Source organism: Clarias gariepinus, chromosome 18 (genome assembly GCF_024256425.1).
Source record: "Clarias gariepinus isolate MV-2021 ecotype Netherlands chromosome 18, CGAR_prim_01v2, whole genome shotgun sequence".
NCBI lineage: Eukaryota > Metazoa > Chordata > Actinopteri > Siluriformes > Clariidae > Clarias > Clarias gariepinus.
The window spans coordinates 6888766-6952295 of NC_071117.1; the positions used below are offsets into that span (position 1 = coordinate 6888766).

The following is a 63530-nucleotide window of genomic DNA, read 5'->3' on the forward strand; positions in this document are numbered from 1 at the left end:
CTAGGAATACACTCCAGGGTCTTATATTAGGTTTGTTTGTGTTATTTTAAGAAAGTGTAGAACAACTTGACTCGATTTCAGTTGTTAAGACGTCATTTTTTTTGCAGTGAACTAGTATCAATCTGTAAAGGACAACAGACTTGTGTGTGGGAGGAATTCCTCCATGAGTGGGTGTCAGTGGAATTAAATAACACCATTCTTCTACCACCTCTCCACTTCATGCAAAGTGAGAACCATGTAAGCAAAACAGAAAGAATACTTTTCTTACTGTAGACTGCTGATTTTAGTATCAGTATGACTAGACCAGATCGCTAAATGTTCAGTATCCTTTTAATCATCTAGTCATTGCAGCAGCTGGAGGAGGATGGGAGAAACGATTATGACATTTTGATGGAAGCCTTGAAAGTTTTGATTATTTGTAGTGAGTGTCCTTGATTACGTTTAGCTCCTCAGGCATCCTTGGTTGAACAGAATTCAATAGAGCCGCCTGGGTACAAAGTCACATAGAGTCGTGTTGAACAAACAGAACAAACAGTGCTCATTGTCCTCTGGCAGTGTCTGAACGCCAGCTTAGAGACACACTGCAGCTGGCTTCACATTTCTCAGAGGACGCACGAGTTAACAGACAGGTGACAGCTTGTGAAAGGTTAAAAGCACACAACACGAGATTTACAGTCTTTTCGCTGGAGCCATGTGAACGTTATATCACCTTTCACCTAGATAGATCCCTACAGAAGCTTGCCAAGCTCATCCCTAAACTCATGCTTTCTCATTAAAATAAATGTCTAGCAATGTTTTTTCGTGACTCGAGTATTCTGTCATAAAAAGAAAAAGTGAAAAACGAATGTGGAGGAAGGACTGGTTGGGGTAGGTGAGTGTGATTTAGTGGTCTGAGCATTTCACACCATCACACCATCATCCTACGCGACTGTAGAGACGAGAACGGAGCATGGAGACGTCTGTAGAAGGTCCAGCGTGATCACATCATGAGTGGGTTCTTGTTTGGGAGATGACACAGCTTTTACTCTTCTTATGATTTGCTGTACACAGCATATAGATCCAACAGATCTAAGAATAAACACTGAGGAAATCCCTGACTCACAGGGTTGCGTGATGAAGCGGACTTCCTGTAATCAACCCTATAGCAGTTTTACAAACTTTAAAGTTTGAATTAAAACTTATTAAACAATGACGTCATACAAATTTATCTGATTTTTTAAGTTTGTTTAATGTTTACAAAACTGTTTTGTTTGATGTTACAGTCCACCTCATCAAACATTTACTTTATACTTAAGTACATGTTTAATGTATCTGTACTTTAAGTGAATACTTCTATAAGCAAATACTTTTCCCTTTTACTCCACTACATCCTATAAAAGATATCTATACATTCTACTTCACTACATTAAATGTTGCATTAAATAGCCAGAGTATTGCCACCTGCTGTCTATTATTAATATTTGCCTGATTTGCCTTCCCTCCGTGAGATGCTTAGTTATGTACCAGGTTTTTAAAATCAGAAATGGAGATGGAAACGTAGTGAAGGGGCCAGGGGTAGCTCAGTGGTTAAGGCATTGGACTACGGTTCGGAAGATCGCAGGTTCAAACCCCACAACCACCAAGTTGCCACTGTTGGTCCCTTGAGCAAGGCCTTTAACCCTCAGATGTGTAACGAGATAAAAATGTAAATCGCTCTGGATAAGAGCGTCTGCCAAATGCCTAAATGTAAATCAATCCTGACAGAGATGGAACAACATGTTTACAGCCATTTGAACTTTTTACTCAATAAATACAGCAATTAATGTAAAATATACTTTTGAAAAACTTGAACTCAACAAACACATGGCAGAGAGTGAATTTAATCAGAATGTTGCTGCTGCTGGGAACTAAAGTATGAAAAAAAAAAATAGTCCTACGAAAACCAAAAATAAAAAAAGAGAGAACAAACATAAGGAAACACGTGACACACATCCATGGATACAAGTTCCTATAAACCAACTGTTACTATGGAAACCAAAGCACTGGATGTATAACCTACAGTGCTATGGTAAAATGATGAGGACACTATAACACTGTTCTACACAGTATTGGCAAGGGTTTATGGACACTTGAAAAATGTTATGTAGATTTAGAAGTTCTCATTCCAAGTCTTGGTCACTGGATGTGGAGATGCTGATGTTTGCTGGTATAATGCGCTTCACTCCAGTCTCCATGTTAGAACATGGCTGTGGGGGATTTGTATTTATTCAGCTACAGGAACATCAGTTAGCTCAGACGTTGATGTTGGGATGCCGAGGCTCCAGTTACAGTACAGTTCATCTCAAAGGTGATGGTTCAGTGGGGTCGAGTTCAGTCAGGACGCTCAAGTTCTTCCACTTCAAGTTTAACACCTTATACATAAATATTATAAAATGTAATTTTATATAGTATTGCATATATAATGTAATGTAATTATATAATAATAGCTACAAATTATATAATCTGTGTATATATAGCGGTGTTTCGTTTCATGTCATCCTAATATTTTATCCAATCTTTATCTTTATGATAAATAAATTCTCAGACGGACATTTTTTGGTCACTCTTCGTGAAAAACCACGTTAATGTTTTCTAATGTTTGTGTGTAAGGTGCATTTTTTAAATGGTAATTGTAAGTGTAGAAGCCATATTATTATTATTATTATTATTGTTGTTGTTGTTATTATTATTATTATTATTATTATTATTATTATTATTATAAATGCTACACGCAGCCTCATCTCCAGAATGTAGTATCACAAGTGTCCAAGTGTTCTCTCAAGTTTTCTGTTTGTGTCCTTGTAAAGATCTCACATTCATTGCTCTTTCTTTGTATGAGTGTGTGTGTGTATGTGTGTGTGTGTGTGTGTGTGTGTGTGTGTGTGTGTGTGTGTGTGTGTGTGTGTGTTTTGTCTGGATGCTCCATGCTCTTGTCACCACATGTCCTCGTGTTACTACGGAGATACTGTTGGCATAGAAATGGATCTTCGGCAGTGTGCTTCTACGGCACGCAACAGCTGCATCAGTGGCCTTCACAGTTCAAACTCCCCACCAAACACACACACACACAAACACACACACTCCGTGTGAATTCATATCCAGTACCGTAGCCATGTTCAGCACGTGTCAGAATTTACAACAACAACAACAACAACAACAAATCTTTTTCATTCTGATTCCTTCACTAATCTTCTACTATATAGAATCCTGGACTCTGATTGGTCAGAGAAGAATGCTTTGATTAATTTTCTAAAACACCGGCTCTGAGACTAATTTGTTTACAACTTTAACTGTAACTAGAAAATGACAGACTATAAGATGTGGCATTTGTTAAAAACCTAATCTTTGGAAAACAATCAACTTCACTTACTGGTATCAGTGACTCTGCTGTGTTTTACTGTAAGACTATTCACTCAGTGTGTTTATGTCCATGATGTAGCTTTTGCGTGTGAGTGTGGGTCTTATCTCTGTGTCATATCAGACTCCTGACTTGCACCTGCCCTTCTAATTACCGCTTTTGTATAGGTGTGTGTGTGTGCGTGTGTGTGTGCGTGTGTGTGTTACTGAATATGAAAATCTTAACCTTAATTTAAAGTATGCATATTCCCTGTATTTCAGTGTGATGTATTTGTGATGATTTATTTATTTATTTATTTATTTATTTATTGCTTCCTGAATCTATCCATCATTACATTTCTGATAATAAAATACAAACAAATATTAAAACTTTCAGAAGTAGTGGATGGAAGTGACCTTGTAAAAACAAATGACATCAGGATAAAATGTCTGACGTCAAAGAACACATCTGGGCGCTGTTGTTGTTGTTGTTATTGTTGTTGTTGTTGTTCCAGGAATGGAGGGATGGACAGTGAACAGGTGATGCAGGGGAGAGATAGAGGACAGAGATAGGAGAGAGACCTCTCACGCAGGATCTAGTGCTACTGACAGACTGTAAAGAGTGATGACACACACACAGAGAGAGAGAGAGAGAGAGAGAGAGAGGGAGGGAACTAAGATTAAAACAAGACATTTTTATATTTTCAACCTCTCACAGTAAGCACGTGGTCACTGATACAGCTGATGTTTCTGTACTTTATACTACTTACATTATGGATAAAGGTAGACGCAAATCTTTTTTTTTCTTTTTATTTATTTATAGCATTCCTCTTTTTTGTTTATTCGACTGATTGTCTTTGTTAAATCATAATTAGAGAAAATAAGTAAAATAACAAGTGCGACAAAAACAGAAAAACTAATGTGAACACTAGGGGGCGTCACAATTTCACAGGTCAAATGCATTATAATGTGTTAGTAAATGAGCGTGAGTGTGTGTATGTGTGTGTCCTGTGACTATATTTACTCGCGTTACTATGATTAAGTAGTTTTTTTTTAGTAGTTTTTAAAATCTGTCAACTTTTACTAAAGTATGTTTTGTTTGAAGTATTGTATTTCACTACATTTTAAATAATATTTGTTATTATTAATTTATTTATAAATAACTTAAAAAAGAATAAAAATAATGAAATGGGGAAGGAAAAAAATAAATTTATTTGTTTATAAAAAACTTTTTAAAAAAAATAAATAAAAATAATGAAACGGAAAAGGAAAAAAATTGCACCCCGAAAACCACTGCAACTGCGGCCCCCATCTAGAATCCCCCACCCCACCCCTGCTGTTAAAAAACGTAACTCTGTAACTTGTACTCTAGTTATAGTTACAAAAAGTATTTTTTTTAACTATTTTTTACTCTCACTTTTTGAGTAGATTTTTATAATTGTAACCTCTCTTGCTCTTCAGTAAAATTTTACTGAAGTAACAGTACTTTTGTTACTCTTTCCATCTCTGCCAGGGTGTACCCCACCTCATACCCCAAGTCTTCTTGGATAGGCTCCTTCAGTTCACCCAAATGAATGATTGAACTAAAATGATTTGTCGAAACTTATATTTCATCCTAAACAAAGATCCATCCAATTTGTTATCAAAAACAATTGTCTAAACAACCGATTCATATAAAAGAATTGATTAATTACTAAGATTTATCTAAAATGAAGAGTAATGTAAATGACTGATACATGAAAAGCAATGCATTTAATAGATAGATAGATAGATAGATAGATAGATAGATAGATAGATAGATAGATAGATCGATCGATCGATCTCCAGTTAGCCTTATCTGCATGTTTTAGTACCCGGAGCAAACCCACCAAACACGCAGACAGACCAAAGGCAGGAATTAAACCCTGGAGGTGCAAAGCGACCGCTAACCAGGAATCTAAACGGAAGTTACAGTATAGAAATAAAATAAATAAAGTATATAATTAATCTGAAAAACCCTGATTCATTTTAAACATCGTCTAATTCAGTTCAGTTTGATGAATCATGTAATATGATCACGCATCTAAACCCCTGATTCATCTTAAGCACAGATTTCACTAAAACACACCTGTTTAAAATATATATTTATATATTTTCACATGACTTATTAAATAAGTGAATGTTTACACTCCGAGTCAGGTTTCTGACTCAGTTTTATAAAGTCTCCTAGAAGGTGAGACGAGGGAAAGTGAAGTTCACTCACACAGCGGCTTCAAACGAACAACCTTGTTTACTTTCCGATCCTTTTACTCAAAGCCATCTTATGTACAACAGACTTGATGGAGACTCACGTGCCTCTAGATTTCCCATAATGCCTTTCATCAGCAGCATTCTAAATATACAGTATCATTTCAAAAGCACGTGCTTGTTTTCTAAGGTAAAATGGACGTGTTGTTCCGCTGTCCTTCTCCCTGATAGTCGGATTGATATAGGTTACTCGGTTCTTCTGTAACGCTGAACACATGACCGCTGCTTCCGTAATAGCTCTCTACAATAACAGACCAATTGAATAGTATAAATAAGGTATAATTATTATAATTTCAGGTGCCGTATTTCCAGAAATATACCGTATCCATGTCTCTCTTCATTCAGTTTACTGCATTTCATCAAGGAACAAAGCAGACTGTTAATAAAGCAATGTTCTGAGCAGGAAGAGGGTTTGAAATGAACACTGTCCTGTAATCTGTGAATTTAATTAATCAATTTGTACCTTTATTTCCAGCAGTTATATTCATTAAACTGTAGATCACATGATAAAGAGCAGAACCGTGTCCTAGTTCTAATTCGGTGATTACGAGGCCGATCACGAGTGTGTCTCTTCCACCGTGACGTGAGTGTGTGAACATCATGCACAGAAAACATCCAGTTTCAAGAGGCTCGACACGTATTCTGTTGGAAAGGTTTTGTTAAACGTCGTGTAAGGGCAGGTTAGACAACACGGAGGCAAACATGGGGTATTAAAATCCCACGTTGTTTTAACTGTTGTTTTCCACCTTGGCTCAGTATCCTCATGTCGTTTGTATTTGTTTGACGAAGGACGAAGAAATTTGGAAATTATTACATAATCACAATCACTGTTTCATGGCTGAACAAGCATCAAACGTTTAAAATGAGAAGCGTTTACTTAATGGAAAGCAAAAATGAAACACAAAGAAGAATAAATACATGACACAGTGTAAGGGTCCACCACCAGAGGTCGCTGTTGTTTATTTCTAGTTTTTGTTGGCTGACTCAGTTTCCCAGCAGGCACCTCGGTCAGGTGATGCGAGTGCACACCTGAGCCGAGGTAGCCGTTAATCCATCTATAAATAGCTGTTTACTCTGGGAAACTGGGTCGAGCACCACTGTCACTTGTGTGGGCATTTTGGTTTGGTTTGGTTTGGTTTGGTTTGTCTTGTTCTTTGTTTAGTTTATATTTTGATTTAAGTTGTGTTGACCTGGACTCCCATATTGGCAATGTTTCTGTGTATGTTCTGTGTCTGTGTTAGTGGAGCTGATTCAGTCCTGTCTTAAATGTATGTAAGTACTGTGGTTGTTGTCCTCCTGTGTTCTTATGTGTTTAGCTAGAGTCAGGTTCAAATTCAAATTCAAATTTTATTTGTCACATACACAGTCATACACAGTACGAAATGCAGTGAAATGCTTAGACAACCGCCGGTGACCTTAAAAAGAAAATAGAAAATAAAAAAACTATATATAAGGAATAAATATAAATAAAAGAAATAAAATACAAAGGAAAATAAATGTAACTAGTAATATATATATATATATATATATATATATATATATATATATATATATATATATATAATTTTTTTTTTTATGTTTTAAAGTGGCATTAAAATGTCTTAAAGTGTCAAAGTGGCAAAGTGTCATGTGCAATGGCAGGTAAACATGTATTGTATAAAGTGACATGTGCAATGGCTTCAGATATGTAAATATGTATTGCATGAATGTGTCCATGATTGTCCAGTCAGTGTCAATGTTTAAAAGATATTACTCCTGTGTGGTGGTGTGATTGAGAGACCTTATCGCCTGCGGGAAGAAGCTCCTCCTCAGTCTCTCTGTGTTGGCCTTCAGGGAGCGGAATCGCTTTCCGACCGCAACAGAGAAAACAGTCCATTGTTGGGATGGCTGAGGTCCTTCACAATCTTCCTGGCCTTGGCCCAGCACCGCTTGCTGTAGATCAAGTGCAGGTCAGGGAGCTCGGTGCGGATGATGCGCTCAGCTGATCGCACCACCCTCTGTAGAGCTCGTCTGTCCTGCATGGTGCTGTTTCCAAACCAGGTCGTGATATTTCCCGTCAGGATGCTCTCTATGGTGCAGGAGTAGAAATTCCTGAGCACCTTGGAGGGCAGTCTAAAGTCTCTCAACCGTCTGAGGTGGTAGAGACGCTGCCGGGCCTTTTTCACCACGGTGTTGATGTGACAGGACCATGCCAGGTCCTGCGTGATGTGAACACCGAGGTATCTGAAGCTGTCCACTCTCTCCACTGGGTTCTCATTGATGATGGGGCTCTGGTAGTTCCTCTCCTGCTTTGTACTAAAGTCCACTATCAGCTCCTTTGTCTTGCTGACGTTCAGGAGGAGATTGTTCCTCTGGCACCATTTCTCCAGATTTCCAATCTCCTCTAGGTAGGCCGACTCATCATTGTTGATCAGGCCCACCACGACAGTGTCGTCAGCAAATTTGATGATGGCGGTGGAGTTGGTAGTGGCCACGCAGTCGTGGGTGTACAAAGAGTACAGCAGGGGGCTCAGAACACAACCCTGGGGGGCTCCAGTGCTGAGAGTGAGTGAGGCTGAGACATGTCCGCCCATCCTTACTGCCTGTGGTCTGCCAGGTAAGTAGATAGGTGTGTGTTTGGCTAGGAGCGTGTTTAGCTAAAATCTATGTTGAGCTAGCATGCTTCTAGCCATAGCCCCTTTGTGTCTCTAGCTGTTCAGTGTTTCCTACCTCCCTAGTGTCCCAGTGCGCCTAGCTTTGGAGTGCCGCCTGGAAGTGACGCCTCGCCCCGCCACTGGGTATCCTCCGTCTGTGTCTCCGTGCCCTAATTCCCTAGTGTGTCTCCCACGTGTCTCCCCTAGTCTCTACGTGTCTCCCCTAGTGTCCAGTTTCAGCTCCACGCATAGTTTGTGTGTCCCGTTACGTGTTTGTCCTCCTTCTGCCTGTGTCTCGCCACAGGGTGTGTTGTTCATCCTTCTGCCTGTGCCTTGCCAGAGAGCCCCTGTTAGCACAAAGTTATTAAGTATTGTTTGAGTTTGGTTGTTACTTTTGTTTGTTGAGTTTTTACTTATACTTTTCTGTTTACTGTTCATTTAAGACTTTTTTTTTTTTTTTTTTTTTTTGGTTACACAGCCCCTCTGCCTCTATGCCTGCTCTCTCCGCCCATGGCGTTTTACACCTGCCATTACACCCCGAACATGACACACAGTACTGTATTCCCTAATAATATTCAACAATCATTACAAATGTATTACTGAAATACTTTTTTTTAAACTTTTTCTATTAATTTAAAGTTATTTATAGCAACTGATCATGCCAAAATATACACATTTCATGCAGAAATATGGCAGAAATATAAATATATACATATATAAAGAATAAACCACATTTATTTAGCACTGTGTGAAGACCAGCGTGCTATGGACTGTTTAAAAAATAAATAAATAAATAAATATTTTTATTATATAGTATTATAATTTATAAATAATAAAGCACATTAAAATTATTTTTTTGTTTAAAATATAAATTAAGCATTTGAAGGAACATTTTAGGAAAATTTTACTTTAATAACATTAAATAGCAAACAGCAAACATTTTAATTTTTTATTTATTTATACAGATTGTCGAGTTCTCAATATTAGAGAGCAAAAACTCATGACTTCTGTGAAACCAAACACATTGTATCCTCTTTCACAGGCCTGCTCTCTGTTTCACCCAGATGAGGATGGGTTCCCTGTTGAGTCTGGTTCCTCTCAAGGTTTCTTCCTATTGCCATCTCAGGGAGTTTTTTTCTTGCCACTGTCGCCCTCGGCTTGTTTACCAGGGACAATCTGAGCATTTTGATTTATGAACATTCACATTCCATACAAACTTAAATAATTCTTTTAATTGTTAAAAGCGCTATACATTTTCTTTTGCAGTGAAACCAACCACTAAATAATGAATGTTGTCCCACTGACAAACACTTTATGCCATAACTAATTTAATCAATTTCTAACAAAAATGACAACCAACACACAAAGTAAGCCAGAACCAACTGTAAAATACGCCTAAACATACCAGCAGCAGTTTAACTAAATCATGTAAATAATTGTATAATATATATTTTTTTTACATTTTGTTTTTTTAAGCTGTTTTAAATTATATATATTTATACTGGTGTAAGTCACCAAAATACAATTTTTATTACATAGACCATAAGGAGTGGATTGTGTGTGTGTGTGTGTGTGTGTGTGTTGGTGGAGTGCTCCAAGGGCGACCTCTGCTGGGTGTTTATCCTATTTATATGGTCTAAAAAGATTAAATCATCTTGCCCTTAAGCAGATGCACCTGCACGTAAGTAATAACGTAGAGGTTATTTTTTTTTTTAATTAACCAATCACAGTCCTTAAATTGCTGCATCATCCCTAGCAACGGGGTCAACCACACTTTATTTTTGTATTTTTTCAGGATGTAGGTACAAAAGAGCGTAAAAAACAAAATATCACTATCCCAGCTAAATATTTCCCAACAAATATTTCAAATTAAACAAACGTTCACATTTTCCAGGTACTTTACTCCCCTATACAAATGAGTGCCAACTCCTACATAAAAATAGTTATGATCAACAGGAAAAGGTGTATCAATATATCAATTTATCAAAAATAATCAATTTGTTTCACCATTTCAAAGATATTTCTCAAGGAAACTATTAAAATTCTCATATTAGAGTACAGCTTCCTGCTTCCTGCCCCTTCCTCTGGTACATCTCGATGGTACAGTACCCCTGTCCATTCTTCTCAATCAAGACCTCAAGCTTCTGCAGCAGTTCTGTGACCTGTGTTCGGTCTTCTTTCTCCTTGTTGTTGAAGATCTGATAATCTTCTCCACAGTTTTTGATGAGCTGCTGAAGGTCAGAGCTGTTATTTAAAACTTCCTTGTGGTCTCTTCCCCAAGAATCGCCATTAGTGACTAGGACTAAAGTACGCTTCAAGACCTCTGGTCCGAATCTTTCATAAAGCAATTGAACAGGAAAGGAGAAAGTATGGGGAGAAGGTACAACAAGGACAAAGACGTGAGGACCAGGTCTACACAAAGAAAAACAGTTCTCCAACTTTTCACAATACCTTGAAAAGCATTCCTGACAGTTGTCTTTACTGTAACCCTTAGTGTCGATCACAGTAATGGATTTATTTCCCACCCTTCCATCCTGTTTTTTGCCCATTGTGGTAGCTCTGATGAGATCTTTCCCAAATGCCTCTCTGCCTAGGATAGTGTTTCCTGATGAGCTTTTTCCTGCTCCGGCACCTCCCAGTAGCACAATCCTCACATCACACACTGAAAAACACCATTACACTGTATTTGACACTGCGCTTGGTCTTTGGAAGTAAATCAGTGTTTTAGATTGGAATATTAATACGAGTACTAAACCCACCTGATTCAGGTTGCACACCCACTGTAACTCCTCTCTCCGCCTCCCATCTCTTTTTTTCCCTCTCTCTCCGTGTCTCCTCTTGTTTCCTGAAATCATCTTTCACAAACTTGGTTTTACTCTCTCTCTTGCTTTCAGGAAGTGACCTCACTGACTCTTCCTCTTTCTTACATGGTATAACTTTTGCCATTTTTTTGTTAGCACCATCATCTTTGCAGACCTCCAGAATCATACATGTATCTTGCTTTGAAATTGGTTTCTTCTCATGTTCCTTTCTCAGTTCCTCTTTCTTTTTTGTCACTTCTATTGTTTTCACCCTATGAACTGCTTCGTACATCTCTTGAGTGTAAAACCGATCTCCATTTTGCTGGACCATGACCTCAATCTCCTCCATCAGTTTAGTGATCTGAGCAGGATTAGCTTCTCTCTTGCTGTTCATCACACAATATCTGCCTTCGCAGCAGCTAATCAAATCCTTCGTCCTGGAATCTTCAGTAAATTTCCCCCACTGTCTGGTTGTCATTTCTTCTCTTCCTATGAACAGTATCATGCTAAACTTCAGAGCGTCCTTACCTAAGTTCTCTTTTATCCAGTTAACAACATTTCTGTCTTCTTCTGAGAAGTTCCCCAGTCGGTGCACCAACAGAAACACATGAGGACCAGGAGAAGAAAGCATTAAACCCTTCTTCATTTCAGTCCTCCATTGTTCTGTATTTAGTGAAGTGATGTTGTATCCTGGAGTGTCGATCACTGAGATGTTTCTTCCTTCCACTTTCCCACTCTGTACCTCACACTGTAGAGTTTTAATTTCTTTAAAAGTTTCTTTTCCTAATATTACATTGCCTGTTGCACTTTTCCCTACACCACTGTGACCAAGAATCATAATCCTGAGATCTGAACTAACTGCAAGAAAGACAAAAACACCGATAAGGTAATGTACTATTTAATTTAAACTAGCTATATTTTTATTTGGGTATAGGTTTATAAATTATGCATTACATGACCAGAGTAGGTAAAATAGTTTGTTTGTAATCACATGTAGGATACAGGAGAGGTATTTGACATACATGAAGACTGTGAGGCCATTTTCCCTTAAAATCTTGGTTGTTCTTCTTTTTCAATCTGCATGCAGCTCTGGACATCAATAAGAAAGCAAAAATAAGCTTTCACGATTAGCTATATTGTTTGAAATATTACAATAAATGTGAAGCTACATAGAGCACCAAGCTAATCCATAACATAATCTCATTACAGAGGCACCTGTCTGGGGAGGGGGTGCTATAATAGGCAGCAAGTGTTGGAAGCAGGAAGAATGGGCAAACAGTTACATTGTGATGCCTAGATGACTGGGTCAGGGAATCTCCAAAACAGCAGGTCTCATGGGATGTTCCCAATCTTCAGTAGTTAGTACCATCTGTTTTCACCCAGATGAGGATGGGTTCCCTGTTGAGTCTGGTTCCTCTCAAGGTTTCTTCCTATTACCATCTCAGGGAGTTTTTTCTTGCCACTGTCGCCGTCGTCCTAGGCTTGCTTATCAGGGACAATCATATAATTTTGATTCATACACATTCACATTTCATACAAACTTAATTCTTTTGATTGTGTAAAGCTGCTTTGTGATGATGTAAATCGTTAAAAGCGCTATACAAATAAAATTGAATTGAATTGAATAGTACCTACCAATTGGTGACCTGATGACATGGTCAGGCGCTTCAAAGCCTCATTGATGCTGTGGTCCAATCTAACCAATGAGCTACTGTAGCACCAATTGCTCCAAAGTTTATGCTGGTTTCAAACGAAAGGAGTCAGAACGCACAGTGCATCACAGTTTGTCGGGTATGGGGATGTGTAGCCGCAGACCAGTCAGGATGCTCATGCTGCAAAAATGGTTCTGGAATGGATTGAGGAACATGAAGATGAGGTTAAGGTGTTGACTCTTCTTCCAAATGCTTCTGTGGGATCTGCTACTGATGACTTGGTGCCAGATACCATAAACACCTTTTAGAGGTCTATTTATTGGAGTCCAGGACCCGATGGGTCACCACAGAATTAATAACACAAGGATAATGCACATATATAGCGATTTCATGATGTATCTCTGTCCAAACACTCATTGACCTGACCTGATTAAATGGATTTAAAACCTCAGTATCTCAGTATCAGTAGCTTTCACTTCCTGGCTGGACACTTTCACTTTCATTTTACAATTTCCAGTATTCTGTCCACTAATAATAATAATAATAAAAACACTTTAGACATGTGACACACAATACTCATGTGATGTCATAGTCTGATAGTACATACACTCACCAACCAGATGAAACTTTCCAGTCCCAGCTTAATGCGTATCATACTGTACTGTAGACGCATCTCATCACAACCACCGTACATTCCCTGTTTCTACAGTTCAAAGCACAACCATAGATTACTAACAATTTGAAATATGCCTAAAAATAGGCCTCCTAAAATAAAACTCACACAAATATGTAATTAAGTATTATTTTTTAAAAACAATGCCATACATTTATGAGTCGATGCTTCTCTTGCTGATGATGATCTTTATCCTTAACTGACCGTGAGGAGTGGTTACTCTCGACACTCCCTCTCTTCAGTGTGTAGTGTGTGTGTGTGTACACACCTTCTGTTCTATTTTTAGAAGTTGCTGTGCAGCTGTCAAATGTGTTTTTTTAGATTATCGTTTGCAGATATCTAAACTATTATAAAAGGAAGAGTGAACGCACAATATACGGTATATCTAAAAAGAGATTTTATAATTTAATATAAATCATAAATTTCAACTCCTAATAGTTCTAATTTCTAATAATACATTAAATTCATTAAGAATAGCCGAAATATTATCACTACTGTATGTCTACTGGACTAGTGTACAATATATGAGTCTTTGTTTTTCCTTTTAATAGTCTTATTTTGACTTGCATGTTTCTATGTGAATATTTTCTATGTTCGTCCTTTGTACTCATTAGATTAAGGTGTGTCTTTTTTTTTTTTTGTTAAGCAAATTGTCTATTCAAACAAAGCCTGCATTTCAGTTTGTTATTTAACTCGTGTCTAGATCACCTCCACAATGACAGAACAGGTCCGTGCACTCTGAGTGCCCGTCCTAAGCCCTGGCATAATAGGAAGGGTTGTGTCAGGAATAAAACCGATGCCAAATCAGGTTTGATCAGGTCTGAGCAGTCCTTACAGAAGCAGTCAAAAAAAGAACACCACCAACATTTTATTAATGTTAATGTCATTTACTGTACATTTTTACATTTAATACACCAATTCAAAAAGTTTAAAAATATATAAAGAAAAGAACATACTGTATGTGTATTAGCAACAGTGTGCAAAGGTCTTAGGCAGTATACTATCTGTAGCACAAATTTTTGGTATGTTTATCATGTCAGCATTATTATCTACAAAATTATTCATTATTTCCGAACAAAACTTAAAAAGATAAATAAATAATATGACAGAAGGATATGTGCATGCTTGTAAAGATAGCAAGATATTAAATGGCTGACCAGTTTTCAGGAGGAGGCGATAATAAATAAATATAAACAACAACAACAACAATAATAATAATAATAATAATAATAAATGTAGAGTAGTTCGTTTTGTATGAAAATATAATAAAATGGGACAAAGTTACCAAAAGAACTCAGACTCTCCATCATGCTCTTGTCACATCCAAGCCACCTCAGTCCTGGGGAAAAAGATCTGACTCGCCGGATTACTGAGCCGCCGCTTTGTCTCCCCCTAGTGTGTCTACGTGTGTACTTGTCATCCTGTATTTTGGTCATCACTAAATCAATGACCAATCACCTGTGTCCACCCCTGTGTGTCCCTATTCAAGCCAGCCGAGCCCGGGAGCCCCTGTCTGTTCACCGTTGTGCACACCCATGTTTGTCGCTGAGATATTCACCTGTCCGTATGTTTTTTTCCCTGTCTACCCCAGGACTGAAAGGTGTCTGCAGGATCGGGTTCTTTTCGGGGTCGTGGAAGCCTAAAGGGCCAAAGTGAAGGTCACGGCCCAAACTGAAGGACTCTCGGTCCGCCAAGTTCAGCACGTTGCTGAAGGCCTGTTTATTTGTTTGTTCTGTTTGTTTTTTGCCCGCCTGCAGACCCAGCCTGGGAAGTCACAAGCCCCTGGCGCACTAACGGGGGTATTTTGGTTTTCCTTTCTGGTTATTTCTTTGGCACCCATTTAATTAAACTCTGTTTGTTTTTCCCTGCATCTGCGTCTGCCTCCTCAATGGACATGACAGCTCAGTGAAACCTAACAGCTGTTTCTCTTACAGCACTGTGTAGGCATAAAAAAAACATTTCTACATAAAAGAAACTTCTGTGAAGAGCACTAAAGAGTAATTAAATAAACAGTCAATATTTAGTGTAAAAATTACTTATATGAAAATATTTAGTAATGTTAGATACAGATTTAAGCAGTTCCTTGATGGTTTCGATGGAAAATCTTAAATAAATCAATAAAGAAATGTGACAACACAAAAATAAATAAATGAAGAAATGTGGAAATTCAGAAATAAATAAATCTTGAAATATGTTAATAAACTAAAGTAGGAATACATTTAGCAATTTTCCAGAGTATATTGTATTTATTTATTTCTACATTTACATATTTATTTATTTATTTATTTATTTATAATTATGTCATGTTTAGTCCTCCATAATGCAAGATCCACAGTAAGATGGTGTGATGGAAATTGAGGTGTATTGATTGATTCACAACATCCGTTAACCTGCATGAAAACATCCCACCTTTAAAGTTTCTCGTAGCCTCTCAGAAGCACAAGTAAACAGCTGTGCTATAAAGCATTAACTGATACAAAAGCTGTACCAAAAGTAATGGTAAAAGTCATAACTTTTTTTTTATTAACGGACATAGGTGGTTCAAATTGCACATTTTGGTAATTCTTACTCTATACAAAGGTGCTGTTCAACATCGCGAGCTTTGCATTTGCACCATCACTCGACCCACTTTTGAATCCTCTTGGAAATCCCTTTTGTTGCAGTTGATGGTCTTCTAATGGGTGGTTTGTCTTCAACCCTGTTTTCCTCTTTTTTAAACTTTTTCATCGATCTGCGCACATTATTCTTGTCAATACTGGCATCTCTGTAAACACCCTGTATCACAGTTTAATGATGGTGCAAATGCATGACTTGCTATGGAGGAACTACTTTGGGAGCTAGTTTATGGGTATAAAGCAGTTTCTGGGCTGTTCATTGGCCTCTTTCCCTTTATTTGAACACATTGCAATGCAGAGATAAAACAGTCAATCAGTCCAACCCTCTGAGGTTTTATAAACAGCTCTTAAAAATGTAACTCTATAAAAGTCCATTTTCATATCCTTTTTTGTATACAAGGCATTGCATAATTTTGCCTAATATTTGTGATCTCATTATGCCAGATACAGCATCTAGGCAATTTAAAATCTAAATCATTTTACAGGTAATAAATCTAGTATATTTTAAACTTTTACTTTTCAAATAAATGACCAAAGATTTTTATTTCATGATGCACTGTATGATCTACAACAGCAAATCACCAACAGAAGATGCATAATTGAACTAAAGACCTGCTTAAGGCCCAAGTGGCAAGAGAGCTTCATGCACATGTGCACTATCCATCCATCTAGGAATATCTGTAGTCCACTTAGTTGTCATGGAGGCCAATGGTGACCATTGCATTTATTCCCATTTTATCCAGCCATGGTAAGACCTTCAGCCAACATAATCTGCATGTCTTTGGACTGTTGGAGGAAATCAGAGTACTCGAGGAAATCCACCAAGCACTGGGAGAACATCCAGACTCCATGTACACAGACCCGAAACAGGAATCGAACATAAGACCTGGAGGTGCAAGGTGACAATGGTAACTACAATGCTACCATACTGCCATACATGCACACTATGGATATTAACTGCATTTTGATGCAAGTAGCATGATCTGTCAAACTAAACCTAGGGTACATGGGAAAAGAAAAAGTAGTGTTTAAAAAAACCAGCAAGATAGATATGTTTCCATGCCTGATTAGAATATTTGACTTCAGTCCATTTTTAACAGTACTGGCAATGGCTAATGTTGTGGTTTATTTACGGTGGATCATAATGTTGTTGTGATGGAATGTTTATCTATTGTGATCTCATTCGTTCGCTTAGTCCTACAGTTGGTAATGGGATGGTAGCATGAAGTGAATCTTTCAGGTCAATCACTGATGATCAGAGATCTTTCCTGAACCTTAACTAAAGGATGACACAGCAAGAAGCTTTGCGCAATGTGGTTTGCTCTTCATTTCAGTCATATCATTCAGTTTACATAACTGTGCCCTCTGGTGGCTCGGTGAAGAATTGTCCAGGAGCTCCTGACGATAGGGTGACACTAAAAGTAAGACACTGAAGGCAAAGCAACCGCAGCTAGATGTGACTCCATGGTAAGTTTTCAAAATGTTAATCTTTTTTTTTAAGTAAATAAAACCAATTTTCTATTTTTAATAATCTTTTTATTTCATAAAGAAAATAAATTTCATCCAGTTTTTTATTATGGAGCTCTGCTTATTCTATTGATTCACAGTTCACTCTGCCAATCTCCTCATTCATCATTTAACCTTTTTTTTATATATATATATATCTGAGATACACATAGGTGAAAAGAGGGGGCTAAAATATGGCACTACAATGAGTTTCCATCCATCCATCTAGGAACTTCTGTAGTCCAACTAGGAACCGTGGAGGCCAATAGTGACAGGGAAAGTTTGAGTGTAAAGTCGATGACTCCGCCCCTCATTTACAATTACCTTACTAGATCTTGTATAGCAACCAGCGTAGACTGAGCATGCTTTTAAAAAAAATCATAAGCTAATGTGTTCCGTGTCTGTTACAACATAATTAATGTGAACTGTAAATGCGCAATGGCTGACTAAAGGGTCTTTGTTCGCATTTGAAGGGTTTGTGTTGTTCGTTTATTTGATAGAGAGAATGAGTGCATTACACGTGGGTAGCTGGTCAGTTTGTGAGTGTGTGTATGTGTGTGTATACGCATGCATGCATGCATGCATACATGTGTGTGAGATGGCCTAAACCAGCCAAGAGCTGTTCTCCTCCCACGTCTGATGAACAAAGAGACTGTTTTGGGGTAAATGAAACACATGCTCCTTCTCTTTCTCTCTCTCTCTGACTCATACACACACACACACACACTTCAGATGCACAAAGTCACATCTTCACCCTGCCATCCCTCACAAACAACCCGAACGACACTGACACACTGGTTTGGTAAGTCTACTGTAAATTTACAACAAATCAAAACATGATACCGTTATAGTGTTGATTCTTAAGATATACAACATTATGTTTTTATTATTTGAACTTGTCAGTTTAGCTTCAGGGCAAAATTGTGAATTTGTGCTCATTTATCAAAAAGTGTTTGTGAAAATCTTTCTACATAAAATTTTTTGCTTAGAAACACAGAGTATCGACAGTTACCTAAATATTAATTTTATGTCTATAGATATGATAATTTCAAGTGGTTCTGTTTTGTTTAGTTTGTGTTATTATTAGTAGTATTTTAAATAGTGTCTTAAAATTGCAGAAAATCAGACATGCCTTGTTATAGCTTAGTATTGATCTTTAAATATTCTGTTTTATGGCTAAGTTTTTTGGAATCATGGGGGATGTAACCTCTTATCAGACCAGTAAAGATATTAAAAATGAAAAAAATAAATAAATAATTACTTAATTAACCTCCTACTGTATCTTTAGCTATGTTGATTCAATATTTATAGTGTCTTTAGAGGAAACAATGCTTTAAGCAAGTATCAGGTATAATATATATATATATATATATATATATATATATATATATATATATATATATATATATATTATAATTTTAAGACATATATTTCTTGATCTATTGACTGATAATTTTGCTAATTTTAAGCATTTGCTTCCAAAAAGAGGCAAAATTATCTGCCAATTGGGCAAGAAATATATAGGTCTAAAGACATTTACTGATTTTATTTTGTGTTTATTGTAAGCTTGTAGATAGATTTTACTTGGTTTTAAACACATTGCTTGGTCAAAAAGACACGCAGATTAGGCTATTTGGCATTGTCAAATTGCCCAGAGTGTAAATGAGTGTGTGAATGTTGGACGGAGGTACTAAAGTTTCCATCATTGGATAGATTATACACTGGGTTAATAACTAAGTACCATAAACTGGAAGGCGCAGATTTCTTGTGCTACATTTCCATTTCAGCATTTGGCAAACACCCTAAACCAGAGTGATCTTTCATTTTTATCTCATTATTGAGGGTTAAGGTCCTTGTTTAAGGGCTCAACAGAGGCAACTTGGTGGTGGTGAGGTTCGAACCTGGCTGGATACAGGCTGGGACACTAGACCATAGCCCAATGCCTTCACCACGGAGCTACCCCTGTCCAGGTCCTACCATGGGCATAAAAATGGGAATCAATACAATGGCCACCATTGGCCTCCCTGGTCCCTAGTTGGACTACGGTTCCTGGATGGATGGATGGATAGAAGAAAGTAACTAAGTTAAGAGCCTTTCACTGGTTAATTACTGCAGTGATTATTATGGTTGAGGTGCAACAAGTTATTTAACCCTAACTAATGCAGTGAGAAGCATTACTTAAACAACCATGTCAAAAGACTTATCCTGTCATGGCAAAGATGGTAGTCTGTTTCAAATTATTAGGTCAAATTATTGTCTGACATCAAGCAAAGACAACAACTAAGGAGACTGCTGAAATTTAACAATGCAGGATAGTGCTGACCCATCATCTTCGAGAAAGAAATGTAATATTTAAAATATCCTTGCTGAAAATCTTTTGAAATCTAATCATTAATAAGAAAAGGTGCATCACAAATAAAATCTATTTCACAAATTTTTAAACAAGAATTTCCGTATTGTTTGTTAATACTAAAAGTATTTCCTGTGATTTTTCCCCCCCACAGTGCTCTTACTGCGTCTTCTCTGCTGTCCAGTTCCTTTAAGTTCTAAAGAAAGTCCTACAGCAGAAAATGAAGTTACTACAGACAAACTAAACTGACTTACGGAAGAAAAGTTAGCTTTAATTTCAAATTTATTAACAACCTCACTCCCAGTCTTAGCCTCCCAGCTCGTTATAGTTCACCAGACAATGCCGACTACAGGTCTCCAGGTCCTTGGCCTCGTGGTATCGATAGCAGGATGGGCAGGTGGGGTTTTGGTTTGCTCCGCCCCATTTTGGCGCGTGTCAGCTTTCGTGGGAAATGAGCTGGTGGTATCTGAGGTGGTGTGGGAGGGGCTGTGGATGTCCTGCGTGTCACAGTTGGGGAGGATCCAGTGTAAAGTATATGACTCCGCCCTGGCACTCTCAGGGTCAACCCAGTTTTGCCGTGTGGTCGTCATTTTGTCTCTCCTGCTTGGATTATTCGCCATACCGGTGGGTGTGATGGGCATGAAGTGCACGCACTGCCTCGAAGGTGCGCGTGATACTAAAGCTCGCCTGGTGCGCGCCACCGGTATCGGCTTCATGGCAGCAGGCATAGCTTTCTTTCTGCCGGTTTTCTGGACCACCTTCTCCGTGATCCGAGACTTTTACGACCCGAACGTGGCACCAGCGCTCAAGCGTGAGCTAGGCCCTGCTCTGTACCTTGGAGGAAGCACGGCCTTTATGATGCTCATTGGAGGGGTCATGCTGTACCAAGGAGGCGCCGTCCCAAGTGGGATTCTAACCAAGCCTCGTTTTGGTAAAGGGGCGGGGCCAAGCAAGGATAATCCCTCAGGCACGTCAGAGGGAAAACAGGACAAGGCTTATGTTTGAGCGAGGAATCAGGGTTGGCAAGTCAACAAAAATAACACAGAAATTGAAAGAGGATGAAGATGAAGTTGAAAGAAAAAAGAGAAAATACAGACATGCGAATTAAAATAAGCAATACAAAACAATAAAAAAGTTAAAGGTTGACACAAATCTTTCTGTCGCACTGAATACATCCTGATGATCTGTTCAATGTTATTTATAATCTCCAACTTGTTGTAATAACTACTAATATTGATTTCTATTTTTAAGTTTAAAGTATTAGAACTTTTAGATCATGTTTTTGGTGCATGCACTAGTTTAATATTACATGAATAGGTTGAAATAATGTGTTTTATTATTGAGTATTACTGATAATGAACATATTTTTTTCTCATGTTTTATGCTCTATATATAAATATGACATTAATGTTGTTTATCAATGCAGTTGTAATGATTGTTTTTATGTTTATTTTATATGAGTTGATTATTTCTTTTTTAAAGAATTGTTTTTTCCTGATTGTTCCTTCTGTTCTATTAACATGATCTGTTTAACATTAAAAAAAAAAAATTGTAAACATATGGCAAGATTTTGTGCATTGTGAAAAAAAAAGTCGTGGGTTGATTGAGCACGCATGGCATGTTTTTGCGCGTGTGTGTGTGGACACTAGACACAATGGATATCTGTGTGTAAAAGCCACTGATGTCATAATTATGGTAAAAATGTAAATTGCGGGGCCAGAATTCCAAACTGTTTCATAACCATCACTGGAACAGTGTCACATGGGCCTAAACATTAATAAACATTAATAATTCAAACATTAATAAATATTAATAATTCAATAGTTCATTCAGTGGGAGTCATAATTTACATAATTAAATTAAATCAAATTAAATAGAACCACTTCTTATCCCAAGAAAAGTTTTATTTTATTTATTTATTTTTATTTTATGATTTTCAAACTTTAAATTTCACTGTTAATCTCCAATACCTTGTGTATCCACATGGTGTCAGCATCAATCAGGTGAACATTTAATCATCATTCCTCTGTTAAAATAAGTTTTATTACATTTCAGTATGAATAAAGCTGAATAAGCTATTTCATGTTTTACAAATAAAACAAAAGGATTCAGTTTATAAAAAACTGCTGTAGTTTTAAAAATTAACAGTCTTACCTTTTGTACAGTTATGTTTAATGTTGTAGAACGGTTTCTTAAAAACACATTAGGACGTTTCACATTAGGGACCCGGGATCATTTGACACTTGACCCCAAAGTCTGGTTGATTTTGATCAGTAACAACACAAGCATTCCGTGCTCGGGACCCGTCTCTGTCCGCTGAGCAAGGTACGGATACTCGAGCACAGATCAAATCAGATAGGAAAGCTAAACGTACCTGAACACGTACAGTAAAGCACACAGTGTTTAGATGCGACATCATCAGTGCATTCTGTCTCCTCGCTTTAGGAACTCGCCTTCAGAACTGATTAAATTTGTATGACGATGTTCCAATGTATTGGTTGACATTAAACAACAAAAAAAAAAACCCGAAATAATCAAAATTATTACAACGTCACTGCGACGCTCCACTGTTACTAAGTGCTGACGCTGGAGAGTCCTTCTTATGAAACGTGTGATACTGTCACAAATCAGGACCTTCTGTGTGTTCATGTGGTTTACTGGCCCTCATGACTGAAGATTCCTTTTACTGTTCCATTAACGGACATGAATTATGACATGAGCATTTGTACCTTGTGTGTGTGCATGTGTATATGTCTGTCTCCCTCTATACCATGTTCTATACATACTCGACCTTGTCCTCTTCTTGGCAGAGCTCACTGCATTTCATGCCGGTCATTCCTTTGAAATTAACTTCACTTGTTTAAAAGAACAGCTAATAATAAAGACACAAGACCGACAATCATGTGCGTACATACAGGTGACAATGACACGACACACACACACACACACACATACATATATTTACACCATAAACAGTCATGTGACAATATTGGGTTTTGTTTCCATGAAGGCGCTTCTTAAAAGTCAAATGTCTGTTTGTGAAATACATCACAACCCGTATGTTTAAATGATTGGCTGGTTAAATGATTCAAATAATCTAACAGACAGGTGTACAGGTAGGTGTCAGCCAAAAGACCGGCGACAAGTACAGTGGTACCCCAGCATTCATTGCATTCACCAAGCATTTTTGGCATACAAGCCAATGAATGTAAGTGGTTCACTTGATTTGGTGAAGGCATAACACCATGGATCTCAGGAATGTTAGCAAAGGCGATAGCAAGAAGAAAAGAGAGCCAGTTTGAGTTCAGTTTTTAAAGCAACCAGTGCCAGGAGAAATCATAAATTAAGGTAAAGTAGAGGTTTAATGTCTATTTATTTCATATTTTACTTAATTTACGCATCTTTTCTAAATGTTTTCATATATGCAAAAATATGATTAAAGTGTTGGAAATTGGTGATATTGGTAACTTTCAGGTAGGGCAGGGGTAGCTTGGTGGTTAAGGCATTGGACTGTGGTCTGGAAGGTCCCAGGTTCAAAACCAGGTTCAAGTTGCCACTGTTGGGGAATTGAGCAAGGCCCTCCACCCTCAACTGGTTGGACATATAATTAGATTTTAAAGAATTGCCCTGACAATTCTGTAATGATGTTACTATGATGCAGAAACTCCAATGCTTGTATCGAGCAGAATGGGCCACGTCCAAATAAAGCCTCATAAACTCTAGTGTTATTGTATCTATTTTTTTTTTACTTCTTCTCCATTTATTTTCCTTATTGTGTGTTTTAATCATTGACTTGTGTATTGAATCCTTAACACTGAATGGCGGATATACGTATATAGTCTGTTCAGATATTCCAAACAGTGGCTTGTTAATTATTTTCATGTTTATATTTTAAAGAAGAAAGTAAAAAAGAAAGAAAGGAAACAAATTTGCTATTTGTTCTTCACTTTTCCTTTCTATTACAGATCTTCAGTTATGATTCGGAGATGGTGATTATGTGCATAGACATTTCCTTAAACAGTGGATTTTCAAACATACACACACACAAATGTCAATGATGAATGCAGCAATACAGTATTTGCAGCTGAAGGTCCATATTAATTTTTCACAATCTAGTTGCTACATAAATCTGTCCACTAGATGGCAGTACAATGAGCTCTTGAATGAGGCTCAATGAAATGAACCTTTTGATGAAACCTCACCATCACTACAATTATAACCCCTTTAAAAATATAACTGGAGTCAGTATAATCACCACACACACACACACACACACACACACACAAAAAAAAAACATTTATAACTGAATCAGTATTTTTCCCTCCATCTCTACTGGTTAGTGTTAGACAAACTGACTGGGCATGCGCAGTAGGGCTTTGAGAATCTCTTCAGAATCTCTCCAAATTTATGTGAAAAGCTCTAATCCAGGTCAACAATAAAGTGACCACCGAGCGTGTACAGTAGTTCATGAAATATGTATAGCGTACACATTACTTTTCTTTAACTGAAACTGAATGAGGTGTTTAACAGGAAACAGGAATTATAATTGTTTCTCGATATTGCTGAAGTTTAAAGAGGACAGGGTCTCTGCCTTCCAGCGCACTGCAGTGCGCCTGGCCCTTTAAGAGCTCGTGGACGGATTTTCCGTGAAGCCGGAAGTAACAGGGGTCGCGCGCGCGGAGAGTGAGAGCGAGAGAGCAGCGCGTGAAAGAGCCCGGGCTCGCGCGTGAATTGTTAATAACCGATTGCAGTTAAAACGCAACAAAGGCGCGCGCGTGCGCACACACACACAGGGGGCCGTCCCTAAGCGCGAGCGCCAGCCATTGGCCCGTTGGTGAACTTTGTAACGAGATGTTGTCGCGCGGCGCTCATGCTTTCACCGATCACCGCTGAGGAGGATTATCAGTGACACACACTCACACTCACACACACACACACTGTACCGGTACCACAGGGGGAACATGACCGAGAAGCGGATCTCGCGCTGGTACTTCGGCGGCATCGCCTCGTGCGGAGCGGCGTGCTGCACGCACCCGCTGGACCTGGTCAAGGTGAGGAGAGCGAGCGAGCGAGTGCGCGCGCGCGGCGCTGCAGCGCGGAATGACGCAGCGCTGTGCTGTGGATAGCCATAGAGGTCAGAAGCCATGGACTGGTGAAGGTCGTGGATGAGCTGTTGCCTTAACGTCTGTGTGATGTTGTGTTTATGTTGTGTTGTATGTATATCAATCCTGCTATTTTGTTATTTTTGCCATTTCATCGTCTAATTTTTAGTTAAATATCACGCTGAAAATATACATATATACAGTATATATTTGTAGTGATGGAAGGAAACATTGATTCAGGGACATTTTGCGATTCTTCCATGTAGACATTTGTTTATCGCTGCAGTCAGACTGAAATTTACTTATTGTTTGTTTTCCCACATGTTTGCGTTTACGTGCCGTTGGTGGTAGGTTTCTCGCCCGGGTTCAACACACGACTTCACAAATACAGAAAGAAGATCATAGGTTAAGACCTCATAACCTTATAAATAATAGATTAAGTGCAAGAATCCAGTGTCGTCACATCGTCCATACCTTAGCTATAGTTCCCTGGCAATGATTTGTTAACCCCCCAACGACATGACCATTATAACAAGTCCTAGTCATGACTGTTAAAGAAAAACTGGCACATAGTATTTCTTTAGTGGCACATTTATTTTGCAGGTGTTTGTCATGTACTAGGAAAAGAAATGTTTACACTTAATAAAAATTGTAAATAAATATGTAAATCATTGTTTTAATCAACATCTTTATACATACCGCATGAAATATGACAATATTTAAAAAAAAATATATATATATTTTTATCATAAAATCAACAATATAAAAATGCACATTTATCAAAAAAAATTGCGTAAACCCATACTGAGTAAAATCTGGTTTTATATTTAGTTATTGTTTTAGTTCAGATCAAAATAAACTCACCAAAAATGCATTTAATGCGGCAATATGTAGTTAAAAGCGCTATATTAATAAAAGATTTATTGAACCGAATTCATGTTTGCACAAACGTTGTCACGTGGCTACGGCTTGTTATAATATTAACGTAACATTTGGTTATAATAAAGATGTAGAATTATGTTTTCATATATTTTTAATGGCGATTATGTAGGGGGGGGCAATCCGTGGGAATATTAAGTATAAGCCGCGCCCCCTTCCACACTAACCTTACATTAGTATTCACACATTGCAACGAAGCAGAGAGTCGTGCAGAACAAACCCTCGAGTCTGTTGTTTTATCAGGTTGTTGCTGATAAAGACGGAGTGGAGGAGTTGATTGCTGCAATCGGCTATAAAACGCTAAGGCTGGACAGCAATCGCACACAGCGGGCTACACAATAAAGCCTTTATATCAGGCCGGAAATCAAACTCCATCAAGGTTAGGGATTGTAAAGTAATAAAGTGTTGTGTTGACTCACGATGAGTAATAAAGTAATTTAATACGGACAATTAATAATAATAATAATAATAATAATACCTCTGATCATGTGCAAACACGTCGGTACAGTTCTGTGACGGTTCTGATCCTGAGTGTAGGTGTACTCAGGTACTCAGGGAGGTGATACCAGAGAATAAGGGACAACTTTGTTATCTGGTGTAAATATAATCGACTACAGCTCGATATCAGGAAAACAAAGGAGCTATTGGTGGACTTTAGAAAATCTATGATCTGTCTTGTGTGAGAAAGTTGAAGTCGTTTCAGAGGACAAATAAACAGCTGCGAGTCCATTCAGATAATACAATGGATTGGGTAATAAACACAACATCGCTTTAGAAGAATCAGTACTTCTAGTGATCTAGTAACCCAGTGTGAGGATCAATCCAATGACGGAAACTTCAAAGCACATTGTAAGTCGTTGTGGATAAGATCGTCTGCCCAAATGCCTAAATGTAAATGTTAGAAAGCCCAGAGTCGGCTGTGTTTTCTGAGAAGGCAATGTCTGGAGTATCATTCTGCAGATGTTCTGTGAGTCTGTGGTGGGTAGTGCCATCTTTATTGTGGTGGTCTCTAAGGGCTGGACAAATTAATCAGAAGACCCGGTTCTGTCCTGGGAATAGAGCTGGACCCTGTTCATGTCGGAGCCGAGAGGACGTTGTCTAAACTTCTCTCAAACCTGGACAATCCTCATCACCCATAAATTTCATTTACTTAATGTTCAGTCATTCATTTATTCATTCATCTGCTGGCTCAGTGGTAGGTTTCTCACCTGCCATGCAGAAGACCCGGGTTAAATTCTGACAACCTCAGCCCCTGGATGCAGTGCCGGTCACAAGCCCGCATAACATGGGATGGGTTCGTCAACATGGTCTTCCGGCATTAAACCTGTGCCAAGTTGTGTGCGGATGGGATGGTCCGCTGTGGCGACACCTCAAGGGGAACAACCAAAAGACTCACAACATTATTTATCTTTTATACCGCGTATCCTGATACAGGGTCACGGGGGTCACTGTACCTTAACCAAAGGAGTTTTTAGGCATGAGGTGGTGTCCACCCTGGGCGGGGTGCCGATCCATCACATGGCAAACATTCCAATTAGTCCAATCTTTGGACTGTGGGAGATACCCGGAGTACCTAGAGGAATCCCACCAAACACGGGGAGAACATGCAAACTCCATGCACACAGACCCCGAGGCGGGAATCGAACCCGGACCCTGGAGGAGGAGTGGGGCGAAAGTGCCAACTACTGCACCACCGTGCTGCCTGCCTAATGTTTAAATCTTAGAAAAATGAATGATAGCAAATTAAGTGAAAATTTGTTGTGTTTATTACCCGATTGGCATCCCATATTCTCAACACGGTTATTTATACGTTCTGAATAAGCGATGGCTGAGTGTGACTTGAGAGAGGGAGACGGGGACAAAGAAAGAGACAGGGAGGAAGAAAGTGGGACGGAGCAAGTGAGAGAGAGAGGTAGACAGGGAAAGAAGGAGGCAGGGAGACGGGGAAAAGACAGAGGGAGACGGGGGGGAGACAGAGGGAGACAGAGGGAGACGGGGGGGGGGGGGGAGACAGAGGGAGACAAGGTGGAAGAAAGAAAGAAACAGACAGGGTGGAAGACAGAGAGTGAGACAGGAAGAGAAGCAGTCAGAGGTTAATTTGAATGGAGAGCATCTCAGAGTCGAGACGAGACGGCGACAGTTGTTCAGTCTGTTCTGAGAGAGGTGTGTGTGTGTGTGTGTGTGTGTGTGTGTGTGTGTGTGTGTGTGTGTGTGTTTAGAGATGGTGACCTCTGACAGGACAGTAGTTTCATTTCTCATTTTATTTTGTGCAATAACTGTGCAATTAGTTACTAACACACAACTGGTGTAACACTGAAAAATACAGTGTGTGTGTGTGTGAAGAAGTGAGAGCTAGAGAGAGTGCTGAGCAGGACAGTAATTCCATTTTAAATGACTGACTTCTAAATCGCACTCTCCTTAATTACACACACACACACACACACACACACACACACACACACACACACACACAGAGCAACATATCTCAGAGAAAAGACAGGAGAGACACAGAACAAGACACACACACACATTCTCTCCTCTGTCTCTTGAGTTGCAGCTGGCCTCTTTGGCCTTGTTCCAGTCAATGTGTGCACGCACACACACACACACACACACAGCACAGTATATCAGGAATAGCAGGACACAAATAATTTGTGTTTGTGTATGTCTCGACTCTTTCACTTACTGACATGTCAGCACTTGTGTGTCTTTGTGCACTACAGTCCAGCATGCGTGTGTGAGGAATTAATTGGGGACACACACACACACACACACACACACACACAGACAGACAGACACAGTTGAGTTATTTAGCTTCCTGATAAGACTCGCTGAGTCACCGTGAGCTGTGAGGTCTTTAAGTGATTATACAGGACAGAGCAGAGGATTCTTACACACACACACACACACACACACACTCCTGTGATGTAACACTCACACTGACCTCTACTAGCAGGGGTTTGAACACTACACAGCTCTTACATACCAACACACTCTGTAGGCCTTTTTTCCCTTTTAATCAAATCAGCACACTTTTATTTTTACACACACACACACACACACACACACACACAAGCTACAAAAAAAGCTTTAAACGTGTTTAAAAAAAGAGTGTTAGTGTGTGCTGTTGGTCTTCAGTGTGTGTGTGTGTGTGTGTGTGTGTGTGTGAAGAGAGAGAATATGGAATGACTTTGTGAACCAGAAAGACCAAACAAAAGATATGGTGGTGTGTGTGTGTGTGTGTGTGTGTGTGTGTGTGTAAAAAAAAAAAAAAAAAAAAAAAAGTTATGCTGATTTGAATGAAAGTGAAAAAAGACACAACTCAGCATGAGGGAGAACAAGAAAGGGAAGGTGTGTGTGTGTGTGTGTGTGTGTGTGTGTGTGTGTGTGAGCTCTTTTAAAGCAACAGCACGGATATAAAATGCACTGGAAAGAAAAACACCACGACGTGTCGACATGTTTGTGCTGAAATGTAAAAAAGGAAAAAAAGCCAAAACCCAGAAAACTTGTTCTTTATTCATCCGTAAGAATTTAATCAGCAGGGATCACGTCTAAAACTTCAAAGCCAAAAAAAATGTTTGTTTAATGTTATACATGTAAAACAGAGAACGTGTGCGGCTAAAGAAGCTCCTTGTGATGTTTATGCACCACTGAAGTGACCGATCTCGCTTTACTAAAAATGTCCAGTTAACTTCAGGCGTTTTGGAGAGATGATTTCATTTGTGCCCCAAAAATGGCCAATTCTCAGTGTTATACTGTCTCACTTCAAACAATAATCATTTAAAATGCTAATTATTCATATTACTTTATGAGTATTGATACTAAAATTTGGTGTACGCTTCTGGAGGCACGTGACCTGCAAACACTGTTGTTCAAGTTAAAGCATTCTGTGCAAAATGAAGGAATACACAGCTTATGTTATATGGAAATTAAACATAGAAAACTACAGGTTTTTTTTTTAGTTAAAATAGCTTTTTTGGAATCTGCTCAATAGTTATTGTTAACACACACACCACTACCATAGTACTTTACATGAGAGATGGTTAAAAAGCAAAATAAATAAATAAATAAATCTGTAGTGTCCGTAACCATGTCGAATTCATGTTCCAATATCTTAACAATGTATCATTTTAGTATAAAAGACCTTTTTAGGTTTATGTCTTTTCATGTGAAAGTGTCATCTGAATGACCGTTAGGACCGTTAAAAGATTTGAATTCAAATAAGTTCCGGATTCTAAAACATAAAAGGGTTTGAAACTGTATTTAGCGAATGTGTTTCTTTTTATCTGATAAAAATATAAATGTTCATGCATATTTAGAAAAAAAAATAATAATAAATCCACGAAGCATGGATCAGGAAATAAGAAGCGTTAAGAGTTATTAAAAATGTTGGTGTTATATGATCCTATGTGAAAATTCACTTTTTCACCCTAGTTGAGACACTTTTTAGCACCGATACCATGTTTTGGCTGTTAGCTGCTTAATCACTGTTAAAGTTTTTGCAATGATTCGTTTCTCCAGAAATTTCAGCGTGGCTGGTGTTGAAATAAGTCCATGTCCAGTAATGCAATAATTTGCGTTCCTCTATAGTGAGAGTGGGAAAGATGAAACTAAAACTGGCCAAACAAAATCAGATTCCTTAGAAACTCACAGGTTTGTTTTTGTCTTGAGAAAGGATAATTATTTCTCTGTGAGATTACCAGAGAAATTAAAAACTCCATTCGAAGGTGTGTGCGCTATACTCTCCAGAGACACCATGCAACCGGATCCAATCAGGACGGAAGACGCAGCGGGAGTCCCAAGTGCACATCTGCCCAAGAAAACAAGTACTTATGAGTGTCCTCACTGATCCTTAATCTTGGAGAAACAAGCAAGACAGTGTGTACAGATAAAATTTTTATTTGAGTAGATGATGGATGCCTGCTGAACTCCGTCAGGGAGGTTGATGTCGTTCCATCTGATCTGATCTGACGTCATTGTGCAGCAAGACAATGACCCCAAGCATTCTTCCTGGATGTGTAAGATTTATCTGGAAATGAAATTAACTGGTAAACTCCCTTTGATGTCTCGGCCAGATCAATCACCCGAGCCGAACCCGATCGGGAGGGTGTGTGAGAAGCTGGACTGAGGAGATCGAGGACACTGCTGCCCAGGTGGCACTGAAGGCCTTTGGGAAGTGCCGCAGGAAGTCCAGGAAAACTGATCAGTAGAATGCCAGACACTTACTGCTGCAATAGTTTTTGTTTGTTTCTAATTAAAGTAAATTCTGTTTCTTAAATACAGTGGAACCCCCGGATTATGAGTAACGTGGTTTGCGAGTGTTCCGCAAGGTGTGCAAAGATTTTTTTATCAATTTTGACTTGAAAAATGAGCATTGTCTTGGTTTACGAGCACCAAGTATCATGTATCACGCATGTGCTTCTTGTTTTGATGCCGAGCATCACAACTGAGCCAACAGTTTTTTTCTCTCTTGCGCTGCGGAATTGTGGGTAATCATCTCAGTGTTAGTCTTAGTGCTCGTCTCTTACTGGTATAATCAACATCTGTGCACGCATGTACTGTTTACTATAACACTGTGACCACGTGTGTATGTGTAAAACATATTTTATTTTGTGTTTGTAAGCGTGTTTGTACAGCGCTCGTGTGCGCGCGTATAAAGCAAAAGCAAGTCTCATTAGAGGGTAAAGATTTATTTTTTCTCTCCCTCTCTGTATCAGCCTGTCGTGTTTCACTTTACCTTTGAAAAGAATCGCAACAGAGCAGAGTGTCTGTGCGAGACTCTCTCGCCTTTACGAACTTTACAGCAGTGATTCCATTAGTATGCGCTCACGCCAGTGTGACTAGCAATGTTCCTTGCTCATTTTCCCAATAAAACAGTCTCTCCGTTAATGTGTGTGTGTGTGCGTAATGTGCGTGCACACACACACACACACACACACAGCGCATAAACGGAAACACTTATCTGTTGGAATTTTTTTTTCCTTTTTTTAAAGGTAAAGTGCAGGTTATTTTGTTTTATTTTTACTTTATATTTTGTATTAATTATACTCATAATTATAAATATTTTTATGTATTTATTTTTTTTGGCCTGTAGAACAAATAATTTAAGTTTCCATTATTTCTTATGGGAAAATAAAATTTGGTTTACGAGTGTTTCTGGAACGAATTATGCTCGTTATCCAAGGTAACAATTATGAACAATTAATTGTTGTTCGTTTTTTTGTGTTTTTTGATCCATTTACAACCAATTTGATAGAATAAAACCAACCCAGTATTTCTCATCAAATACACACAAAAGTGATGATTAAAAGATATGTATGGATAGGATGAGGATGATGAGGAGCATGATGATGATGATGATGATGATAAGGATAAAGAGGAGGAGGATGATGATGAGGAGGCAGGGTATGAGGAGGAGGATGTTGAGAATTATAAGTGCATCTGCGGTCACAGCAGGAGGTGAAGATGAGGATAATGGGGGTGATAATGGGGTGGAGGAAGTGGTGATGATGATGATGATGATGATGATGGTGGTGATGATGAAGGTTGTCGCCCTCAGGTGCACCTGCAGACACAGCAGGAGGTGAAGATGAGGATGATGGGGATGATAATGGGGTGGAGGAAGTGGTGATGATGTTGATGATGATGTTGGTGATGATGAAGGTTGTCGCCCTCAGGTGCACCTGCAGACGCAGCAGGAGGTGAAGATGAGGATGATGGGGATGGCGATGCACGTGGTGAAGCACGACGGCGTTCTGGCGCTCTACAACGGCCTCAGCGCCTCCATCTGCAGACAGGTGTGTGTGTGTCTGTCTGTGTGTGTGTGTGTGCGTGTGTTGCATGACATCATTAACACTCTGTCTGTCTCTGTGCAGATGTCTTACTCTCTGACCAGGTTTGCTATCTATGAGACGGTGAGGGACATGATGGGCAGCGAGGGGCCAATGCCCTTCTACCAGAAAGTCCTGCTGGGGGCATTCGGAGGTAACACACACACACACACACACACACACACACACACACACACCATTCTGCTGAGTCACAGTGTCGCCTACATGAACTGTTTCGTGTGTGTGTGTGTGCTTATCTCCTGATTCAGTGTCATTATTTTGGGAAAAGAGGAGTAGACCACAGCTGTGTGGAGGAGGTGTCTCTCTGTCTCTCTCTGTCTGTCTCTCTCTGTCTGTCTCTGTCTGTCTCTCTCTCTCTCTGTCTCTCTCTCTCTCATTGGCACTTCCTAATAAACTCCCATGGGGTATTAAGGTATTATCACCTGACCTAAGCAGCTTAATATTTACACTGTCATCTGGGAATTGCTTATAACACACACACACACAACACACACACACACACACAAACTACCTGAGTGGGTGATAATTAGCATGCGATGCTAAACTCGTGTCACGTGTTTTGCACTTATGTTGTCTCACACCTTACATTCAGACTCCTCAGGGTCCTAAAGACTCCATTTAAAGGTTGTGCTTGGTACAAGGCTGTCTGTCCCTCTGTCTGTCTCTCTGTCCATCTGTCTGTCTCTCTGTCCATCTGTCTGTCTCTCTGTCCCTCTGTCTGTCTCTCTGTCCCTCTGTCTGTCTCTTTCTGTATCTCTGTCTGTCTCTCTGTCCATCTGTCTGTCTCTCTGTCCCTCTGTCTGTCTCTCTCTGTATCTCTGTCTGTCTCTCTGTCTGTCTGTCTGTCTCTCTCTGTATCTCTGTCTGTCTCTCTCTGTATCTCTGTCTGTCACACTGTCTGTCACTTTGTCTGTCTCTCTGTATCTCTGTCTGTCTCTCTGTCTGTCTCTCTGTCTTTCTGTCTGTCTCTCTGTCTTTCTGTCTGTCTCTCTGTCTTTCTGTCTGTCTCCGTCTTTCTGTCTGTCTCTCTGTCTTTCTGTCTGTATCTCTGTCTATATGTCTGTCACTCTGTCTTTCTGTCTGTCTCCGTCTTTCTGTCTGTCTCTCTGTCTGTCTGTCTGTCTTTCTGTCTGTCCTTCTGTTTGTCTTTATTTCTGTTTCTCTCTCTCTCTCTCTCTGTCTGTATAGCAGTCCATCCATCTGTAATGTATTATTATTATTTTCTTTACCCTGTGTGTCCACTTATTTATATGTTTGTTCCGTGACTCTGTAGGTTTTACCGGAGGTTTTATTGGGACTCCAGCAGACATGGTTAACGTCAGGTACACACACACACACACACACACACACACACACACATACACACACATTTATACATTTAGTTAATAATTTTTGTATTTTGAAAGATGTGCAATTATAAGTGATTCCTGCAAACTTTGTGTGTGTGTGTGTGTGTGTGTGTGTGGGCTCTCCTGTCCGTGGTCACTGTTGTTAGGATGCAGAACGACATGAAGCTCTCACCCGAGCTCAGGAGGAAGTGAGTCCGTCTCCTCTGACCTTCTAACCTCACGTCTCATCACGTGTCTCCTCTTTATTCACTTCACACACGTAAAGATACAGGTGTTACTGTAACGCGTCCTTTCAATGATAAATCCACACACACACACACACACACACACTTACTTTTATCCTTTATCGAGGTGCTTGAGTGACTCGGATAGCCGATAATATCAGACATCACTCTGTTATCAGCTGCTATATTTCAAAGCGACAGAACCGTAACGAACTGACATCAGGAGATAAACAAACATCCTCCTGTCTGAGGTGATGAAGAGAGAAGACTAATACAGGAGGACGCGCAGTTACAGAGGAATACACTCACCTTAGTGGAGAAGACAGTGAAATCTGACTGTCTGTCTCTCCAGCTAACTGTTTGTGTTCACACATTCTGTCTGTCTCTCTGTCTGCATGTCCAGTGCTCTCTCTGCTTTTTCTAGCGGTCAGTCTGTCTGTCTCACTGTCTGCCTGAATAGTTACTTGTCTGTCTGTCTAGCTGTCTGTTTAGCTCTGTCTGTATGTCTTTCATTTATCTGTCTAGCCGTTTGTTGGTCTGTCTGTCTAGCTGTGTTTTTCTGCCTAGTTATCTATTTGTCTCTCTGTCTAGTTGTCCAGCTGTTTGTCTCTGTCTGTCTGGCTGTCTTTCTGACTAGCTGTCTGTCTAGGTATCTGTCGGTCTGTCTGGCGTCTTGCTTTTTTTCAGACTGTTTTTACTGGTCTGTCTGTTTAGTTGCATGTCTGTCTGTCTGTCTGTCTGTCTGCCTGCCTGCCTGTCTGTCTGCCTGTCTGTCTGTCTGCCTGCCTGCCTGCCTGCCTGTCTGTCTGCCTGTCTGCCTGCCTGCCTGCCTGTCTGTCTGTCTGTCTAGCTAACTCACTTTTTGTCTAACTCTGTTTGTTCGTTCATTTTTCTGTCTAGTTGTTCGTTGGTCTGTCTTTCGAGCTGTCTCTTTCTGCCTGTCTGTCTCTTTCTGCCTGTCTGTCTCTCTGTCGGTCCGTCTAGTCGTCTCTCTGTCTGTCTGTATATTAGCCATTTTAAAGGATGAAAAGATAAAAGTTAAATACATTGTAGCCAAAATGATCGACACTTCGTTTCTAAATGATAAGTTTCTTTTTTTTCATTTAATGTTTTACGTTTAATTTCATTAACTTATTTTTACCCAGGATCTGATTTTATTCAAATAATAAAAAAAAAGTTAGGTTTGTTACTAACTGCATGTTTAAATCTAAAGCAGAGATTTTTTTTACAGCACCTCTCTAAATCTGTCTCTGTTCTAACTCATTTATTGAAATGAGACATTCAGTTTAAATTGTTTGTTTGTGTGTGTGTGTGTGTGTGTGTTCCTCAGTTATAAGCACGCTCTGGACGGCCTGTACAGGGTGTGGTACGAGGGTGAGTTTACTTCAGATTTTAATAACAAGTCTTTTGAAACAAACAGGTCAGTTTGTTGACAGTCTGTGTGTGTGTGTGTGTGTGTGTGTGTGTGTGTGTGGCCATCAGAGGGAACGAGAAAACTGTTCTCAGGGGCCACCATGGCGAGCAGCAGAGGGGCGCTGGTGACCGTCGGACAGGTCAGAGACGTTAATCACACCGTTACGCCGCGCTCATGTGTGTGTCTCTGTGTGTTCTAGGAGACTCGGAGACGTGCGGCTGCGTTACCATTTCTGAAAAAACACTTCTAAATATATGCTAAATCAAATAAATATTTTAATGATCCATACAGATGGGAAATAAAAGTAAAAAAAGTTAAAAGTTAGAAGTAGAAGTAAAAGTTAAAAGTAGAAGTAAAAGTTGAATGTAATTTTTTTTTAAAAGTGAAATAATATTTTATAATCGAGAAAAAACAGGTGCTTTTGTTCAGAGTGCAGTTACAAATAATTACATTTCTAATGAAAAATTAAATGTAATTAAAGCTGTTTTAGTTTAATTGATGAGGGACGAAAGGAGGAAATGATAAGAGGTTTAGAACATGTGACTTTAATCATCACTAATTAGCATCATTATCTCTCTATATATATATGTGTGTGTGTGTGTGTGTGTGTGTGTGTGTGTGTGTGTGTGTGTAGTTAGCGTGTTACGACCAGGCGAAGCAGCTGGTGTTGGCGACGGGATTCCTGGGAGACAACATTCTCACTCACTTCCTGTCCAGCTTCATCGCTGTGAGTATCGAGGCCTCCGATTGGCCGATCATGACGAGTACGAGTCGTTATCAATCACGTACGACGTAATTGCGTTGCGCGAGCACGGGGCGGCGGAGGGTCTCTGATGACGTTTTCATTATGTTTTAAATCCCACGTTAGCTGAGCTTGTTGATAAGAAATGGAAGTGAAGTGCTCCCCCTGGTGGTGGGGGATTTACAAGATGAACCACATTTACAGTAGGGTTATGAATATGACAGGATTGTTATTACACTATAAAATACTGTATGACAGCCAATCAGCTTGTAGGATTAGTGTTTCTGCTTTTAAATATGGCATTGCATTATTAACATAATAATAATAATAATAATAATAATAATGTTAGTAATTATTTCTAGGAGTAGTAGTATTTTGTCCATATTTAATTTTTACCTTAAAAAAAAAAGAAATGTCTCCCTCTAGTGGTGGATTGTTCAACATGTACATGATGGCGTGCGTGAGACTGAAAGCGCCAGTACTTCATCATGTGCCAAGTTTTAAACCAGTTAAGCCAGTTTAATGTAATATTCAAATACTGTCGCATTACAGCCTGGAGGGTGAACATTGCCAGGTCTGTCGTTTTCCCGCATGATCTGTGTAAGTGTTCGTATGTGTAATATACACTCATATAAATTCACTCGCCTGCTTTCACATGCATATGAACTTGAGTAACATCCGATTCTTAATCCATAGTATTTAATATGATTTTGTCCCCGCCCCCTTTGCAGATATAACAGCTTCAACTCTTCTGTGAGGGCTTTCCACAGGGTTTAGGAGTCCGTTCATGGGAAGTCCAGAAGCGCGTTTTTATTGGGTCGAGGTCAGGACTCATAACACCAAACTCACTCATCCATGTCTTTATGGACCTTGCTTTGTGCACTGGTGCGCAGTCATGCTGGAACAGAAAGGGGTGTCCCCAAACTGTTCCCACAAGGTTGGGAGCTTGAAATTGTCCAAAATGTCTCTGAAGCATTAGGAGTTCCTTCTACTGGAAGTAAGGGTCCAAGCACAACTCATGAAAAATAACCTCACACCAGTTCCAACATGACAGCGCACCAGTGCACAAAGCAAGCTCAATAAAGACATGGATGAGTGAGTTTGGTGTGGAAGAACTTAACTGGCCCGCACCTCGACCCGACAGAACACTTAAAGTTAAAGACTGAAGTTGAAGCTGTCATAGCTGCAAAGGGGGCGGGGCCAACATCATATTAAACCCTGCGGATTAAGAATCGGATGTTACATAAATTCATATGCATGTGAAGGCAGATGAGCGAATACTTTCGGCAGTATTGCATACAGAGAAACCTCTCCACGTGAATGTCCCCTCTCACGAATTTAGCAAGAAATTAGCCTCCACATATGAAATATTTTCGCCACACGAGCCGAACCGAAGTGAACAACGGCTAAGTTGCACTCAAAACTTTGTTCGTGCGAGTGGAAAGCTAGGCGAAGTGAGTTTACACATTTAAACGAATTTTTCAACCAGCGAAAGCTCTTTGGGCTAAACGTCATTTAATTTTTATTTATATTTGTTTTTGCCAAAAAGGGGCGAAATCACCATGGACCATAGGATACGATAATATGATACCTAGGAGCCGATTCGATTTGTATCGCGATTCTTTCTCTAAGTATCACAATTTTATAAACATGCCAATATATACAGTATTGATTTAATTAAAATTCTAAATAAACTCTATGGAATAATTTGTCGCTACTGCGATGCTGCTGTGCTGGTTGATTAGCTTAGCGCTCGCCACCTGTAGGATAGTCGAGGAATTGCAACATTTTACCACTTAGAATTCAAAACATGTATAGAAATGAATTGCTAAATAAAAAGAAAACTCTCTGAGATAAACTGCTCGTATTTTGGTCAGAAAGACAAATCAAAACCCCTATTTGACTGCAAAGATCTTAGCAGACTCAGGAGTGGTGGTGCACCGTTCCACAAGACCTTCATGAAAGAGTCAGCAGAAGAAAAACATACCTGCGCCACCATCATAAAATCCAACGTCAGAAGTATTTAACAGAACATCTACAGAAGCCTGGTGCGTTTTGGAAACAAGTGCTGTGGACTGATGAAGTTAAAATAGAACTCTTTGGCCACAATCAGCAAAGGCATGTGTGGAGAAAAAAAAGGAGCAGCGTTTCATGAAAAGAACACCTTGCCAACTATTAAGCATGAGGTGGATCTATCATGCTTTGGGGTTGTGTTACAGCCAGTGGCACAGGAAACACTGCACGGGTGGAGGGAAGAATGGGTTCCAATATATACCAGCAAATTCTGGAAGCAAACATCACACCATCTGTAAAAAAGCTGAAGCTGAAAAGAGGATGGCTTCTACAACAGGACAATGATCCTAAACATACTTCGAAATCCACTATGGAACACCTCAAGAGACTTACGCTGAAGGTTTTGGGATGGCCATCACAGTCCCCTGATTTCAACATCCCTGAAAATTAGTGGGTAGATCTTAAAAGAACTGTACATGCATGACGACCAAAGTATATTACAGAACTAGAAGCCTTTTGCAAGGAAGAATAGGAGAAAATCTGAAGTACAAGAACTGAAAGACTTTTAGCTGGCTTTAAAAAGCGTTGGAAAGCTGCGACATCTGCCAGAGGGGGTGTTACTAAGTACTGATTATGTAGGGTGCCCAAACTTTTGCACAGTGCCACAATAATGTTTTTATTTTTGTTCAATGTATGGCATAAGAAGTAACTATGCAACAATGTTTGCTGAAAATACACAGAGACTGTGTTAACATCTTTTTAATTAAAAAATCACCAAAATCTGTTATTTATCAAGGGGTGCCCAAACTTTTGCATAAGCCTGTATACATCACCTGTGTGTATATAATTTCTCTTTAGTACTTCTCTAACCTGCTTGATGTGTATTTTAAGGATATTTTAGCCAAACACATTAGTGATGAGAACGACTAGACTTGCTCCGATCCATTAGCATTAAGCTCCACTTGTTTATTCATATCCTGTGTCTGGGTTTGTGCATCCTGTTTATATTATATTACTCTCTCTCTCTCTCTCTTTCTCTCTCTCTCAGGGAGGATGTGCTACGTTTTTGTGTCAGCCGCTGGATGTGGTGAAGACACGACTGATGAACTCTAAAGGAGAGTACAGAGTGAGTATGAGTGTGACACGGAAACTCTCCCCTGATGAACGCTTTGGACGGATGGAGCGAAAACCTCAGACTTAGACTGTAAGATTAAACCTGAACATGTGGAGACGTCTGAGGAGCAGGAAGACAGGATCAGATGAGGGCAAAAATGAAGTTCTTGGGTTCAGAATGGGGTCCAGTGTGTTTGGCGCGTGAACCTGTCAGCACCATGTGACATAATAAATGAATAATTGCTGTGGTATAAAATCAATAAAATATTTAGTCCTGTTATAGATAAATAAACAACTTTGTGTGTTTGTGTATGTGTGTGTTTTATAGGGAGTGCTGCATTGTCTAACCGACATCGCAAAACTAGGACCACTGGCCTTCTACAAGGTACATACAGTACACACAAACAGTATATATATATATATATATATATATACACATGCACATGTACACACACATATACACATGCAAACAAAATTTGGATTACGAGCATAATTTTTTTCCGGAAGTGGCCTTGTATTTCAAAACACTCGTAAACCAAATTTTAAGATTTTACGGAAAGAAAAAATGGATCTTTGCCCTCTAATGAGACTTGCTTTCGTTTTATACGCACGCGCACGTACACACACACACGCTGTACAAACACGCTTACAAACACAAAATAAAATATGTTTTACACACACACACACGTGGTCACAGAGTTTTAGTAAACAGTACACGCGTGCATGGATGTTGATTATACCAGGGAGAGACCCAGCAGGGGAGATGATTACCCACAATTCCACAGCGTAAGAGAGAGAAAAACTGTTGGGTCAGTTGTGATCATGTGATGCTCGGTGTCAAAACAAGCAGCGCATACGGGATACTCGGTGCTCGTAAACCAAGACAATGCTTGTTTTTAAAGTCGATTTTTTTTTTTAAACTTTGCCCGTCTTGCGGAACACTCGTAAACCACGTTACTCGTAATCCGAGGTTTCACTGTACATAAACATACATACACATACTGTCCACACATAAACAGATAATGTACACAGACATAATTCACACACACATACAGTACACATAAACACACACACACACTTCTTTACACATGGGGCGGTCGACAATTCTAACCTTTTTCCTCTCGTTGCAATAAATTCTTATACAAATGTTTGCTCTAAAGTTTCCGATCTCTCACTTACCGTCCAATCACGTTGCAGGGTTTAGTTCCAGCTGGGATCCGATTGGTTCCTCACACGGTTCTGACCTTCCTGTTCCTGGAGCAGCTGAGGAACTACTTTGGCATCAGGGTGGTCAGCTGAGTGTGAGCTCTGAACTTTGACCATTTTGGCCACTCCCACTACCACCGTAAAGAGCCTGGGCCGAGCTGGATCTGGGATGTGCCCTCTATCTCACACACACACACACACACACACACACACACAAACATATAGAGTTATATCTTAAATGAATGATAATAGGGCATTATTGTAACGTCACGGTACATCACCATTCTCGTCAGCCCTGAGGGCGCGTCCCAAACCACACCGTGTAGACTACAGTGCACTATTGAGCCTTTTCTGTTTAACTAGAGCCCACTGATTATCCTGCACAAAGTATTGGCGCCCCCCATTACCACTACTTCCAAGTGGCGTCCAGGTTGTTGATGAAAAGGTTGGCGGTTCGAGCCCCAGCACCATCACGCTGCCACTGTTGAGCCCTTGGGCAAAACCCTTAACCCTGTCATGTCCAGGGGGCGCTGTGTCCTGGTTGACCCTGCGCTCTGATACCCAGCTTCCTAACTTTGATATGTGAAAATAATAAGTTCACTGTTCTGTAAGGTACATATGACAAGTAATTGAATCTTAACCATATTCGGTACTTTTTTTTTCCTCCCTTTTTTAAATCAACACCATCTGCTCATGTTTTTACCCAAAAATAAATAAATAAACCTGATCTAAATTTCCAGCATGTATAAAGAAGCAGCAGTTGCTTTAGATTTTCCCCATCCTTTAGACTAATAGAGGTTTATTTCATTCTGCATGTTGCCTCCAGGAATCACGTAATTAACAGCTTTAGGGGGATTAAAAAAAAAAACAGCTTTCGAGTCAAAGATTCTTCACCATTCAGCCTCATTATTTTGGATTTTTTTTTGCCATATGTTTCTAATGCTTAAGCTGATTTTGCTTTTTCCTGAGTCAGTAATTTCTTTAAGGGCTATCAAGGCAGTGATGGCGAGTGAACATACTGTAAATTAGTGTTAAAACTACAGTACAACTAAGGACAAAAAAAATACATTTGCAAGAACCACTTATTTGGTGTAACTCGACATTTATACTTCAAAGCGGTTCCAATACATTTGTATTCAACTTACTATGACGCTTTAAGAACCCAGAAATCCATATCTTATTTTTGAAGAGCAGTCCTGTGAACGAGGTTTCTTAAGTTTCACAATTACAGCTTGTACGTGACTTTTTAACCGATGTGCATAGAAGTGTTAGAGAGGAAAGTAAGGGGCTGATATGTTTCTGTACAATGTAAAAAAAAATATATCAATAATAATAAATCCTAAGCCTAATTGCAGGGATGAGGATTTGTTTTTTGACATATTCAAGACGAACCCCATGGATATGGAAATTTACTGATCAAAATAAGCAAAAACTCTGTTTGCTTAATTACGTTCCAGTTGCACAGAGTTATTTATTTAGATTTGTTCAGTTAATGTCCACATATTATTATTATTATTATGAGCAGCACTGTATAAAACTCACCAATCCTTTGATCATCCTTTTATACTGCTGAATGCATGGGGTGCCAATACTTTGTGCAACACAAAAAGTCCAGGCCAGTAATGAAAATGAGCCAGTTAATAATTCAGAGTCATAACTACAGCGTCATCATATTTCTTTTAAAAGTCATTTCCACTGCCGAGGTTAAGTACGTGAGACCGAACGCACCATGTTCCTGAGTCAGAGCCTTTATAGATTTACTAGAGTTTAAAGTTTAATAATGGAACTATGCGAGAGTTGATTTTATTTGTGTTTGTGTGTGTGTGTGTGAATTTGTATCGGCTGTAAAAGCCAGGACCAATTCATACCGCAGAACAAAGTTTACTGTAGTGCTTCGAAACTTCAGTTTACAATAAGATTAATGCTGTATGTCATAGATATGCAAAAAAAAAAAAAAAACTGACAAAAAATGATTTGTAATGAAACTGGAAATCAAAGCCAGACTGGGATTGCAGCTGGAAGACTTATTGCTGGAGATTTAGCTGAGAATCATATAGTGAATTAATTTCTACTAATGAGGTTTATTATACAGTATATATAGTAATTAAAGACTAAAGCTGGAAAATGTATGGAGAATATTTTTAATCATGAATTAAAGAAATAGTTTGTTAAATGAACTATGAACTATTGTCAGTGTGATTTATTATTATTATTATTATTATTATTATTATTATTATTATTAATTTCTATAAATAATTGGCAGCACGGTGGCTTAGTGGTTAGCACTGTTGCCTTGCACCTCCAGATTCCAAGGTTTGATTCCCGTCTCGGAGTCTGTGTGCATGGAGTTTGCATGTTTTTCCTGTGCTTGATGGTTTTGTTTTCCTCCCGCAGCTAAAAGACATGCAGATTAGGCTGATTGGCGTTCCCAAATTACCTGTAGTGTGTGAATGTTGGCGGGAGGTCCTACCATGGTCATAAAATTGGAGTAAATACAGTAGTTACCACTGGCCTCCAGGCTCCCTAGTTGAACGATTGAGGTTCCTAGATGGATGGATGGATGGATGAGTTATAGATAATTGATGCATAAAGTTCCCTTTGAAATTTTATTTACCAGTGGAAGTCCTCATGTATTGTTTTTTTACCTGATGTTAATCGCAATATCTTCTTACACTTTGATGCTAATCGGTGGCCTGTGGAGGGCGCCATGGTTGTTTATGATCGTGAGAGAGAGTGAGAGCGTGAGAGAGGATGAGAGAGGTCAATAAAGTGAGAAGATCCAGACCATCAGAGTTTATGCTGTGTGTCTCTGTTTTGTCGAAATGAAAAAGCTTTTTTTCTTCTTCTTTTTTTTGGAAATGAAAGATTAATCGAATCAGCCTGTTTGTCAGACTGCTCTGGTTATTTATTTGCTTTAATGCATATGCAAGTTTTTTTATAAGCATAGAATATGCATAGAGGTTTGTGTGTGTGTGTGTGGTACTGACGGTTGTTTAATTTGTCTGTGTTTTAATTCCAGTCTCGTCTGCTTTAACAGATATTCTCAGCTTAGACCCACGCAGCCACTGTGTTTTAATGAAATTAGTTGTGTGTCTCAGGAAATAAACAAATTAGTCAGTTAAATTACGTTGATGAATGTTTTGCAAGTTTCATGTCTGCAAACCCACACCATTTTCAGGAGATGAAACGCTGCTTAGCTGGATAAGGGTCTACTAATGGACTCATCCAGTCTAAACCCCCTGATGAAGTCCTGTGTTGTGTTGCTGCATGATGACATTCCTTCATCATAAGTTCCATCGTCAATAAAGATCAACGAGAGTGTTCCAGAAGGAACAAGGTCATGCCATGGCGGTACCTCCACCGCGCTTCACCCCTCAGCTTGTATGTTCTGGGTCAGGAGCCGATTCTTTCTTTCTCCACACTCTGGCATTTTTTGTGGCTTGTTGTCAACTTTTGTGGCTTGTCTCTGTATTTCTTAGTGAATTCCAGCCCTACTCTTACTGCTGATGTGTATGTGGTATGGTCTCTATTGATCTGCTCTCAATGACTCCTTCGAAAGATGGATTGTGGGTCCTGCCTGCTGAAGGTTGTTAATGTCACTGAGTATAATTTTAGGGTTTCTTTTCAGGTGTCTTCTCCAGAGTGATTTACATTACATTTAATTATACATCTTAGCAGTTGAGGTTGAAGGGCCTTGCTCAAGGGCCCAACAGGGGCAGCTTGGTGATGGTGGTGTTTGTACCTGAGACCTTTGGACCATAGTCCAATGCCTTAACCACTGAGCTACCCCTCTCCGCACAACACCTTGGCTCAGGTTTTACACTGGATTTTCTTCCTGACTCAACTCTCCTATTTTATCCATTGGAGAAAAAAATGGGTGTGTTCAAAAAACAAAGGGTGCATGTTCTAATTTTAACATAGGTAGATATGAAAAATCTGAAAATGTAAACTTTAATCCATCATCTCATATATATTTCCATCTCATTCGGAAATGTCTACAATGTTCAAAAAGCCTTTCTGGTACAATACTTTTAGAATAGACTACCGATTGATACCAAGTAGATACCAGTACCAGGACAATTAAGTATTAAAGGTTTTGTAAAACCAAATGAATTAGTGACTTCATATTTAAAAGAAAATGAAAATACAACACCTGTGTTTGATTTATTTTGGTTATTCTTGTCTAAAATGCCTTGAGCAAAACCAAATGTGGAGCCAGGAACAGTTCTGAAATCTATATCTGTGACCAGCAGGGGTAAAGTTAAGATAGGAATCCTTGGCCTCCTAAAGAGAAAATATTATGCTGAGCTTTCAAAAAAAAAAAAAAAAAACCTTCTGAGCTTTCATTCAATGGCATTTCCTCACTTGCAGGGCCCCGGACAAGTCTCTCGTATACGTCTTCATTTATAGCGCCAAACATCATAAAGCTGTCATTTCAACTGGAGTTTTCAGACAAAGTCCAGCAATATCGCATGGGTTTAATATTTTTTCGACTTGTGAAGGAAAAGTGAATTTGTCAATCATCTGCATATGGATAAGGAAATGTTACCTGAAACCGTAGGCTATAGATCAGTTTTAAAAGGCGCTATTTAGACTGGATTAATTTTGCACAGCAAGTCTGGGTATTTTATAAAAATCAGGTGACTGGTGCTTAAATTGAAGGTGTGACTTAAGTAGACCTGATGGTTCGATGAACCAGACTGTGCACTAGTGGTCTTCTTGACCTTGACTTCACCTTGATGATTGGTAGGTCACTGGAGAAGGTAGATATAATGGACTTACTTTTCCTCAGAGGTGGCTGCTAAGGTAATTAAGTCCTTTGAAAGGGCCTGTGACTGCGGTCTTGTATTTTCTTTTGATTGCGCCTCCAGAGTCCAGGTTCGATTCCCGCCTCGTGTCTGTATGCATGTTCTCACTATGTTTGGTGGATTACCTCCGGGTACTCCGGTTTCTCACCACAATCCAAAAACATGCAGAATAGTCTAACTGGTGTTCCCAAATTCCCCAAAGTGTGCAAGTATGCAAAAGGCTATTGAATTGCTGGTGTTGTGGGCTTGGAGATGAGAGAGCAGGGTTCAAGTTAAGGTCCAGTATGTTCAGTACACCAAAATCAGCAGTTGATTTGTGAGTAGTAGAATTACAAGCATTGGGGAGAAGAGGTTTTCAGGTTTCTAGTGAATGTAATGCAGAGGAAATAACACATGGCTGCTTGGTTGCTTCGTGAGTCGTTTGTGAGGATGGAGTCAAGGATGTTGATTTATTTAATCCCTCTGATCAGTACTAAGTGGAAAAACAGCAAGGAGGAACTTGATCCTCAGGACATCTAGGCTCAGGACATCAGGATTGTCAACCCCTTCACTGTTTGATTGTATCTGCTTAAAAACAAAACAGTACGGTGCTCCACGATTCTGAAAAGTGGAACAAATTCAACTCACCATACACAGAAATGTCCTGAATTTATTTTTATTTGTTATAAAAGGTCAGGTTGTAATAATCAGCAATGCAAACGTAATTCCTTGAAGCAGCCTGCATGTGGACTGTACCTTGTGGCAAGGAATTAATATAGAGGGGGGGGGGGGCATTTATATGGATACACCTTAATAAAATGGGAATGGTTAGTGATGTTTGTGGCACATTAGTATATGTGAGGGGGAAAACTTTTCAAGGTGAGTGGTGACCATGGTGGCCATTTTAAAGTTGGACCTAACTTTTGTTTTTTTCAATAGGAAGAGGGTCATGTGACACATCAAACTTATTGGAAATTTCACAAGAAAAACAATGGTGTGCTTGGTTTTAACGTAACTTTATTCTTTCATGAGTTATTTACAAGTTTCTGACCACTTATAAAGCAGTTATTAGCAGTTTGCTAACTGTAGCATGGGAGATGGGTGTAGGTCTCGTAGGGTGTCTTGCATTGAAATCTGCTGCAATGACCCGGTTACTGCGTTCACCAGACATCAACGCACAATTTCTATCCGCTCCTCACGTGTCATTAGTATGTAAACTGATAATAACTGCTTTATAAGTGGTCGGAAACTTGTAAATAACTCATGAAAGAATAAAGTTACGTTAAAACCAAGCACACCATTGTTTTTCTTGTGAAATTCCCAATAAGTTTGATGTGTCACATGACCCTCTTCCTATTGACAAAAACAAAAGTTGGGTCCAAAATGGCTGACTTCAAAATGGCCACCATGGTCACCACCCATCTTGAAAAGTTTTCCCCCTCACATATACTAATGTGCCACAAACAGGAAGTTAATATCACCAACAATTTCCATTTTATTAAGGTGTATCCATATAAATGGCCCACCCTGTACAGTGTGCAAATATTGATGCTATGAATTAATCCAGTATTTCAAGCCATTTAAATGTATGACATCATGACAACATTCACGCTGTTTGATTAATTTATGGCCATTGGTATCAATTTTGCCAGGAATGCGTATAAATATAAAGGTTACGACTCAAATCTTGTGTTTAGGAACTGATATTACAGAGGCAACACTTTAATATATCAAGGTCAGGAATTAATACAGCAAGGCTGTGTTTTTTAATATTTCAAGGTCAAAAGTTACTATATAGACGCCGGGACTTCATATTGCAAGACGGCTCAGATTTCACAGCTGCAAAATAATATACGGCGGCCGAAGTTGTGGCAACAAATTATTATAACCCTAGGGCCTACATTCAATACTTTGCTGGAATGTAACACTTGGCCTCAAATGAATTATTGCATGAGAATGAGGAAAAAGTTCAAGTCCTCAATTAACTCAGGTTGCACTGGCCAAAGAGGTCTGTTTAATGGATTCCTTAGTGTTTAATCATTTTAAAAATCATTAGCAGTCCAATTAGTCCAATTTAGCTTCCAAATCAACTTTAGCGAATCCGGCCTTGTTACCTCGGATGCTCGGGGTGTTTGTGTTTTCTGTTTAAGTTCACGTCCTTTCCTCTTTCGTCGGCATCGGTTACACGCCTGCATCGACTGTATGGGTTCATCGATCATATGAGTCAGGGGATTAATGGATTGTTGTTGTGTTGCAGAGTTAATGGATGGGGTTCGTCTGTGTGCGTTTTACTCTCGGCAGCATGCGCAGTGCTTGCTGTTACCATATCACATAAACACGTGCCTTTTTTTTTGTCTCTCAGGCATGCACAGAAGACATACAACATGAACTGAACACATTACTTAAAGACTTCTAGCTCTTATTGACGCTCATTCCTGACGCACAACCAGCCCCATTCCTCTGCTCAAGGTCTGCGGGATCGCTCGGGAGTCGTCTCGCACAGAAAGCGCTTTGTACGTGGTTCAGAGACCTGCTGTGTCTTTTACTGATGTGTGCTCGTAATTCCACAGGGAAAAAGCATATGGGGATCATTACGTGTAGGGGCGTTGGATGAGGTGCAATTTAGTGTGTGTGTGTGGGAATGAAATGCACTGTGGGAGGGAGTGGAGATGAGTGACTGTGATATTAGTGCACACAGATATTAGGGAGTGAGAAAATGAAGAAGACAGAAAGACTAAAAAAGAAATACAATATACTGTTAATACAAGCTAAAATACAGCAGGGGGCGCTGGTCAGAGTCGAGCTGTTGGTCATTACCCTACGGATTTTATGCATTCCCGTCAATTTTCTGTGACGGTAATACAGGATTATAAGTGCACTTGATCTCATCGCATCCTATTGTATCATATCACGCTGTATTGCATCACATTGTAACGTATCATTTCATAACATATTGTGTTATATTGCATCGCTTTATATCGAGTCATATTATATCGCATCATATCATATTTTATTTACTTATAGTGTATCATCATGCCATATTGTATCTTTTCATACTGTATTGTATTACATTGTATCGCATCTTTTGTACTGTATCATATCATATCATATTTTATTGTATTGTATTGCACTGTATCATGTCATATTGTATCTTTTTGTATTGTGTCAAATTGCTATATAAAATATAGTGTATTGCATCATATCATGTCATATTGTATTACATCGTATTAGGGCCTGGAGTCTATCCCAGAAGACTGAGGGCAAGAGGTGGGGCACACCCTGGATGGGGTGCCAATCCATCCCAGGGCACACACATACACACACTCCAACACTCATTGATGAACTACGAGCAATTAGGAAACGTCAGTTAGCATAACCTGCATGTCTTTGTACTGTGGGAGGAAACCCATCAAGCGCGGGGAGAACATGCAAACTCCACACACAGACCCTGAGGTGGGATTCGAACCTGTATCCCGGAGTCATACCTCTGTCCTTGTGGGTGCAGTGCTAACATCATATCATATAATAATCTTTTGTATCACATTGTATCAAATCATATCATCCTGAATAGTATCATATCACACCATACTGTACACTCTAAGAAGAAATGTTTAGACTTAACAAAAAAAATTAACGCAACGTTTTGCATTAGTCTTTTTGAGTTATGACAACTTCATTTGAAATTATTTTGAACCAACAAGCTTCTTTGCGTTGGGGGAATTAGCTTTTCCTCTTCAGTCAAAGATTATTTTAATTACCCCTTACTTATTAACTGTTAGACAAAAGGCAAGTTTTTAAGTTGATAACTCGTATAAATTATGTTGCTCCAAATGGCTTTACCATATTGTTTTAAAGCAATTTTATATGTTATTTAATTACTATAATAATTTATACAAAATTTCAAATAGCAACCATTTAAAAAATTAAGTGACTCCAAATAGATTTATTTTTTTAGGTTTCTTTTTATGTAGGGTTTGTGGTTTTTGTTAATGTAGTAGATAAAAAAAAGACATAAGTTCAACCATTATTTTTGTGCAATTAGCTTTTATTTTCAACTGCAGTTGAGTATGTGAACAAATTATATATAAATCTTGCACAAAATGCAAATAAAAAACTCAAAATTCAACTGATCCTCATTAAGAATAACTAAGCATAAATTACAGTATGCTATCACAAAAAAGTTAGGCAAATCTCTATAAATATAACAGTCAAAAGCCAAGTAGCAGGTCATAGAACATTCCAAGAGACTAAGCTCTGAATGACACCAGTCATTTCCAATGAGAGAGATACATTTACACAGTTTGCACTCACAGCCCATTTTTTAAAACAATATTGACAAACTTACAAAACACACTTCTCATTAGGTTGATAATGTCTATTGAATAACTATTGATGCAAAATATTAATTTCAGGTGGACACATACACCTCAGTGATACTGTCAGAATCACAATGCCAACATTTTACATACCCTTTAATGTTATGAAAAATACCACAAAACCCAGACAAATATTAACATTGAATTGTATTACAAAAGTAACTAAAATACAAGCAAACTAAAATAAAAGAAACACTCTGCTTTTACTTCTTTGCTACTACAATTTGCCTACAGTGGAAGCACACAGCCATATATGTGAATGAACAAAAGAATTTTAAAAACTGTGGCTGTGACTGAAATTAGTTAACATTACGTAGCTTACAGTCAAATGGTCAAATTAGCAAAACTTGAATAATGTTTTTCCGATCAGCTCTCTTGCTGAGCAGATATCTCAATAAAACAAGTGCAAATTCATTACTTTAGTAGAACTATTAGATGTAAATTGAAGTGTTACTCACCATGAAATTTTGTTTATATTGAGTTTGGTTAGCCTATAAGTCTGCTAACACACAATCTTACCACTGGAACACGTCCAGGCATAGAGGGTAGGATATAACTTAAAAAAATTAACTTATTATGCCAACTTTTTAAAGTTAAGACAACTTAAATTTTGTTTTCAACCCATTAACAATGAAATTTAAGTTTAAATTACATGCAAAATTAAGTTAATATAATTACCAGCATTATTATTTGATCACAACTTATAAAAATGAAGTTTGCAACTTAGAAAGTTCATCTAAATCAATTAATTAGAATGTTTAACTTGCATCCATGTATTAAATCAAGTAGTGGTAAAAGGTCCTCTGAGTTAGTTTTTAGAGTGTATGTTCTATTTTTATATGCAACCAAACCAAATCATACTGTATTGTATTGTGTTGCATTATATCATATTGTATCACATTGCATCATATATCACGTTGTATTAAAGTATTTCATAGTGTAATCTGATCACATTACATCATATTGTGTCAAGGCATTTATACATATTGTAATCTATCATATCCTATTGTCTTGTATAATGTGCATATATACCATATCTTGTATTATACTGTATTTCTCAATCACTTACTCACTCACTTATTGTTTATACCCCTTTATTCTGTATTTAGGGTCAGGGGGGGCTGGAGCCTATCCTAGGAGACTTAGGGCACGAGGCAGGGTACACCCTGGACAGGGTGCCAATTCATCACATGGCACACACACACATACACACACTCATTCACACATTAAGGGCAATTTGGGAATGCCAGTTAGCCTAATCTGCAGGTCTTTGGACTGTGGGAGGAAACCGGAGTACCCTGAGGAAACACATCCAAGCACGGGGAGAACATGCAAACTCCATGCACACAGAGACAGGAATCGAACCTGGCTGGGAATCGAACCCGGACCTGGAGGTACAAGGCGACAATGCTAACCACTACTGTGATGTATTATATTATGTTATTGTTTTTTATCACATTGTTTTTGTATCATAACATATTGAATTGTATAATTTCTATAGCAAAAGCTCACTCGCAGCAAACTGTAACGCTGAGACTTCACATAAACTGTTTTACTGATATAGTGAGGTTTTGCATAATGAGACGTGATGCGTAATCAAATGTAATTATAAACACGGGGAAGAAACATTTAATTGCCAGCATTTAAATTTAAATGTGTAAGCGGTACCCTGGTCCACATACTCATGCAAATGTTTAACGGTGTTTCAGAGAAGCGCACATCAGTATGCACTCGTAAATAAATTAGCAGCCCTGAGGGAAATATGTGAATCATTCTGATCTGTCCTGTGTTCCATGTCGGCTTTGAAGCATTATTGGAGCAATTTGCATAATTAACCAGGTCCCGGTGCAATTAACAATCATCTGGCATTGAGACGAAAACCACAATAAAATGTGCAGGCAGGGATCGACTCCACTGGGTCGTGCTACACCGGCCGCTGCATCTCAATGCATCATAAATGACATGAGTATTTCAATTAATGCTTTAAAGGAAAATTAGCACTGAAAATTGTATGGTGACAAAACTGGAGGCATTAAAAGATTACTACAAACAGCCTTGGAGGAACTTTAAATCTAAACGGCATTAGCAATCAATTTAAAATTAATTTATTTTATTTTATCTCATTTTATTTCAAATGAATGTTATTACATAAAGCAATGCCTTAATGTGACTTAAAGGATAAATAATATATATGCGTATATAATACAGAATATATGCTTATATATGCTTACCCAGAATACCTTTTTGCTTTTTTTTTTAAAGAGAAACATTAGTTAGCAATTTCTTCAAATATTTGAGGAAAATATAGTACAGTATATAGTACTGATTGTGTCCATATAAAAAAATGCTAGCTCGTTTTAATAAAGGGTGCCAGCAATTTTGAAATTGATCTCATGTTTGCTAATTTAAAAGGATATTGTGTTATTTTACAATTTAGCAACATCACACTCAAGGTCATGCTGTTGTAATGAATATCAGCACGGCTGTTATGTGGTCGGAGGTACGAGGCTGCAGTCCAAGCTGAAGATATCAAACAAATTATGATTTGTTTCTTTATTTAACCAGTGATTTTGCTCCACCAATACATATCCTTCTGTGCCTGGCGGAACTAACTAACCAGTTAGCGAGTGACAGTTAGTGTAATTAACAGGGGTTTTAAATTCTGATCGTTACTATGTAGCCAAAAGGTGAGAAGAATAAACCATGAAGGTGGTGGACAGTCCCGAGAAACCTACAAGATTCACTTCATATTTCCACTTCAGTTGGAATATCAGCTCCGTTAACTTCTGGGTTCCGGGGTTGAATCCCACATAGCATTAAATGGAAAGCTAGTGTGCTATGTAGGGTGTACAATCCCTTGTTCCACACACCACTCTCCTCAGTACTGCAGACCGTTCAGACCATGTATAACTGTATACATCATGGGATATCAGGGATAATACACTTTTTTCAACAAGAATTGTTCAAATTTATGAAGGGCTTAAATTGTCCAGCAGAAAATATAGCATTGTACATCTATTTGTCAATTTATTTAGTGACTGCAGATCTGTTCCTGATTGCTAGCTAAAAGCAAACTAGTGACTATAAACCAAGTATCACTCGCGTAACATTACAGCCTTAGACACTAGACAAACCAAACAAACGGAGCGCGGCTGTTGGTTGGAACATGCCTACTTAACCCTCAGTTACCACAAGACAACTAGCTTAGCTTTAGCCTTTGCTAAAATGCTACGGTGAGTAATGCTCATTTATATGTAAACTTTATTTGCATTTGCTTGAACTCACTCATCCATACGCTCATGTAACAGTCACTCAACTCAGCCACGCCCCAAATTATGGACAATTTTGTTGCTTAAAATAATTGAGACTGATGAGTTACATGATCGGTTATCTCCTGTACAATAGTCATGAATGAGAAATCTGGATATTGAGACCAAAATAGTTTTCAGCACCAGAGTGTAAATAAGTATAAATAATTCTAATTAATTAATTGTAAGGTTTAACATGGAGCGCTATAGGGATTTAGTCACTTTCGGATTATCGTGCTTATTAGAGGAATTGCAAGTTTTGGCACCTGAACTAGTTTTAGAGCCAGAAGTTGGCCCTTGAGTACAGGTTATACATAACGATTTGCTTAAACTATGAAGCCAAACCTATAATTGTGGTTTAAGAGAGACATTATATAACAAAAAATAAATAAAATGCCTTTGAGTGCCACACAAAGAAACGATCAATCTTCTGTAGCACCAAGGCTTGGAATGTGCTGTCCTTCATGCATGTCCCTGTAACTGAATTGTTACCATAGAAACGATTACGAATTACGAACGAGTGCATTAATGTAAAACACGTGAGTCTCAGCTTTTTCTAATGTTACTTAGCACGCTTAGGGTCCAGAATTCTTCTGTGCCATAAAGAGCAGTGCACTCGAATTATAAATATAAAGAAAAGATTCTGGCAATCAGTCGGTGTGCAAATCATTGCAGAAGTAAGAAATCAGATAAGGTGCTTTCACGAGTTTGCGCTCGTGACACACCCGCTACACATTGTTGAGTCATGAGTGGAAGGCGATGCAGACAAAAACAGTACTGGAACACATCCAAGCCATGAAAGCACAGTGCGATCGAGCCGTGTCTGAGAAAAACATCTGCTCTGCCAGGATTGGATTTAACCAGCGTTCTTTGCTTAGACTTTTCATTCTTTCTTCATTTTTTTCTTATACAGCTGTCTTTGGCACAGATGCTCATGTTCCTTTCTGTGTGTGTGTGTGTGTGTGTGTGTGTGTGTGTGTGTGTGTGTGTGTGTTAAATCTAGCTCTGGCCCAACTACAAAAAAACACATCTTCAATTGATTACACCCCGAGGAATTTGGTTTGTGATTGGCTTCATGCGCGTGCTCAGAGAAGGTGCACTTTTAAAAGATTTAACTTGTAAAAAATAAGCTAAATCAAGCCGAACTTTTTATAGCTAGATAAAACACACAGACAGTGACCTTTTTAACTGTCAACAAAAGTGTCAATACTATACTTTTAATTAGAGATGGTAAAGTGAAACTTAATTATTTCTGTAACGCATGCCACGAAGCTGGGAAAAAGATTTTCCTACTAATTTTGATCTTTTTTTTTTCTTTTTTCTTGACTCTTTTTGCTTTGTGATTTATTTAATGAGTTCAGTGGTTTAAAATAAATAATGGAGACTTTATTCAAAGCTGAAGGGGTGAATGTTAAAAAAATTACAAACAAAGAATTTAAATATAACAATTATGTCCCCTTGTTTAAAGTGTAATAAATTAGCCGAGATAAGAGTTTGTTTTTCTTTTTAAGAATGGACAATTAAGAGCCTCTTTTCTTCTCTAACCAGTTTTCTTTTATGATAAGTACATGCAAAAAGTACAGTAAGTATGCTTGCTCATCTGACAAACAAAGCTAGTACAAGGCCTTGCAGGCAAATGAAAAACAACCATTTAACTTATTTCCCATTTCTTATAAGACCAATGCCTAGTCCACACATTTGCAGGTATTTTTCTAACTTTCAAATGCATTCTCTCTTTTATCTCTCTTGCAGTAAGGATACCGCTTATCCTCTTCAGGGTCACGGCAGGCCTAGAGCCTATGCATCTCTTTGAACTGTTGAGGAAGATCTGAGTACCAGGAGGAAGTCCACCAAGCACTCAGGGAGAACAAGCCCTTGACCCTGGATGTGTGAGGCCACAGTGCTAACCACACTGGCACCTGACTTTCATTCTCAAAAACAAGATCTTGGTCCGTACACATTCCTTGTAAATGCAAACATGTGTTTTTAAAGCATGTTGGCCAATCAAAAACCTGAAAAAAGTAGCAACACGGAAAACAGTTTTTAATTATATTCACTTTTGACCAAATTCTTTGAAGGTTCTTGAAATGGACGTTGCATGTGTCCAAACTGCCAGTAAGAAATCCTAACCAGGCCATGCCCTTAAATGAAAAACTATAATCATCACAAGCAATTTGTTAGTGTAAAGGTAGGATAAGTTTCAACTTGGCTACTTGTTGTATCCTCATGGATCTAGTGGTAAGATAAATAAGCATACCTCAGAAACAAAACATGCTTCAAGTCAGCGACTCCACTTTTTTTCTTTTAATCTTTGTAAAAAGTGTTTCAGATCTGATGTACATGTGTTGAGTAGGAGAAAAACATAAGATGTTCAAGGCACAGGGTATGCAAGGACCAAGGTTAGGAATAAACAAGCAACAATAAACAGTGGCTTGGGATTTAAACCAACTCGCCCAGCGCACCAGAGCTTCCCACATGAGCCGTGGAAGCTTCATCTTTTCAAGGTTATGCAGTTATTTATCTTTATTCCTAAGGAAAGCTTTACAAGACCATCGTCAGAAAACTGCGTCATAAATCATAATTTTTTTATTCTTTCAGTGTGAATGGCAGTCAAGGGATTCAAGACTTGAAATGAATTTCAGTTCCATTTTTTTTTTTTATAAAAATTATCACACTTGATCATTAGCCAAATATGTATTGTAGTTTAGGGTATCACATCTTTTTAGGGACTTTTGTAGTTTCATATATACTGTATTCACAATATATGATATTAGTGCAGAAGCAGAATGGCACAGTGTGTATGTGTGTAGATCTACCCAGGTGCTGTGATTCAGCCTACCAGTTTTATCATCTAATGACTTTTCAAATGGAACAGCTGTGTGTCTACTGTTCTTCAGGATTTTACCCTGAAGTCAGAAAACATGTTAATATCACGTTAAAAAAAATGCGTTTAAGACTTTAAATCCGGCACATTGACAATGAATATGCTTTAGTCTCTTAATGAATTTTATGAAGCTTATTTGAAAGATGCAAAAAAATAAAATGGTTAAATTTTGCATTACACAGTTGGGCTCAGTACTTCCTCGTTTCTTATATAGCATTATGTTTGTTAGGTTTTATAGAGTGCCCAAATTGTTTAGGTTTTAAGAGGAAAGTAAAGAAGAAGAATCATTGCTTTATGTAGCCGCCGCACCTCGATACTGGGAGAGATGGACAAACACACAGACACATGCATGCATGATGCCCTGTTTATTATCAGCAAAGAGAGCATATTCAGCTTTTGTCCATGTGCCCTGTGTCACGTACATCCCGTACATCAAAAGAACCCGTCATTACCATGTAAGTTCTGTAAGAGAGACCCAGGGACAGACAGAGGTTAAGATATACTTTTGCATTTTCTGGTTAAGCAAAAAGGTTACAGCAAACATGAGCTGTTTGTATGTATATTCATCTGGACACAGGCTATAGGACGTGTAACCATATATTCATCTGGAAGCTATAGGAAGTGTTGCCATGTAAGGGATCAGGACGCACAATGAGGGGGGTTGTTTTATGGGCATAGAAGCATGGGAAAGTTCACATCATATAACAAACCATTACAACTTCCTATGCTTTGTTTCTCTCTTTTGTTTCACTAAATTTCCACAGAACATGCGAATGGCTCATGCTCTTAAGATGTAGCAACAGATCAGATCGATCTCACATGTACAGTACCAATCAAAAGTTTCAACTTTTCTCGAATTTAGATTTACACTACATTGCCAAAAGTATTTGCTCGCTTGCCTTCACATGCATATGAACTTGAGTAACATCCAATTCTTAATACATGGGGGGACAGCAGCTTCAACTCTTATGGGAAGGCTTTTCACAAGGTTTCAGAGTGTGTTTATGGGAATTGTTGACCCATTTTTGAGTCAAGTTCTTCCACCCCGAACATGCTCGTGAGTGTCTTTATGGACCGTGCCTTGTGGTGTGTAGCCATGTTGCAACAGGAAGGGGCCATTCCAAAACTGTTCCCACAAAGTTGAGCATGGAGCATGAAATTGTCCAAAATGTCTTGGTTTGCTGTTTGAGAGAGTTTCTTCCACTGAAAGTAAGGGGCCGAGCCCAACGCCTGAAAAACAACTCCCCACCAATTCCAGCATGACTGCGCACCAGTGCACAAAGCATGCCAAGGCTAGCTGTTCTGGAACAGTTTTGTGACAAGTGCATGTTCAAAACCCATTAAGCACCATGATGAAACTGGTTCCCATACACACCTTCCCAGGAAAGAAAGACCAAAACTTACCTCTGCTGCAGAGAAGAAGTTTTTGAAGTTACCAGCCTCAAGATGTCTTCGTCTATGTTTAGAAGCATAGAGTGTGTGCCCTGAGGATAACTGGTGTAGATAATGGATTACTGGATGGATCTTTGAACCAAAATCAAGAATACAACAGCAGTACGTGTTGCCTTTTTTTGGGAAAAAAAAATTATTATTGAAAATTTTTGAATAGGATAGCTGTCCTAAACAGCTTCAAATAATGAGCATCATGTTTAAAAATACTTTTTGTGTCTGGGTTTTTTTTTGCACTACATTAAATTTATTACTTTTCCATACAATTGGAATTCTTAAATATCAACTATTCACTAAGAATTATTAGCAATTCCTCTATTCTTATTACTGCAGCCTTTGCAATGAATAAAACGAAGAAGAAATGAAACAGTGTCAAAAGCAAGTGAGGTATAGCGAGGATAGAGAGGTGATTTACAGAGAGACTAATGAAAGACAGAGAACAGAAAACGAAAGGCATAAAACTTAACAAAAAGAAATAATCTGAAAAAAAAATATATATATATATATATATTTTCTGAATTAATTATGACTGGTGGGCAGCAGTAAGTAAGAGCTAAAAAACATTTAACTTAATTAATTAGCTGTATCTCTCTCTCTCTGTCTCTCACTTTGCATTTTTCTTTGTGGCAATAATTCACTGTATAAAATGCACTGGTGAATTGTACATGGCAGGATGACAGCAAGTCCCTATCTCAGAGAGAGAGAGAGAGAGAGAGAGAGAGAGCAAATTATTTTGTATGCTTGATGAGGACTACACTGAGTCTCATGGGCATCAGTGTATGTAATAGCACATTTATTTCTGTGTGGGTTTTTTGAAAAACTCCCACGGGCCAACATGCACACACACACACATGCACATGCACACGCACACACACACACACACGGTCTGTATAATAGGTTTTAATGAATTGCTTTTAAAGCAATTTGACTATCAACAGAAACAAGAACAAAGTGAAAGTAAATCAACAGACCAATGTAACTGAATCAAACACTTTGTACTGTAATAAATCTACAATATGTACACTTAGTTGCTCACTGTCTCTTAATCTGCAAAATGTTTCTAATAACTTGTCATTTATAGTCATGATGTTATATGCCTAACCTGTGCTGAAATTAAGAACAAAATTTGGCCACTTGGTTTATACTTGATTTTTACAGTGATGGATAACCTACAGGACCTTGTTCCTCTCATAGTGAGCACTCCTGTCTCTTTTATGTCCATCTATTTTCATTTGCTTATTACATAGTTAACTCCACTCCAGGGACATGCACCTGGTTTGCATTTTGATCCCATTGTCCCTGTTTTTTTTTTGCTCTGTCTCTGGCTTGGACTATGCTCTTGGTCATAACTCAGTCTTCTGGCTCAGTCACTGCTACTAGTCGTGTCTCAGTTGCTCCTCTGGGGTTGTCTTGGGCTCTGCTAGAATCTTTATTTTGTGTTTGCATTTTGGCTCTGTGTTAGCTGCTGACTCCATGTCCACCCCCAGTGCCCCCAGAACACCCCACCCCACCCCCCTGAGCACACACAAGTCCCAGTCACGGATGCGTGTCCATGTCACAAGCGGTCACTGTGGTTGTTTTTCCTTGTCTCCGTCAAAGCCATTATTTTATTCTTCTGTCATTTCAATCAAAGAGAACAATTTTATTTACATTGTCAGTTGGTGATATTGTCCCAGTCTAAATCCCGAATGTTGGTACCATTCACTGATCTTTCACCAGTATAAGATGCTGATGTTGACCCTGGAATAGTAATGCTGATCTTACACCAGTAACAATCATTATCCTTGTACCAATATCAGTCACTGGTTTTAATCCATCATCAGTCATGGATCCTGAACCAGTATCAGTTGCTGATCCTGCACCATTATCAGTCGATGATCCTAAACCAGTCTCAGTCGCTGATCCTGCACCAGTTGCTGACATTGCACTGGAAGCAGATGCTGATCTTGACCCCATAGTTTCTGATCTTCCACCAGCAACATTAGCATTGGTCACTAATCTTGCCTCACTAATAAATGTTGATCCTACACCAGTATCATTTGCTGATCTTGCACCATCTTGCACCAGCATCAGTTACTGATCTGCAACCAGTATCAGATACTCATCTTGAACCAGTATCAGTCACTGATCTTACCAAACTATCAGTCAGTAAACTTGTACCAATCTTCGCTTCTGATCTGGCATGGAAGAGCAAATTTTCCACTATTATTAGTAACTGATCTTGCATTAGTATCGGTTACTGACGCCATTTGATCTCAGTTGCTGATCTTGCCAAAGGCTCAGTTGCAGTTAATACACCGATATCAGTGATTCATTTCACTGCAATATCATCTGATCTTGTACCAGTCTTGATCACTAATTTTGCCCCACAATCAATCAGTGATCTCGCACCAGTAAAAGTCACTAATCTTATTTCACAGCCAATCACTAAAATAGCTCCTGTACCCTGCAAAAAAATAAAATAAAATAAAAATAATAATAAATAAATGAATAATCGTAGCAAGTGAAATACCCTTGAATCTAGACAAACCTATCTATAATGTTTTAAAATACATTTACAACAAACCAAATCTAAAAATATTAAGTTGATTTCCACTCAAATGTTAGTAAAATTGTAAGTGAAAATAAGATTGTCTTACTTTTTTTTGCAGTGTATTGATCGCTGATCTCGAATCAATGTCAAATGTCAATTCACTAATTTTACCCGAGTAACAGTAACTCATTTTGTCCCAAATTATTTCACTGATATTGCCTCAATGTCCGTCAATGAGCATGCACTGGTACCATTCACTGAACTTGCCCCAGTACCATTTGCTGATTTGAATCCAGTATTAGTCAGCAGGTTGGCCCAGATATTTGTCATTATTCTTGACCCAGTCCAAAGCCCGACTAGCCAGTTTCAGGACCCTGATCTTTCTTCAGGTTAAGGTTTTCATTTAGTTTAAATTACTGACTCAGGTCCAGATACACCACCTTGTCTTTGTGTCTTGAATGCTCTAGATGATACCACTACTTCTGGTTCCCATGCACAGTACAATCAGTATTTCAGTTCGTTTTAACACAAAACGCTTATATCGCTAGATTCTAGACACCTCCAGAATGAGGGGAATCTTTCTTGCTTGCCTGAGCTTAGTGGAAGTGTTAACAAGTTTCTTCTGCATCTGTAGTGTGTAGGGTGTTCGTTTCATTTCCTGTAGTCTTGCATACTGAATCAACCCAAACTTTTAAACAACACTGTTGAAAATATATTTTTAATTTGGCCCTTTTTGTAAAAGGATATTTGAAGTCAGACTTCTATCTTCACCTCGCCCTCCCTATGTGCTAGACTCTGGGAGGAGAGGATAGGCGGCAATGCATTACACACACAAACACACACACATACACACAAAAGGGCTTGGTTAATGTGAATTCTGCTCCTCATTAGTTCATAATGCATTCTGTGATAAGGAACCAGCAGGATTAGTGAGTGCGCTGATGCCTATAATGAATCATTCACAGGAGTGTGTGTGTGTATACAGACTGATAGGGGCACACACTACTAGGGTTTACATGTAGTAGCTCTGCAGTGTAAAGGTCTCTCTCTCTCTCTCTCTCTCTCTCTCTCGTTCTCCTTCTCTTGTGCCTGCAGCGGCTAATTTGAAAAATGCAAGTGCAAAATGACAAGGAGGAGAACGACAGACGGGTACAGAAAGTAAGAAAAGAATTATAGGAGATGCAGAGAAGGATAGGAAAGGGTGAGAAACTAAAACAGAAGGTAAGGTATTGTGAAAAAGATGGAGGGAAATTTATTGATAAAAAACATATTGGATGAGTAGATAATGAACTATGGGAAAGAGACAGACAGACAGGGGGACTCCTCTTGTGTGCTTGAGTAAGGAGCCTCTCGTCCATTACCTATTTACTTCCTTACAGCTGCTTTCCTACACACACACACACACGCACACACACACAGGTCACTGAGACTTTGTCACATTTTTAAATGAAAGGCAAACAACAATGAATGTGTCACTGTTTTATGTTAATGTGTGGTTGAAGGTCATTGTCAGGGTCAGAATCAGTCATATTTTGAAACAAATTGTCTGGTATATGGAGAGTGTACACAACCACTGGGCATGGAGGTCAGTGCATGCGTGTCGGTGTGTGTGTGGGGATGTATGTGTGTGTGTGTGCGTGTGTATTTGTGTGTTTGCATGGATGGTTCAGTTTTCTCTTGACAGACACAAGAAACACGACTAACAGGTCCCACCAGATTGATAAAATCAGATAGCAAATGAATGGTGGCCCACATGCACCTCACACCCATTACACACACACACACAATTGTACATACTTCACACATCTGGCGTACATACCACCGAGGAACGCTGGGTGATGACCTCATCTGGATCTGGATGCCAGCCGTGCATCCCAAAGCCGTCCTGCTTTACTTTATAGGCTTCCTGTGATATCTGTGACACTAAAGCAAAATCCAACACTAATCCATAGCAATACATCTCATCTAAATGCACAGGTATGTGTGTGTGTGTTAATGTGATTGTAAGGACAGGTGTATCTTGGTAGATGTAACAGTTCTCAAATCTAATTACGTTGGAATTTTTTTTAAGCAGCAGGTTTGTATAAATAAAACTGAATTGAGGTGGCTGGGTATATTATAGCACTCTATATTACTTCTGCTTTGAGAGAAAAAATTGTTACTTGATTTTCTGTGATGGATTGGAACCCTGTCCAGATTGAACCCTGCCGCATGCCCTAAGTCTCCTGGGATAGGCTCCAGGCCCCCCACGAGCCTGGATACAGGATAAAGTCGTCTAGACGACGAGTAAGTGAGTGTACTTGATTTTTTTTTTTACTTAATTCTATAGGACTCTATAGACCTGCATTAAGACTCGGTCGAGATGCATGTCTGTTACTTGATTCTATTGAACTCTATTATGACTCTGTAGAACGTCGGCTTTAAGATTGATGTTCTATAGATCTATCACCCAGTTTTGAAATAAAAATCTCCAGACTTTCTCCTTTGAAGCCTTTTCTATAGAATCTTTGCTAAGTTCTATAAACCTGAAATTGATAAAGCTTTTTTTTTAGATGCATGTCCTATATTGAGATACATGTTGAGGGCAGTGGCGGCTCAAATGGTTATGGCTCTGGGATACTGAGTGGAAGATCAGGGGTTGAAGCCCCCAGCACCGCTGAGTTGCCACTGTTGAGCCATTGAGTAAGGGCTTTAATTCGATCTGCCCCAAGGGGTGCTGGATCCTACTGTAGCTGACCCTATGTTCTGACCGCAGGTTCTTAACTGGAATATGCGAAAAAAAAAATCCTGTACTGTAAAATATGTGACAAATAATTGAATCTTAATATACTTATTACTTGGATATGTTGAATTTTCAAGACCTGCAATTGGACTAAATATAGAATATAATATAGGGTCAATATAGAATTTCATGTTTAGACATGTTTAGATTAATTGCATGAAATGCCTTTGGCTCCTTTGTTCAGCCAAGCTATTTCAGACCGGTTCTATTCATTGCAACCTGCATTGTTTACATTTTCCTTTTAAGACTCACTTAATTTTACTGACAATGGTTTGGATGAAGTACACCCTGATTAAGCGTTTTGAAATGACAGAGGTGCAGATTGTGGAAAGTACAAAGTACTTCATACCCAGCAAACCTCCATCTATATTTAATGCTAAAGATTGGGACAGGAGGTACTAGGTTCCCTGGCGGACTACTGTAGCAGTTGGCAGTGCTTAATCTGCTACATCTTGGGTTTCAGTCTTGATCAGGGGTTGCACAAGCTACTGTAGTGCACACATTGTCTAGAATAAATCTGTATTCTGTAGAATTACACTTTGCCTTCAGTGGAGCCAAGAGGCCCAAACCCGTATCCAACATGACAAC

The 63530-nt window shown here is 38.8% G+C and overlaps 3 protein-coding genes and 1 long non-coding RNA gene across 5 annotated transcripts; 2 read left to right on the top strand and 2 right to left on the bottom strand.

Moving 5' to 3' along the window:
* Nucleotides 1-10318: 10318 nt before the first annotated feature.
* On the bottom strand, nt 10319-11939 carry LOC128507014 (GTPase IMAP family member 6-like; the record flags this gene model as incomplete). The annotated part of the gene is made up of 2 exons (XM_053477629.1): nt 10319-10935; nt 11033-11939. Coding segments are annotated over 2 exons (1524 nt in total), but the record flags the coding sequence as incomplete, so codon positions are not given.
* A 146-nt stretch (nt 11940-12085) lies between these two features.
* LOC128506292 (uncharacterized) lies at nt 12086-12988 on the bottom strand. The gene is made up of 3 exons (XR_008355700.1): nt 12710-12988; nt 12358-12559; nt 12086-12163 (listed from the first exon to the last, which is right to left on the bottom strand). It is a non-coding gene; the product is annotated as an uncharacterized LOC128506292 (long non-coding RNA).
* A 5242-nt stretch (nt 12989-18230) lies between these two features.
* LOC128506748 (claudin-6) lies at nt 18231-20998 on the top strand. The gene is made up of 2 exons (XM_053477317.1): nt 18231-18322; nt 20025-20998. The coding sequence occupies exon 2, from the start codon at nt 20210-20212 to the stop codon at nt 20873-20875; it is 666 nt and encodes a 221-aa protein (XP_053333292.1). The 5' UTR covers nt 18231-18322; nt 20025-20209; the 3' UTR covers nt 20876-20998.
* A 3541-nt stretch (nt 20999-24539) lies between these two features.
* slc25a10b (solute carrier family 25 member 10b) lies at nt 24540-43000 on the top strand. 2 transcript variants are annotated; one of them, XM_053477443.1, is made up of 12 exons: nt 24540-24921; nt 32471-32494; nt 32613-32708; nt 32787-32895; nt 34036-34084; nt 34258-34299; nt 35666-35709; nt 35818-35888; nt 36384-36476; nt 39553-39630; nt 39946-40002; nt 40815-43000. In XM_053477443.1, exons 1-12 carry the CDS (start codon nt 24832-24834, stop codon nt 40914-40916), a joined length of 855 nt encoding a protein of 284 aa, XP_053333418.1. In that variant the 5' UTR covers nt 24540-24831; the 3' UTR covers nt 40917-43000. The 2 variants fall into 2 exon arrangements, with proteins under 2 accessions (XP_053333418.1, XP_053333417.1); XM_053477442.1 differs by lacking the exon at nt 32471-32494 and having other exon boundaries at nt 24541-24921; nt 32589-32708.
* The last annotated feature ends 20530 nt before the right edge of the window (nt 43001-63530 follow it).

Excerpts from the sequence above, each read along its gene's own strand:
- slc25a10b (XM_053477443.1), top strand. The coding sequence starts at position 24,832 with ATGACCGAGAAGCGGATCTCGCGCTGGTACTTCGGCGGCATCGCCTCG. Across the intron at positions 32,495-32,612 it reads ACCTGCAGACACAGCAGGAG|GTGAAGATGAGGATGATGGG; the intron begins GTGAAGATGAGG and ends ACGCAGCAGGAG. Across the intron at positions 35,889-36,383 it reads CGCTGGTGACCGTCGGACAG|TTAGCGTGTTACGACCAGGC; the intron begins GTCAGAGACGTT and ends GTGTGTGTGTAG.
- LOC128506748 (XM_053477317.1), top strand. The coding sequence starts at position 20,210 with ATGCCGACTACAGGTCTCCAGGTCCTTGGCCTCGTGGTATCGATAGCA.